Raw genomic sequence first — 71,622 nt, 5'->3', positions numbered from 1 at the left:
ATAAGGAGGATTTCTTTCAGTGAAGTGGGTGTTCGAATGTTTCTGGTTTGCTTTTTTAATTCTTGTTTCCCATGCTAAAAAGAATTATTGCTGTATCACTCCATGACCTTTTATGTGGCTGTGTTTAATTCTGTTGGGCTGGAAACCAGAGTGAGAAGCAGTAAACAGAGATTTTGCAATTTAATTACCTGCCAGCCTTGGCATAAACCTGGGCAACACAACTAAAAGACCCCAAAACAACCAGAAACAGCCATTTCTGGCAGTTGCAGGATAAGCTTGTTGAGAAGCTGCCTGGATGTTCTCCTAGCAGACAATCTGTCCATGAGTTGCTGCCTTTCGGGTGCTGACACAATTGGAGGGAGAAGTAAATGGGACTGGGAAAGGAACACACCAGTCAGCTTAACAGTACACTGCAGGATCAATGGATAAGGCTCAGGGAGACAGCCCAATTATCTGCTTTTTGCATACACCTTGCCAATTTCTCTTTTACCAGCAACGGCAGGGATCAGTTTTTTAATTAATTGGGCTCAGGGCTGGACACTGCTACTTAGGGAGATGGAAGGCTAATTCTTGATGGAATTCAGGAAGTAATAAAGCTTTCATAACATGTTATGCTGTGCTTTTCATGTTCCCCTTTTACCAGATTTATGTAAATTTGTGTTGATGTGATGCTATGAGTCAGTGCTGACTTGTCTTGGAGCACAGATAAGTTGATTCCAGATATGCACCTTAGAGGAGAGCTCTGCAAGATGTAGAGATGGTGTTAAAAAGGGGAAGGGAGCAGCCCCTCTGGGACAAGGCTCTCTTTGAGAAAGCCTCTTCTGCTTTTCAGAGCTGCAGCAAATCTGCTTTGAGATCTTTGTGAAAAAAAAAAAAAAAAGCCTTGTTCTTGCATCTGCACTCATCCATCACTGTAATAGTCCCAAGCATCACAATATGTGTTTGTTTTCTGTTTTGTTTTGTTTTGATCTCAAAGACCATTTCCATTTATTCTCTGTGAAGGAAAATGATCTTAAGGCGTGTAGACTAAAACTGGCATAAAAAGCAGGCATTTCAGGCAAATTTTCTATTCTGAGTCAGGCTAAACACCTGTGATTATGAACTGTGAAAGGTATTTATGAGTTCTTATTTCCCTTTGAGGTAAAAGCTGGGAGAAGCAGCAGGAGTGGCCCCAAAGAGAGCTTCACACCCCCACCCAGGACCTGCTTACAGCATCACGTCAAGAATGGATTCTGCTTATCCTGACATTTCATTCCTGTGAGGTAGGCTCTGCTTCTGCACTCACAGCTACCCCTTGCATGGCTTTTGGCTTCAGGTAAAAACTTAAATGTTTCTAAAGCTGTTAGGATTAAAGCAAACTCACACAAGTCTTTTCTTTCTGCATTGTTTAAACTTGTGGAGTTTATTACTGAAAATAACAGTGGAGCAATATAAAAAAAAGAATGAAAATAGCTGTACAGTTTTGCACTTGAAATGGCAGAAGTACCTACAGGAATTTCTTTGGCTCTTACACAAATACTTTTCTGAGAGAACTCAGGCTGAGGTAAACAGAGTTCTGCCTCCTGCTGCCTTGCCAGTGCTCTGCTGGTGCCTGTGGCTGATAGACCCAGCTGGGAAGGTGACTAGAAGTAGGGCTGCTGGCCTGTCAAGAACACAGGTGCTATGGTCTGCAAGTGTTGCTTCTCTTGTACACAAAACAACTTTGTTACTTCCATGTTGTTTTTCATCAGTGGTTTTTGAAAAGCCCCTGAAAATGTCTCCTCCCACTCCGTGCCCCAGTGCTCTGTTGCAAAACTTAGCCTGAAAGGTAGAGTTGAAAACAGAAATGCTGAGGTAAGAATCTTGCAGAAGTATTCAGGGCAATAATATTTCAGCATTTGTGAATCTACCCTGCAAACCACAGCCCAAGTTACATCCTCCTTAGTGCAGTAGTTTGTCCACCTTCAGAAATGGGGCTTTGTGGCTCTGCCAGTGGAGGCAATGTGGCATCTTAACTATTGCTGCCACAAGAAGTGCTGCACCATTTCTTTAATTTTCTGTGTGAATTGGGCAGTTTTTGAACAGAAAACCTGTTTTTATTGAAAACTACAAGGGAAAAAAAAAGGTTGAAGGACTAGGTCAGCTTTTACTAATGGGTCAGGCTGTTTGGTAAGGAAGGGAAGCAGGAAGGAGTGGCAATGATGCCTTGGACACTGCTTGTAGGATATTCTTCCTAAGTGAAGCTGATTCAGATTTGGAAATGATTTGACTGCAGGCAGGTAGTTAAGAACATAATGTATTATGCAGATTTCTACCTAATTTACTTGTCAAATTGGATCATTAAAATACCTCAAGTACTTGTGGCTTGGGAGAATTTTGTGGCATTTTTAGGGCAAATTCACCAACTTCTGCTCAATCTCAATCTTGTGTTCTGTCCTCCCTGGTGTTCTGAAGCAGGACAACTGATCTGTGGGTGTGGAGCTGGGAGACAGACACACAGGGAGAACTGACAAGTGTATGAAAGTGGTACTAATCAAAGGTTGCAGGAGGTGAAGGCTTCACCTGAGACTTTCCTGTGACATTAACTGAGCTGCATTTTTGTGGCTACGTAACTCTGACACCATATTTTTGCACAAACATTTCATTGCGCCTCATAGGAACTTCAGCAGCCTGCACTGTAAAGTCCCACAGCAGCAGAAGTACATTTTTGTCATTCCCAATTAGACAAGGCACTAATTGTAAACATTTTTTTGCTGATTGTCCTGTATAGTACTGCAGTTTTATATGCTCCTCCCTCCCTGCAGATCTTCAACTTTGACTCTCTACTAATTATCAAATTAATGCCGTCATGAGAGTGCGGTGCCGAGCCAGACCATGGGTGCCCTTATTGCATAATGCAGTTTTGGCCAGAGGAGTTTTTAGCAATAGTGAAGCAGGGCGGGGTATGGAGGACACACACTCTGTAATTGAGGATCAAAGGTACTTCTCTCTGCTTCTCGGTGTGCAGAAGAGATGTTCAGCTGCAAAAGGCAGAAGTGTCAGGAAGTCTCTCTCTAAACGTTTTGTCGCCAGGGAGAAGTGAAGAGGTAAGTTCTGCTTTTTAGAGAATCTGCACCATTTTTTGGTAGGAAAATCCTTTCCTCAAAGTAGTTTGGCAATATTTTCTTTGGTAAGAGGCTTAAATATCATCTTGATTTAGTAAAAGCTGCATGTGATGCACAGAAATGTGACTGATAGAGCAAGGATATTATGAAAAGCAGTTCATAGTACTTCTTTTCTACAGAGATATTACCTAGGAGGCAGAAATATGGAAGGTATTGTAGACAAATGGAAAAGATAAGGCAAAATTTCTCTAAAAACTCTTAAGATGTAGCTTTTGTTAGGATAAAATTCCACTGTCTACAGACCTATGAAGTATTAGTGGTAGCAATGGTAACGGCAGGACGGTTGGACTAGATGACCTTGAAGGTCATTTCCAACCTTGTGGTTCTATGATTCTATGATTTAATTCCTGTGCAATACGATGTTTTCCACAGACCTTGACACCACCAGAAGTTCTAACTTTCCAATTAAAAAGAGGGGGTTTGTTTCACCTCCTTTTATGTACCAAATAATGAAGCATCAGTGGCTGACCAAGTCCTGTCTTCCTTTCGCCTCCCAGTTCTGTGTTCTCCTGGTAACTGTATAATGTAACACAAAATAATGATTAGCATCAATCCGAACACACAGCTTTAAAATAAATGGGCATGTTTTTATTCTTGCAATAGATCAGTGCAGTCTCTGTTGCAGATGGAGCTGTACAGTCTGTGTAAGGATGCACTTTGTTGTAGTTCAGTATGTGTGTTATTCTGCACACTTCCAACAACAACTGAATCATAAGACTTCAAATTCCATCTGCAGTGACAGAAATCAGACTTCTAGCCAAGTTCTACTTCAGAATCCATGACTAGTGGAGAGAGAGCTATGAGTACTTTCTGAATTAGGCTGCCTTAAGGGAACCTGAAATAATCCATTGCCAGGAAAAGTTATGAAAGTAGTTTGGTTTGGAAAGTGGACTTGCAATAATTCTTAGGTAACAGAGTTCTGGAAAAAGATACTGTGGAGTGTTGAGTGTTGTTAAGTGGAGTGTCCTAAGGAATCGCCCTTTATAGGGTGGGCTGAATTTGGCTCTCTTATTCAGAAGAGAAGGTGGAAAGAGCAAAAGGAGTGCAAATGGAGCTTTGCATGGGATAGTCTGTTTCTATCTGGTCATGAATTGTGCTTTAAAATGTGTTTGTGGACTCTGGATTTTAGTTTTCTTGTGCTTTTATAATGTTTGCTATGGACAGCCTGGATAAAATGGAATTGCTGTTTTATTTTTTTGCTTTTTTTCTCTTGAAGGTTTCTTTTTCTCCTAACTATCCTTTATTGTAATAGGGAAGGCTTTCAGAAGCTGCTCAGAGTTGAAGATGGATATTAAAAGCATGAAGAACTATCTTTATTGGCTGTTCTGCCAGTTTGAATTAATCACCTGCAGCTACCTCATGGAGCCCTGGGAAAAAGTGCTCTTCTACACTTTCAACGTTACTATGTTAGTGATGATAGCATACACTGCTTACATCTTTTTCCCTGTCCACATTAGCATGGCTTTTCAATTCTGCTTGCACTTATTTGGAAGCCAACATGAAAATACTGTTTCTGTTGTGAAGTAACATTGGCAACCTGACTTAACTTTTGGATCAAAGAAGTGTTTTTCTCAACACTTTCTGTTTAGAGAGACAGGTTCAGGGTGTGTGCAAACACTGTTTTACTCTCTTCGTTTTCTTCTGCATTCTGGGACTCTGTGACAGCAAATTTTTTTGCCAAATCAATTTCAATCAGTCCTCGTTTTTATCATCTGACAGTGCCTTTTAAAGAGCTTTCAGGTTTAAAGACTGACTGGAGTTACAAAGCTGGGTTTGGTAAGGAAGCAACTGTGCTGCATGTTTTGTTACTCCAGGGAGAGCTGTTCGGATACGGAGAGTTTTTATCTGAGGAAATTATACAGCATATATTTGTTCTTGTCTGCCACAGCTTTGCTGACAGGGAAGATGTGTACATGAAAGGTTTTGTACAACACTATGCAACTATAGGCTGCTTTTCTAAGCTTGATATGTGTGTATTTATACAATTATTTTAGTATTTATTTAGACTCTGTTATTTAATGCAGTGAATTATTTGTCCAGTTCATCATTATGCAAACAATGCAGTTGATTTACTGAAAACGTGAGGATTTCCTTCCGTAAATGTTTTAAATAAAATCTTATTTTCTTGGACTTTGTTATTATTTTAGAAGATCAGTAAAGCATACATGGCATATGCAAAACATTAAACTATGTATTCAGCTGGAGTAGGGATATTTTATACTCTTTCCACTTACTTGTTTCTGGCACATGAACTGTTGAGACTTCAGGTTTTGTAGCTAACGTGGTGGACATCCCGTAATTGGCTTTGTTTTGAAGTCCAGGGTTTTTAAACTTCAGTCTTGAATGCACAATATGGTTGTGCTGCCAGCTGGTTAGAGTGGATACTGACCGAAGCTGGCCAGAAATGAAATGCCAATGCAATTACATTGAGAACATGTGCTCAGCACCATGCCCACAGCACAGCAGCAGTGCATACAGGGTGACAGCCCAGCTCTGCTCCCACCCACACTGAAGTGAGTTTTCTTCTGTCTTTTGAGCATAGTGATGCTCCTAGAATATCCTCACCTTTAAGACAACAGGATGCTCTCAATAAGTGGTAATCAGACGATGTAGAAACTGGGATTTAATAGAATCATAGAATCATTAAGGCTGGAAAAGATGTCTAACCTCATCTAGTCCATCCCATTTGATCACAGGCTGTGACAAAACAAACTGAAAACACTAATTATGTTACTTGTCATCTCACCATGAGATCCAGTTACTTTCCCAACTGATGATTAGGGGAGTATGAAAATAGTTTATTCGTGAAAACAAAGGCAGATGAGTTTAAACTTGTAACTCTTTCGACAGCACTCAGGTAAATTTGTAAAACAAATGAACTTTGATTTAGTGCTTTTCAATTATAATCTGATTGTATGTTTTATTAAAGTAATCTAATGGCTAAAGTGAGAAACACCTTGCATTTTCTCCTGGCAGCTTTCATGTACAGGAGACAGAATGCCTTTATTGAAGTTCAGGGGCAGAAGAGGGAAACAGGATTATAGTTTGGTCAATTATCAGACTATCTGTCAGGATAACCCTTTAGTTGCAAGACTATCAGTCCATAATATAAGCAGGTAAATGTAGTATTTTGCATCATACATGCTTGAGAGACGTGCAGATATTGCATTATATACCTGCAGAGAAATCTCAAAGTGTAAGTAGGCCAACACAGTTATATTTACATTGGATAAGAGCAGACTGTACACACACATCCAAAGTATTTGTTGACATTAAGGAATCTGACATCTGGCTGTAGAACTTAGAACTTATGCTGGGTGTGTTTGTGTTGTTTTTGTTTGTTGCCACCCTTTCCTTGTCTTCCCCGAGTAAACCCACTTGTGTTTGTTGTGGTTGCACGAATTGCCTGGTGTCTCTTGCAATAGCTGTCACAGGATCTTGCCTGTGCAGGTGTCCTGTTTGCATGCTGCAGTCCTGCGACATGGGCTGGCTCCTGGGCATCTGCAAGTGACAGCAGTGCAGTTTGTTCTGTCCAAGAACAGCACAGATCTCTAAAGCTCAGCTGTGAGAGCTGGAGGGAGGATGGATACCACAGAAAACCAGAAGGATACAGAGAGCTAAGTGGCAACTGAATGAAAAATACTTGATTAGTTTTATTCATTACAATCTTTTCCCTGCATGGGACTAAGACTCCTAACTACAGAGTAAGATTTAAAATACTATATTTAAACTCCATCTCGTAATTGCTGTTTTGAAACAACGCAAACAAAAATACTAACCTGCTTGGGCACGCTCCCTGCTGGGATCTGTGCTCTGGCCCACAGCCTTCTCGCAGCTGAACTCTGCATACGACTGCCTCTCCAGAAAAGAGCAACAAAAACTTGTGCAGATCTCCCCATCAGAAGTACCTCACCACGTAACTGTTCCATGGGTTGCCTGGCTGCCCTGCTATCCACCAGGTGCATGGCAGGTGCAGGCACTGCATCTTTGCTACAACAGTTGCATCAGGAACACTTCGCACAAGGGATACCTTATTAAAAACCAGCACTCCCCCCATGCTTTCCCATGTAGCCATGCAGGCAGTTCTCTGCAGTTTTGCACATAGATACATACATGCACAGTCTGCACGAGTAGAAGGTTGGTCTTAGATGCTGGACGGTTTATTAATCTCCTAAATATTAATGTCAGAAGATTTGCTTGCTTAACAAGTGAGTATCAGTTCCTTGACATCAATGCCTGCCACATGAGACAGTAACTAATTCTGCACACCTGTCAGTGAGGGTTGGGCTTTTGGGTGTGTGTGCATGGGGGAGGATAGGGTTGTGTGGTGGTGCTGTTTGGAGGTTTTTATTAACGTTCAGATGCGGGAATAAAAGGTGCTTCTTGTTTTCTCCCAGGGCTGTTAACCCCAGTGTACACTCATATATGCTGAATGTACTTGCTCAGTGACTTTCTGTCAGTAAATGAATTCATGTTAGCATTCACAAATGTGGACTTAAGCAGCGTTAATTGAACAAAATTAGTTTCTGACATATAGCTATTCTAATGTCATTCCCATCTTTGTGAATAGTTCCAACCTAGAAAGGAAACTGGTGACACGAAGCACCGTTCACAGCTCTGCTTCACCGGCTTCTCGTGGTTAAATGGCATAACTTAGTAGGGCTGGTTCAAGAAAGGTAAAACCAAATAGCTAAATAATAAAGACCTACTAAATCCAAATACCTTATGCTTCTCACTGTGATCTGTGTGATTACAACTCTAATACATTCCTTGTGTTAGGAGGCTTATTATTATAGGACTTTCATAGCTTTCCTCTCATAAAACAATTTATTGATCAAATTATTTAAAGCTCCTAAAGGCAATGAAGATAATGATTTTTTGTGTGTGTGTGCAGAACTTTATTTCCACTGCTGCTGCTAACAGTTTTTGAGGCCTAAAATAAGTTCATGTTCCTTATTGTTACTTTTATTGGTTTTGCTATGATGACATAAGCATTTTGCCTATGCTACTATTTACATCCGAATGTAGTTTGAGTTCTTATCTTAGCTATTTGTTATCTGACTTGAAAATCCTGTTCCTTAGACAAACTTGTCAGCACTTTCTAGCCTATCCATCCCACAGAACATACTCCTTTTCATCTTGCATATGTGTATTTAGAATGATGTTGAGTTCACAGAAGATCTGTATGTTTTTATAAAGCTGACCTTAAGTTAGCCTTAGTTTGCTGGGCTGAACCTTTCTGCCTAACTTCAATGCTTAGCTGCAACTACTTCATGCAACAGCCTACTAACAGTCTTATTTGTTGTAGAAAAGTACTTCTTAAATGATGTCTCCAAAATACAAGCATTTTCAGGGAAACCTTCCCAGCAATTTTCCAGACTTAAGGTGCCTAAACAAATATGTTGTTACAACTCCTGCCTACCTGAACTGAGGATTGAGGGCTTATCTCCAGCCTATCCCACATGAATTCAGGAATTATGTTTTCTGGCTGAGTTCAATGCTAGCACCTGCCTGCCTTAAAAGGAGGAGACATTCATGCAGTACAGGGAAGACTGATCCAAACACCTCATCCTTTTGACATGCATTACACTCACATCTGTCACTGAAGTTCTCCAACACATGGAAGGTTCTAGGGGTAAGGCTGGATCTCTGCAACTCTCCCACTGAGAATGCTTCTCTGCAAGGACACATCTGGCAGGAAAATAGAAAATGAACCTACAAGTGCATGAATGTTCAGCAGGCACATGATCTCTGACCTCGCTTAAATCAATTTGCAATCAGCAAGTAGAACTGAAATATTCATTGGAGGGTTTGTGATCCACCCCGCACAACAGCTTGAGGTTCAGGCTGTCGGGAGGAGAGATGAGAAGGTTTTGCCAGTTAGAGGAAGAATTTGTATCGAAAGTTTCCACTAAGGCAGCATTTGTACCACTAAGACAGCATTTGTACCACTAAGACAGCATTTTCTCTTTCTATGTGCAGGTGAAGGGATTGTAGTGACCTGTTATCTCCTCATCTTATAATTGGTGCATAGCTTCCTAGCTGAATCAAAAGTGCAGCCACCCGGCCCACACAGTACATGAGGACCACAAGACACTTAGCTCCAGAGCTGCCAAGTCCTTGGGGCAACAGGTGTGTTGGAGCTGGGACAAGGAGTGCAAGGGACCGAGCATCAAACTGTGCACAAAGCAGCAGTCAGCAGCTAGAGAATCCTTGTGGGCTCTGCTGGTGGGCACCAGCTCTTGGATGATTCTGCTTAGAGACCAAACAAAGGCTTTTGTTGCTTTGCTCTGCACGTTTCATGTAGAGGCATGCAGAATGCCATCCAGTGAATTAAAATAGGCTGTTGAGAAGCATCATTTAAAAATGGTCCAATCCTACATGTGCTGACTTTAGAGGTGTACATCAATATAAAAAACTTAAAAATCTACAGAAAAACTGGTTCATATAAAGCCATCATGTTGTTACCAGAGAAGGTCGCTGGATCAGGCTGTTATTGGCACTATCTGGCTTTACCACTTCCACATGATGGAGTCTTCACAAGCCCCAAACATATTCTATTCCTCACAAAATATTTCCCAAATGTTTAATCAGAATTGCCCTAAACTGCTGCTCAGCCTATATAAATGGTCACTTCTCTCTCAGAAACAAGCAAAAACAGAATCTGAGTACTCATGCTCTGTAACAGACTTTAGTACTTGGAAGATTTGCTTGAAGGCAACTAAAGCTGCTTACCATTATACACCCATGCATGGCTTATTTATCTGTGTAATGAAGGGATGCATTAAAGGCCAGCGTAATACCTGAACATGATTTATGATTACTTATTAAAATTGTATTAAAAACCTGAACATATTTTTCCAGATTAGGTGATTTTGCATGCATCTTGCATCCTGTCAGAGCACAAGCAGTGTGTTTCGGGAAAGAGAAATTCAAACAGTCAAGACACCAAGGTAAACAAACAAGCTATATTCAGAATTCAGAGGCTGCCAAGGTTAAACAGCAGCTGTCTCAACATTTCCACCATTTCCACTGGAGACAATCCCTGTTAAACCCTTCTTGGAGCTCATGCATCCTTTGGCTGGAACTGCATCTCAGGCAAAATCATCTATGCACCATTCTGGGGAGCTCAGCATAGTGGATATGGGAACAGGCACCAGGACCTGGTGATTCCAGAAGGCTGTGGAGCAGCTGCCTCTGCGTGTTCGCTGGGTCAGCTGCCCCAGCACAACTGCTCTTGCTGGCACTCCTACAAACGCTTCTCCCAGGCTAGCTCCCCTGGCACCTCCTGGCTCTGTGTGCCAGCTTCTACAAACCTGGGCCTTTGGGATGAATTCTCTGTGTTTGATGTGCTGGCAATCTGCGTGCTTACCTCTAACTATGGCTTCCACAGGGCATCATGGAACCTTTGTATCACGATGTCTAAATCTGGCTGTCAGAATATTTCCACTCCAGGCTCCTAAAGGACATAAGCCTGGATTATTTTGAATATTAGCCTTCATCTTTTAAGAAAAAGAAATCTCTAACAAACCTAGAGCTTTAATTTATGACTGAGGGCTGCAGAACGAATGAGCATGTATAATAAAGCATATAGCATCCAGTCACACCATGCTAAGCAGTATACAAGCAGCCTACCCCAAAAATTCACAGCTTGAGGAGTTTCCTTCTATCTTACAAAACTTGTCCCTGAACACAGATTGGTTTTTCTTCTTTAAGTCCTTTCAGTTCTTAGCAATGTAAAGCACTCCCTTAGCTGATGTGAGAAATTGCATTAGTTGTGGATGTAGGTGTCATACATAATTGTTTCATTTTATAAAGTTGATTATTCGAACTACACAAAGACACTTTTCTTTCCTGATTATGCTTTGCTTTTAGCATGGAACGGAAATTCTGGCAAGTTTTAAATTTCACCTCTTGCCTCTTGTTTTAACCAGATTCCCATCCTAAGCTCATGAAGATTGAGTATGGAAAACTTAAACCTAGGTAAATTCTGATAGTAGTATTCATTGCTACATGACTAAATTCTGGAATGAGCTGCAGCAAACATTGCCAAAAATCTCTGAAACCCAACACAAGTCTCACTCCTATATTTAACTGCTCTGGGAGCATGCAGCTAAAATAAGCGGCCGTGGCAAAGTGCAAAGGCAAATCTGTCAGCAGAAGGAGCAGATTGCCAGAAGTCCTTAAGCATCTCGATCCAAGCTTTTGTCTTGTTTTCCGTTAAGGTGGTGCTATTTTCATTTAGGTTCAAAATAACACATCAGGAACCACACTGGCACGAACAAGAACTGAACCAAGTTTTGCTGACTTTTCGTTACAACTGAACAGGCTGCTGCTTTCCATTAACACGAAGGAATAGTGACATCAGGTGGACTATCACATTCATCACAAGAACATCTCAAGTCTTCTCTGACAACTTCCAAAGGAGAAAAGGAAATTTCTGCTGCCAGCCCTTTGTAGCTCCTTAGTACACAGACTGGAATAATCCCTATGACAACAGCTTTGTTTTCTGATAGAAGAACTCTGACTTGCGTTTAAATGATCAAGAATCATGGTAATACATTGAGTGCTGACAGGAACTACTGTGCGCATTCACAAAGGGAACTGAACCCCCCAAACAGTAATTAAACTAAATGCAAATTCAGCAATAAAAACCCCAGAAGGTTTAAATCTAGTTTTTCATTTTCCTTGTCTCCCTTCGTCCCTTCAGTAACTGTCTGGGGGGGGAAAATGTGAAACTCCCTTAGCTCAAGTAAGCCTTTCTAAACAGGAGGATTAGGGTGACAGGGGTTAAAGTCTGTAAGAAGCTTATTTGGTTTCTCATTGTGAAAGCCTTCCTTCTGAAAGAACAACACATCGGCTGTTTTGAAGGACAAAACTTTTCTTCTCTGCTGAAACAGAATCGCTTCAGCTGGCTATGCCTTTATTTTCCTTCCTAAATACTTTAAAAGTATTCTTTCTTTTTCATCTTCTACTAGCTTACCACATGTGGCAAGCACACAACCATCACAACTATTCCAGATACCAACAACCCTTTTAAATCTGTATTGCTATCCATAAATTACTGTACGCACTGCTACTGCTTGGTACTTGCTATCACACATACTCTGTTGTACATGCATATATGTATAGCTGTATGCATATGTGTATAACATTCACATCTCAGAAGCAAACACTCTCCTCCCCAGGTAGACTCAAGGAATGTTATATTTCAACTCTTCCAATTCAAAATTCATCAGAAGCTGCATGCAAACCATTAAGAAGTTATGACTCGAATCCTGGAGCACCTTCTCTGCTGTATAAAATAAGGAGCTTTCTCTTTAAACTGTGGCTTAATCCGCAGATGGAGATTTTCAGGAGATGCAGGTTACATAGCAGCCTTTTCTCTACTGTGAATTAAGTACCTTTTATCACATTACCTATCCGGTGTCACTGAGCAGATCTTGCCTTCACTGGCCGTACACCATCTGAGCCTCTTCTGGCTCCCAACTGTTGACATATTAAAGGGACGCCGTAAATTTGAGAACCTAAAATGAGAGCTAACTTGGGTTTCAAGTACACACACAGCTTAGGCACCCTTTGGAGAGCTGTTACTATGTGTTACCAGCTAGCAAACAATAGACTCGGATTTATGACTTGTTTGTCTAGCACCCATACCTAAACATCTTTCCAGACAAGACTTGCTGAAAGATGCTTGAAATCCAATACAGACCAGTAACAGACCATAGGGGGACAAAGAAGACAGACATCTCCAATAACAAGCAGATTGACAGATAAGACAGCAATCCGTCTGACATTACTGAGAACTAGTATGAAAGAAAACATTAGGGAGGAAGGAAGAGAGTTGATCAAAACAGCACAGTTTAAAACAGGTTTTTATTACAACTCCCTCTCCGCTGCCAACAGGAAGCTTATTATCAAAGCATGTGCAAGAAAGGTTTGATCATTTTTACCTTTGTCAGAAAAATCACAACTCAGAACCCATCTCATCCAGTCATGGAACAGACTGGCTGTTATATGTTATGGCTAATTAAAGTTCTTCCATTTCCATAGATCTGGCTCAAGAGTCACTAGATTTGAGCTTATCTCAATTTCCCCACCACTACTGGCAGGTGCAGATAGAAGTAAAATATGTTAAAAAAATCAGCACACCCAAACCATTCTTGTTGCAGTGATAATTCAGGCTAGCTGTGCAACTGTATTCTCATTTACATTTTTTTCTTAATGCTTCATACCTTTCCTATACTGAACTACTGTCACGAGATAAACTGCTCCTTCACTTTTTGGCAACTTTATGGATTTCTCACGACTGTTCTTCTTTATAATAAAAATTATGACAAAGCTCCTCAAGGAGGATGCAGGAGAGCTTAGTGTGACCCAACAACACGATAAAAGACAGTTCTGCAGGATGGCTGAGCTGCTAGCAATGCCTATGGCAGGCTCAGAATTTTACTACATCAAAGCTGACCTTCCACATTTTCATTTTTTCCCCCTTGCCTTCTATGGCACACCACCAGTTCAGTCAACAGAATTAAAACCAGAAGTTTTAACACACCATCAGCACGTAATGTTCCAGTATAATGCTTATGTTCTATCTGGGTTTACAGCAGAGATAAATTTCATTTTAACATTTACTTAAATAATGATGGAACAAAAACATTTGTATGGTTTATTCACAGTTCATACTGGGTGTATATCTTGCTCCAGTTATCAGAGGTGAGGTGATTCATGGTATATATCTGGAATGAGATTAAGACACAAAGAGAAGTCAATTGTTGTCCAACCAGTTTATTACCTGCGAAAACTCAGGCAGACTCTGAGACAAAAAAATCTTTATGTATAGTATCTCTCAGTGTATTAATCAGAGATTATGCAAACTGCATTTAATCCACTGATACAAGCATGAAATACAGTACAATACAATATTCATTACCATTTAAAAGAAGTCTCAAATCTTTCTGATTGTGGGCTGCATGTTCAATCAATTCACAACAAAGCGTTTTTGTGTACATTACACAAATACTTGGAATTCCCTTACTGACAGCATCAGAAAACTCTTGAACCTCCCCAAAATACTGTTATATGGAATAAACTGTCATCATAATAAAAGTCTTCAATAAAGCATTGTGCCAAAAAGATTAAGACAGGAAAAATCCATTTCAGGTAAATAAATGAAAACAATAAAGAGTAGGTAAGGTATTGTACCTACAAGTGTAGCAAACCAGAACAAAATCTCTCTTGATGGACATTTTGCTTTATTAGCAGTCTTAGGAGCAGAACAATTAACATTCTCAGTGGATACAACTGAAGTTAGTCGCCTGGTCTTTACCTTACAAGAAGTTGCAAGGAGAAAACACTCAGAGATGAGAACAACTTGTGGAACTCATATGATAGTGTTTGCACAGAAGCTTAACTGCAGTCACTGATCTTCTAGATAATTATATATGAAATATCAATTCAGAAATGTGATTTAGAGGTATGGCTGTAGATAAAACATTACTTTCCATATTCATGTGATCACAGTTCATGTTTGCTTATATGGGGTACATTTTCCTCCCCAGGCAAATACTAATTGCACTGCTTAATGCACTATGCTTATTCTGTCAGCATATTTGCTCCTTCCCCACCAGTGGCATCCTCAGAAATATGGAGATCCTCCAGCATTTCAGCCAGACTGATCCGAGGGGCCCCATCATCATCTGTGTCACTCTCCACTGGAATGTCTGCATCTAAAAAAATCAATTAAAAAAACATCAACAAAAAAAAGCCCGAACAGCTAAGCAAAAGAAAAGAAAACCAGAGCAACCTGAACAACCCCAAGTGACTGAAAACATGCAACAAGCAAACAAACTCCCCCATAAAACCCAACTCCAAAGAATAACACTTGCCTTCTTGGAAGATGCCAAGTTAATCATCATGTTTTTTACCCAGCACAGGTTTTGAGAGTCCAGGAAAAAGGCTTTTATCTTATGTTAAAGGTAAGCAAGTGACATGAGCATCACTCAGTGCAAGTGAGCAATACCTCATGCTGTTACATTACAGCATTACTCCAAGAATGAGCAGTTCAAAGATCCAAATACAGGGCTTCAGCAAGAATATTTTTGCTCAAATAGCTATGATCAAATTACATGCAATTCAATCGTAAAAGAGGCCTTACTTCTGTAAATGTTGACGTTTTTCCTTATGGCTTCATCTTCTTCCAGATCTTCAAGGAAGTCCTGGTATTGTCTGTAAACGAGGTTTAACGTATTTACTCACTTTCCCTTTGCATTTATGCAAATTTATAAAAACAAATCAAAAGAAAAAAGCTCCAAGAAAGGACTGCAGTCCTTCAGTTGTGCCTTCTGATAACATTCTTACATTGTCAACTCATTCTTTCTGCCTTTTTTTCATTTTACTTTGATTACTGTTAGCACCTACTCGTTTCCAAAATATATGTAAACTGCCTGTCCTCATTTAACTCTGATTGCCTCCTTTTTCCTACTCAGTTAGACATTATTTGTTATCGGCTGCTGTTTCAGCTTTGCCATGGAACAATGACAAACATGTTTTCACAAAAGCAACCCTTAGCTAAAAACACCAGCAGCCATAAGGCACAATAGCTCTGACATTCATCATTTGCCTCATGTAAATGAGTAAATCTGTTTGCAGGGTTATCTTTAAGATTCAGGATTTAGTTCATTCCTTGACCCCCCACCAGCCACCTCAGTATCCGCCTTCCCTGAAACCTAGCAGTCAAGATAGAATATTCTGAAAGCACAAGTAAGGTGCATAGATATGTTTAAAGCACTTCTTGCACTAGGAAAGATGCAAAGACTGTATTGTTTAGAACCTATCCTATTTTATCAGCCATCATCACACCCCTACAGAACCAGCAGCATTTGCTTGTGCCCCTGTAACAGTAGTAGGGCATTACGCTGGGGGTTTTATCCTTAGCAGAGAGTGGTAAATGGTATTTTCAGGCTTAGCATGCTATCCTAGGTAGAAAGGACTTCAAAACTTCGTGGCTGATACCTTTCATCATCTGTATCCATGCCTTCTCTGTCTCTTTCCAGCTCTTTCAGTTTCCAGTTTCTGCGATGCTGGCGCTTGGCACGGTCGTAGCTCTTCTTTATCAATACCTACAGTGGAAACCCACAGATATTTACATGCACACACACCATAATATGCAACTCACGACATGCTTTAAAAAAATAACCAAAGCAACACCCAAGTCTAGATTTGGGCAACTGTAACATCAGAACAAACAGCAGACTCAGTCTTACAAACAAACTGCAGACAGTAACATATGACACCTGCACTTTTGGCTGTCTGGCACTAAAAAGTTTTAAATAGAATTCACACAGCATTTTTCAATTCAAACCAAAGTGTTTGGAAACTGTTATTTCCTGAAGAGGCATACCCTGGAGATGTAAGAGTTTTCACCACACAGGGTAATCTGAACAGTAGTGAATAAGGCAGGTTAAGGTAAATGTATTATTTAAACACCACTCTAAAATATAAGTAGTGAGAAATTAATTCTCACTGATTGGATTCCATTCAAATTTCAACATTAACATTTCCTTCCTTGAGCACCAGGCAACCAGTGTGCATCTGATATAAAGCCACTTGATTTTCCTGAGCAATGCAGAGAAATCTGTACAGAGAAAGAAAATGATCTTACCACGTCAGGGACGTTGTGTGGGCTCATCTTATTCACAAACTCGTCGTTCAAGTTACAGTTGGCCAAGTCAAATCTAAAATGAAAACAGGTAGTTCATACTTATATTTAAGTACAGAAAAACGAAGTCAAGGTTTTATATGCTAGTATTAAAGAGCAAATGTAATGTCTGCATTAAAGATCATAGTCTCAGTTATAGCTACTCAGAAAAATGAATGTTTCCAAACTAAGGACAGAGAAAAGAAGAAATCCACAACAATATGCACTTGTCATAACTGAGGAACTCTTAGAGCAAGCTGCTGTCCCCACATTCTGTTCAGTAGCACCATTGCACTCACCAGCCTCATGAACCTACACACACCCCTGAGGTTCTGCTGCCTTCAAAATATTCATGTTTATTCCCATTTACTTGAGAATCACTGACCAAGCCCCATCTTAAAAACATTCACATTTGTATGCAATACTCACATTTAATCAAAAAGGTCATATGCCTTCACCTTACTTTGATCTTGCCTACTGTTTTCAAAATCTCTCATCTGTGTCTGCACTGTTATTCTCATCTCACTTTAGAAGTCAACTAGCAGCTAGTTTTATGGCATGAGTTCTGCTAGAAGTTTTACTGTATTATAACCATCTATCTCTTCATAGCCAAGATGAAAGATTCTATCCCTTCTGCAGATCTCATTTAGGAAATTCACAACTTTCTTGATAATACACAGGCACGTACAGAATCCAAGTCAGCAGTATGAACTGAAACAACCATTCCAGCTCCCTAGCAAATTAAGAATAGAATTAAGTCATCAGATACCAGTATTTTCTTTCGTGTTTGCTCCTGAGAGACTCAAAACTTCCTTTCCACGGCCACACATAGAAACCTTTCAAGCTTCCAGTGCAAGGCCAACACCAAAATTCCTGCTGCGAGGCTCAAACACGAACTCCTATGGAATGGCTCATTTAAATCAAAACCAAGAAACAGAACAGACCCTAAGACAAGGTCGCCAGGATTTAGAATGTGTCCCAAGTGAGTGCAGCAGAAATACTGATGGTCTGTACTCAGCTCCGAGGTTTTCTTTACCCAGGCTTCAGCCAGCGTGTGCTTGAGGAATGAAAAATAAACATGCTTGTAATAAACTCAGCTTAACCTTCTGTGCTGTTAAAACATTTGCACTGCTACATTAGTGTGTTAAACTACAGCTGCAATTAAGCTTTCTATCACAGAAAGCCAACATACTGCTTGCTACCATTATTTTCTCATCTTTACAAAACTAATAAACAGGGTAATCACTTGTTTACTTTGTAACTTTCTATTACTTTTATCCTTTTGAATGAGAAAAAGCAGTTGACTCTTGTTCACTAATTCTGATTAAAAAAGAAAAAGTTTCTATGCTTCAGAAAAAAGAACAGTAACTGAAGAGTTGCAAAGCTAGTATAAAATAATGATTTCTGTGGTGGCACTAACAAGTAGGGTTTAAACTCTTCAAAAGAAAATAACTTAAAAGTGGAACTGACATCTCCATAATCTCCCAAACAAAACAACATCCACAGGAACTCTTACTTTATTTGATCTTGCCCCTGCACCTGCAGGTTTCTTCTTTTCTTGAACTCGATTGATGTCCATAACAATAAATTCCTCAAGCTGTTTTGGGTTGAACAAGCTATTGAAAGGATGGCGCCAGTAGGTATTTCCATCAATTTCAGCAACTGGAAAAACCAAGAACCAGCAAAGACAAGGGAGAAAGTTTCTTTCAGATAATTAAAACGAAGCATTAACCAAAACACAGGCAACTACAATGCATTCTGTTCAAGACTGTTATGAGAACAAACTATTTGGGACACAATATATATGGTAAACTCTGGCTGTGACAGCAGCTGATGATCTGTGACAGACAAGTCACATCTCACGTGTCTGAAGCACAGTCTTTTATGCACACAAATCATTTCCTGGGATGTAGCCTTATCAGAGGTATTTTGCATCACATACACATTAATAAATACAGAGAGGTCTTCTCATTTGAGAGGCACGTCCCTGACAAATCCAAGTGCTTGGCAGAGCCCTACACCATCCACAAACCTAGTACTGACCTTGCAGATTTTCCTAGGACACAAAGGAAATTAGGTTTAGAGAAGAGTTTGGTCTTTGTTTGCTATTCAATTTCTGTCACGAGTGCACAAATACTTTTATAACTTATATAAGATATATAAGATATATACTTATATAAGGTGCAAAAATACAAGATTTTATGTAAATAATTTTGCCAGCAGATTTTCAACACCTTGCCATATTGCAGAAAAAAATCACAACTTACTCTGCAGAGTGCTAGGATCAATGAGGTGGACAGTACTTGTAACTCTAATGCACACACAGATCTGGCTCATGTTACCAAGGCTCTGTGCCAGTTTTGGTGACAGACATACAACATTGTCCTGCATGCAAAGAGAACATGTTTTAAAGTTCACATTTCTTTAATTTTTAATCAAGCCTTTAAAGAAATCAGAAACATGGATTTTCAAATTTGAGATTTTCAGATCCCCACCCAACATCCTCCAATAACTTGACAATACCTGCTAGCTAAGTTCCAAGCTCACTTGGGGACTAAACCCTCCTGTCCCCCAAACATAAAATAAATAATGTCTCTGTCAGTAATACCAAACTCCTGCCACTTCATACAGTACCCTGGAGATGAAACAGAAATAAACTACCTTGCATACTGGAACAATTTCCACGGAGAAAGTGCTTTTGTAGTTGTAGACATTACTGTGAACATCATGTGAGGTCAAGCGCTGGGATGATTTCGACCTAAAGAACATAGAAATAGAGCTTCAAGCAGCAAAAAAGACTGTTTGGGAGAGAAGATAACCAGCACTAAGAGCTGGACACAGCTACAAACAGCAAATTCATGAAGGAATTACAAAAATTCATGAAGGATAGTTTCACAATACCCCAACACAAAACATGAGACTTCTGCACAAGGGGCTTTGTCTATTGAACAGAACACAGAGTTCTCACATAATCTGTTTAAAATGAGGGATAACAGCTACTTCCCAAAAGCTTTTGGGGAGGGCAATAGATGTCAATGACGTACCTAGATGGAACTGTACACTGAAGAAAGTCTACCATCTTCTGAGCGTGCTGCTTCGAAGAATAATAAAAATCCAGGCCATCTGAAAGAAAAAAAAAAAGCCTGATGAACATATCTATGCAATGCACTTGAAAAGAACATTCTTCTGGTTACCCACACACAGCTATTAATGCAACATAATCCAGGTTTGTCTATTTTATCTCCAGCTTAACAAGCCACCTCACTTACCATGGATTTCCTTGATGCGAAGTGTATTTTGATGAAGCCTGTGTTTTAAAATCAGCTGCTCCAAATAGTAGAAAGTCTTTTTGTGCAGAGTCTATAACAATGCCAAAATAAATCCATCAAAGTCATTTAAGAATCACCTGGAGCAAATGCAGAATTGCTGGAGAATAAATGTTTATATGAAGAGATGATCTACAGAAGGAAGAGTCCAAAGTCTATCCCAACCAAAAAGACTTCAGAGATGTGCTCTATTTATACCAAATTATTTAAGCCTTCTGTTTCTTTTTTTTTTGCACAGCCTGTTGCTACAGATATCTTTTTTCTTTAAAGAAGATTTAAATATTTATCAACAATCTGCTCCACTGTTTCCAGCAGTGCCTTAAAATACAGAAGGAAGGATATACAAAAATTCACGTAAGATCCATCTGCGAGCCATCACTTATAAAAGGGCATATTAATAATACTGGACAACAGAAAAAAAGATTTCTGAACTAAAACCAGAAGGAAAAATGGCCAAACTTATTACTGTGGCAGTAGCCAAATGTAAGCACACCTTTTCCTGAGAAAATCAGAAAGTATTCAAAGATTTCTCTGCGTTATTGCACTGCCATCAAAAAGTAAAAACTCAGTTTGCCTCTACCTTCTGCCTGACTTGAACCACAGCTTTCCAGAAATCCTTAGCTTCAATCCTATGACAGTCTTCACACATCTGCGACTGAATCAGATATTCCACCACAAACACTTGCTGAAGAACTGCTCCATTTATCACCTGCAAAACAGAAGTTTTGACAGTTTTATGGGGACAGCTGATAACATTCTTCAAATTTTGCCATTTGGGTTCATCACAATTGAAGTTTAAGTAAATCAACATTTTGTCAAGAGAAGCCATTAAACACATGCTGTATTTTATTGGAGAGAACCACTTATCTAAACAGCAGGAAAAAACCAAACCAATAACAAGGATACTGTTTGCCACAAAAGCTTTAAAAAAACCCTGCACACAGATTGCTACACTTCTGTTACCTCCTTCTGAACAGTCAGTTTCAGCTTCAATCTCTTAGAATGTGGTTCAGTCCAAATAAAGCCTGCGTCGATCAGCCGGACCTGCAAGTGGGAACAAACAAGGGCTCAGCCTTAAGAATGAGCAGCTCTAGCTAACAGAAAACACAGGGCTCAGCCTTAAGAATGAGCAGCTCTAGCTAACAGAAAACACAAGCTTATGGTTTAGCTCATTGCTCTTCCAATGCACTGTATGAGATCAGACTGCTATTATCTGTGCTCACTACAGATACTCACTCACTTAATAACCCCTATACCAACACGAATGGCTACTCTGGAAGAATGAAACCCAGTATGAGTTAGCCAGATTTTACTTTATGTCGTGCTAACAGACACGTTGTGAAAGACTAATAAATTCATTACCCACCTTGCTAAGTGAAGCTTTAATTTTTTTAAGACACAAAGCAAGAAGCTCTCTTGATTCTAAGGCACACTGAATCCAAGTTCCTGGGGGCTGAAGATACCTGTAATAAAAAAAGCACACTGAGGCATATGATGTGGCTTCAACAAACCACGTCATTCAAAAGATAAGAAACTACTTCCCAAACTTTCAATGTGAACACCAGGCATGCACCTCCAACTTCAGCCTCCCTGATAGAACAAGATTTAAGCATTTACGTTTTTTTTTTTGCCACCCTCACCAATTTGCTGTCTTTTTCCTTTCAGAGACCACAATGTCATTCATTTCAAACTTCCTGGCCATAAATAACACCTTCCTACTTCCATAAAAGAAACAGATGAATGCAGTGGGTAAAAAGAGCAACCAACACACCTACAGTATGCTGTTACTGGCTCAACAGCTGTCTGCGTACTATTTCACTTCAATAACATCCCAAAGATTTCCACAAGGATGATTTCCACATCCACACTGACCCCTCAGCTGTAAAACCATCTCCAAATAACTGACAGATTTGAGTGTGTGGCAGTACCAAAGCTGGTGTGATGCTGGCACCTGCAGTCTGCCTGCAGTATGGCAGGGTGATAAATTTCTTCAACTTACACAGCAAAAAATCACAGAATTGCAGGGATTGGAAGGGACCTTGAGAAACAATCAAGTCCAACCTCACTGTTCAAGCAGGTTCCCTACAGCAGGTTGCACAGACAGGCATCCAGATGATCTTAAATAGCTCCATAGAAGGAGACTGCACCACCTCTCTGGGCAGTCTGTTCCAGTGCTCCATCACCCTTACTGAAAAGAAGCTCTTTCACTTGTCTAAATGGAATTATCTTCAACTTTTAGGCTGCTACTCCCTGTCCTATCGCTATGCAGCCCCAAGAACAGCCTGTCCTTATCTGCTTTGCTTCCCACCTCCCTCCAGATATTTATAAACATGAATCGGATCCCCCTCGGTCTTCTTTTCCCCAGGCTGGACAGCCCTAGGTTACTCAGCCTTTCTTCACACAGGAGATGCTCCAGGCCCTGCACCATCTTTGGGGTCCTCTGCTAGACTCCTTCTGGGAGACCCCTATCCTCTTTGAACCAGGGAGCCCAGAACTGGGCACAATACAATAAATGTGGCCTCACCAGGGCAGAATAGGGGGGGAGGATCACCTCCCTTGACCTGCAGACTGTGCTCTATAGTGTTCAATCCCAAAAAGAAACTGATGGGGGTAGAACACTGGATGTAACACTCAAAACTGATTGGGGGGAGGGAGAGGGGGGAGAATATTGCAGGTAACACTCCAAATTGAGGGGGCTGGGGGCAAAATGTTGGATGTAACACTGCAAATTGAATGGGGGGGGGTGTTAAGCATATTGGATATAGCACTCAGAGTTGAATGGGGGAAGCAGAATATTGGATGTAACACTGCAAATTGAGGGGGGGGGGAGCAGAATATTGGATGTACCACTCAGAATTGAGTGGATGATGCAAGGGCTATTTTATCACATTTGATCATATTCAGGAAAGCAAGTGAGAGCTGCAGGGTTTCCCATCGGCTGATAGCCCTGACTGCATGCATATCCGATGTACGTTATTGGAATTAGAGACCGTTTTATGTCCGGAGGGACCCTTGAAGGCCTCAGTGCCACTGCCCACAAAGCACGGCGTCACCCAGCAGCGCTCCGAGCCCGGCACGTGGCAGCGCAGCTCTCAGCTCCCACGCCTCTCGCGCGGCCCCCACCTCTCGCACTGCTTGCAGAAGCTGACGCCGAGCTGTTTGGGGATGCCTTCCGTGATGTCCACGCGTGCCCGCAGGCATCCCACGCACATGTTGGCCGGGTTGGGCGGGATGGGCACGCCGCAGTGGCAGCAGAGGCTGTGGGACAGAGAGCAGAACAGAGTCAACGACAGCAGCCCCCGTCTGGGTCATCCCGAGCCCGGCTTCTCCACTCACATGCTGCCCTGCGTGGGAGCTGCGGGAGCCGCCAGGTATTCCATGGGCAGCGGGGAACGCGGCGGCCGGCAGCGGGAACACGCGGCCTGGGAACGGCACGGAGCGGGGAGGGAGGCAGTGCCGGGTTCCGGGCGGGAGAGGAAGGGGAGGAGAGCGGCAGGGATGGCGGCAGTGCCGCCGCCAGAGGGCGCTGTGGAGCCGCCGCCGTGCGTGCATCTGAATGAGTTCAGTTCAAGGAAACGCATGGCGGCGTCGTGGTGCGGCGGTGGGAGCTGAGGGGGTCTGAGAGGTCTCCCCCCCCAAAAAAACAGAACAAAACAAAACAAAAATTAACTTGTTTCCGTGAAAGAAGTGTTTAAATCGCTGTTGTATATACTCATAAAGATCCAGCGTCAGGATGTGATGTGGTTTCTCCTGGCGAAACTCCCCAGTCAAAGATTTCTTTCCAACTTTTTGTCTTCTGCTGGTTTGTGTCAGTGTCACAGTTTTTATCGTTTGTAATAGGATTAGTTGAAAAAGTAATTTTTTTTTAATTCGCACACTGCGGTGTGAATTTGTGTCGCCGGGAGCTACAATCAGCCTGCCTGCCTGAAGATCACAGAATCATAGAATTGCTCAGGCTGGAAAAGACCTTGAAGGTCATCAAGTCCAGCCACAACCATGCAACCCTAACAACCCTCTGCTAAGTCATGTCCCTGAGCACCACATCCAAAGGGTTGTTAAGTACATCCAGGGGTGGTGACTCAACCACCTCCCCGGGCAGCCCATTGCAGTGCTTAACAACCCTTTCTGTAAAGAAGTTTTTCCTGATATCCAACCTAAACTCACCCTGGATCACAGCAGCAGTGGTTTGGTTTGAAGTCATTATCAAACAAGGAGGACTTGGTATGGAATGTTTGTCTTATCTTCCACGCATGGTTTACAATAACCAACCATTCCCATCAAATAAGAGCTCCTCACGGAATTGTCAAGACATTAAAGTATGTATGGTTTCAGGCTAGCGTTGGTTTTCTTTAGGTTAGATATTAGGAAGAAGTTTTTCACCCAGAGGGTGGTGGGGCACTGGAACAGGTTGCCCAAGGAGGCTGTGGATGCCCCATCCCTGCAGGCATTTGAGGCCAGGCTGGATGTGGCTCTGGGCAGCCTGGGCTGCTGGTTGGTGACCTGCACACAGCAGGGGGTTGGAACTGGATGAGCATTGTGCTCCTTTTCAACACAGGCCATTCCATGATTCTGATTCCTGCAATTCGTTTTTATGCAGCAGAAAAAAACGGAGCAGAATTGCATCAACACATTGTACGTGGTCTGCTTAACGTGATGGTATCCTGACAGGAAGAGTTGCTTTGGGGACTGAAAATCACAGGCTGTCACACTGCCTGACTTGGTTGGTTGTTTTTTTTTTCCATTTTGGCACATCCTCCTTTGCTGGGCTAGCTGATTTCTCACAATGACACCAGTTTTGCTCCTCTGAGCTTCTTTGCAGTTTTCACAGCTCCATTTAATTTCCCTTTTCACCCAGGAGCTACAGGAGTTATGGAAATGTGCAGGCACTGCCGTGAATTTCGAGAAGGCTCTGTGCATTCTGGCAGCTTGGGTGATAAAACTGTCAGCTCTCCCCTCCCAGCTACTCCAGTAGTAATGATTGAGAGTGGAATGGGTGAGGGTGAAAAACGGTGCTTCTCCTTCTGTGACTGCTGCTGTCTGAAGCTGACGTGGCGTTGCAGCACATGGCGTGTTGTTAATTACTCCGCAGGGTTCCTGCAGGCCTGAAGCATGGCAAGGAGTGTGCGCAGGTTTTTGTTGCACCTTTTTTTCTTTGCATCTGTGTCTGCATGGAGCTCCACTTGCTCAAATGGGGAGATCACAGCTGGCTGCTCCTCAGGTCACAATTAGGCGCAGGAACGTTTCAGAGGGTATTACTTAAGCCACTAATGCATCTTGAAAGTGATGTCCTCATCATGGCACAGAAGGAACACAATAAAAAGTCATTATTTCCTATGGTGAGTGTTCTCGTGGCCTCAGTCAGTCCTTGAGAGGTGTATGAGTGCCACTGCTCTGCAGTGTCCCAGACCTGCAAGTTTCTGTCCCCTTGCATCCCATCTCTGTGCACATCTCTTCTGAAACGTTCTCCAAAGGCTGAGGCTACAGTGGAACATACAGTGAAGTTTTAAATATCTCAGTTTCTTCTAATTTGCTGTAGAATCCAAAACCAATTAAAATATGCATAAAAAGCCAGTAGAAATCTAAGTAGAAAAGAGCCAGGAGTTGTTGCTAGTAAGGCGCTGTCTGGTGAATGTAGGCATCTGCTGGAATTGTACCCTGCTGGAAAGCACATTCAGTTTGCAATCATTTCTTATCCTTCCTTCTGCTGTTCTTCAGCGAGAACAAAATATTTATGCCAGATGAAAGTTTTCTGCTGTTTCCATCATAATCCTTAGGGTCTCTTTATGTAATGTTACCTAAGCACGCTGCTTCAGCCTACGCTGCGTTATGCTTTGTTTCTGCTCATTAGGTGATGCAAATATTGAACCAGCGTGCACACTGACAGCTGAATTATATGGACGATGCAAATCAAGATGTGTTTATCCTACCGTGTGCAATAGAGTTTGTATCTGACCTTTGAAAGTACTGCTCAGTCTCTGAGCTTCTGAACTCAGCCGAAGTCACAGCTTGGAAAGGATCTGCGTGCCGTGTGGGGGGAGAAAGCACATCATTTATAAACACTTTGAATGCAGGTTTGCTCATGTTCTTACAGGCAGATGACTGGCCCCTTGAGTCAGTAGCTGTACGTGGTTTGCTTGGATGTGCCCAAAGCCAGAGCAGTGCTGGTGGAGCTGTGCCAGCCACAACAGCTGGCTGCAGAGCCTTCGTTTGCAATAGGAACTTCAGTAAGTGGAAGAAGCAGAGATGAAAAATTCATGCGAAAGGTGATCCTGTGGTAAATTTAACAGACCGCCTGAGGTCACTGTTCCCTCATATAAACTGGATCGAGGGAAGGAGCCCGTGAAGCTCCCAGAGAAGCCTCTGGGGCTCCTTGCAGAGCTGCTCTGACCTCCCAGCAGAAAGCAGCATGTGCTGGATGAGTTGGCCTGCTCTGGCCCACTCTTTTCATCGAACAGGTTACAGGTGAAGAACCTGCCAGCAAAAGCAAACACACTGTTTTTAAACGAGTTTGGTTTTAATATTTGCTGTGAAATAAATTTGGGATACAGAGCAGCATGTGCAGCTTCTAGGATGCTTGGTGCTAGCAAGTGAGCAATAAAAATGCAGTGATGTAACTAGAAATATAGTGAAAATATACATGGATACACAGGTAAGGCTGTGCAATAGGAACTATGGACAAATTTACTTTTTGTTAGGACTGTGATGATAATAACTCTTTCTTTTAGCTATCAAAGTTCTAAACAAGCATGCATTCCTAACAATTTCACTCATTTTCCTATTGCATCAAGTAATAATTGGGAGGATTGAAGTAGTTTCCATTCAGAGAGCTGACCAATAACAAAAGCTTATTCAGTGCTCAGAGTGAGGAAATGAAAGTGGGGCTGTGGCCAAGGGAGCAGCTGAGGATGCAGGGCATCTGAGAGCTGGAGGAAGCCTTCTATGGCAGCAGTCTGTGCTTTGCCTGTGTGCAGGTTGATACATCCTTTCAGCTTCTGTATTTAATATCTTCTCCCCCAAAATGCAGCAGTATTTCCTGTGTGCTGGGCTGCAGGGCATCCTCGCTTCCTCTGCATGGATTGCTGCTGTTCTTGGCCGTTTTCTTATCTCCTGCAGGCTGTTCCTCCTGTGCAGCCCTGTTTCTGCCTCTACAGTAGAGGATTCATCTGGTTATGGCCTGTTTGTTGCAGCTGGGAAGTTGCAGACTAATACTTTCAGCAATGCAGTGCCTGCAAGACTGTGTTTGGGAAGAGGTGCTGCTCAGCTTGTCTTCTGTGGCCTCGAGGGCTGCTGTGGATGGGAGGAATAACATCACCTAATTCCCGAGACATGACAGTTCCAAGCACTGCTTTCTGGGATATAACCTGCACTGAATGTTCTGGGATAGTGCTCCAATTATTTTCCACTTTTTGCCTATTTCTTCAATTCCTTCTAAGGAACCCAATTAGCGATCCAATTTACAGTGTGAGCCACAAACATTATTAGTGCTGAACTTCAGAGGCAAGAACAAAGAGATCTGAGACGAAACTGCTTTAAAATAGCTTTGCAGCAGGAATCTGCATATTGTGTCACTCCACCTGCAGCTGATCATTAGATAAAACCTGTGCCTTACATCATCAAGCTTTAATGAGCTTGGTTGCAACGCAGGTATCTGCGGTTCAGTTTCCTTTAATTAAGTAATGCATTGTGTGGAATTTGCACGTAAGGTTTATCCAATCCAGAATGGTTTGGAAGTGAGGATGTCCTTCTTGAATAATGTTGAAGAGAGCAGCAGGTCGATCTGAGGCTGTGCAAAGGGTGCCACAGCACCACGGGTCAGTGCTTGTCTTTTGTCAGCAGAGGGAGGTAATTCTCAGTCTTGCTGGACGTCAAAGCAGTGTGGATGCTCCCGAGGTGCCAGCTGTGTGCTAAAACCTGTCCTGCTACTGCCCAGCAGTCTTATGCTGGAAGACATCCTCAGCCTCTACAGTGTTTTATGAATGTACTATATTGTCAAAGAGACCCTTTTTACTGATTAATTCCCCCTTGTTTTGTAATACTTGGCACTTCTGCTGAGGTTGTGGAGACTGCTTTTCAGGAGCACAGTACTGTGGGGTTGGCATACAAGAACCTGTGCAGGGTGCTGCCGATTGCCATTGCTCTATCCAACTTACCCACCTCTCACTGTCATCTTCCTCTTTTAGTGTGAAAGACTGTGTCTGTTCTCATCACTCAGTCCAGCTTTGTTTACCAGGGCTGAGGTACAGCCATGGCAAAGATTTAATTTTAAGCAAAAGTACAGTCAGGAACCAGGAAGTCTAGCTTTACTACTGGACTGCTTGTTACTTGTAACAGGATGCACTAGACCTGAACCTCAGAAATATTTGTTGTAAAAGGGTAAATATTTGTTCATCGGGTCATAAAAAGAATCTTAGAGACTATTGTACAGTAGCTGTTTGCTTTCCATCCGCCTTTTGTAATCTTTCATTTTCATCTATAACCATCTACAGGCATCAGTGGGCTAAAGGAGACCTGGTGAAAGGTGTGCTGTGCTCGGAGGCTTGGAGCTGCCAGGAGAGGAGCCAGGGCAGTGAGAACACTGGGCACTGCCATTGGTAAATGCATGTCTTGCTGTAGAACTTACATTGTCAGATGTTAGCACTTTGAGTTCTCCTCGGTGAGAACATAAAGGGGGTGATGTACAGGTAAAATGGATTGCACATCATGCCTGTTAAAAACCTGGGCATAAAAACTGTGGATGGTGTTGATGTGTCCCAGGCTTTCCTCAGTCTCGCTGCCGGGAGACAGAACCAAGCAGAGAAAAAGTCAGAACAGAGTTTGGTCAGCTTGCTCTAGAGACAAGCTGGTATCCTCTGTCTTTGGTTGGGATGTGTGGGTGGAAACAGCAGGAGAATGAATGTTGGAGGCCCAGTAGTGGTTGGAAGAGCCAAAGATTGATGGCTTATAGGGGAGGAGGAGCAGAAAGGAAAGGAGATGCTATTGGTTAAAACAAAAGCTAAAACAAACAGAAACAGTGATCCCACCAAATAGAAGGAAGACATGGAAGAGGAGGATGGAGTGCTCTGCCCTCTCAGGTCTCTGCCAGAGCACTAGAGCATTTTAGCAATGAGCATCACGCCAGCTTAATCTAAGACGTTACCAAAGTAGCAGATTTGACAAATGTAAAGTCATGGCAGTTAGACCTTTCTTCTTTTTTTTTCCCCCTTTTTTCTTGTGCCAGGCTTCAATGATGGCGTATGCATTTTATAATTATTCATCAAGATAAATTCTCAGGAAGAGGTGTTGCAATTTTAGTGGGTTGAATATTTCTTTCCACCTCTCCTGTCATGCTGGCACAAGCACGACAGGGAGATCTGACACATCCTTATTAAAAGGTGTCTGTGCAGGTATTGCTTTGCTATAAAATTGCAAAACTGAAACTTATGGTGTGTGGACTTACGGTGTGATGGACTTCTGATGTAAGGGCACAGGCTGTAGAGTGCTCTTTGTGAGTGGAAACTTCCACAGCTGCTACCAATGTATGCAGCTCATGATTTATTTAAGAGCACATGCATTTATATAAAAAAGCAGCCTCAGTGATGCTAGTTTTGATTAAATATTTGTGGTGAAAAACAGGCCAAATACCCTGGGCTGTTGCTAAAAGATGCCTGCTTCAGTGCCCTAGTCCTCTTCTTTTGTATTGATGTTTGGATTGAGTGGATTTTACATGATGCAGTAATTCAGGATAGAGAGCTGAGGTTGCCCTGAACTCTGAAAGTGTTTCAGTGCCACCAGAATATATCTGTATGAAGCATCTGGATACTGAGATACCTGGACTGGTGGATTACAAATTAATTTTGCCTGTCCAGATGTGAATACTGTAATGTAGGGAGCCTTTGGATTCCTTGGTGTGTCCCCACACTGCAGTGCTGACAGCTGAACAGTGCTGACTGTAGGTGTGTGCACCACAGCAGTGGGCTAACGCTGCTTGATTTCACCAAGCTGTGCCTTTTGTTCTGCAGTGAGATGCAATACTAGAAAGAGAAGTCAAAGGCATTCATGTGTGATTTGGAGGGGTTTTCTTGGGATGTGAGGGTTTCTTGGGATGGAGTAAAATACCCACAGTGAACGTCACGTGCTGCCTCCAGGCAAGGCACCAGGATGAGTGGAGTTGGATGCATCTGCTCACCTTGCACCATCATTTTTCCAGCTGTGGCTTCATAAATCACTCAATAGTTGCACTGGTGGCAAATAATTAATGTCTGTGGGCTACCAGGCTTCTCCTGTTGCGCAGCACAGCTGTGGGGAATGCGAAGAACTGATAGACGCTCTTTGTGCTGCCAGGCTGTGGGTGAGGCCGTGCACTGTGCCTTGTCACCCCATATTTAATTGCATTGCTGCAATGCTGTCACAGCCCTCTCCTGACGTTGTTAGGAGGGCTCAATCCAGACTTTGGACTCATTTGTCCTGCATCAGATACTCCTTGATGCGCATTTACCAGCAACTCCTCTTCCTGTTCTTATTTTTTAACATCTGAAGCTGATCAAGATTCACGGCGTGTTAACTCATCCTCGAGTATGACCTTGAAATAATGAGATGTTTCTGATCTGCTCCATGATTAGGAAGCGAAGATAGGAGCTGTCAGAAGAAGTAACTGAAACATCACCCCAGCTGACATATGTCTGTTCCTGACACCGTCTGCTTTTCCTCTCTTTTCCCTCCTTGTTCAGTCACTGTGAGAAGGCAAACTCTGAATTTTCTCATGGATTTGCCAGATTTACCCTGTTCTCCATCTCATGGATACTTCTGCTTTCCACTCTGCCCTCATTCTTGGCTTATCTCTCCTGCCTGGCTGAGTACCAGCAGCAGCCTGTGTCTGATTCCACAATTCTTATGCAAAGGGTGCACACGCATCTTTTAAATATCACTTTTAAACCAAGACTAATGGCTCCTGATAACCGGGGGAGGATAGCTAAGCTTATCCCACGTGGAATGATTTCTATAGCCTGCTTCTAGCTCAGAGCTTCTTATCCCCACCTCAGGAGGCCTCAGTAATCCCAGTAACAGCTCAGGGACACGCTGGGCTCGCTGTGTTGGAACACCAACATCAGCATGATTTATCAGCTGTCAGCTGGTGATGTAGCAACTGCTGCAAGGACCTCTGAAACATGGGTGGAGCAGACACCGACGATGACAAAAGTGTCAGAGTTAATTCTAACCTCTGCCCGTGAATCATAGTGTTGGAGCTGGGGTGTTCCCAGGAAAGCTGCAGAGAGAGATTTTCCTAATGTGGGATGTTTGAGTGCACTGGTGGAGTGTTGCTTACTCTGAGGAACAAATGATCATGTTTTGAACCAGGCTGTCTTCATTTAGCACGGGCCAAGTTTTCCTCGCTGCGTGTAGGGGAAGATAGTGAAGGAGCTGCTTTGGTTCCCTTGCTGCTGCTTGTGCAGGAAAACACCGTGAGCAGCTGCCTGCAAGCTAATGGACACCAAGTAATTCAAGTGGCAGAAGAGATGATTGGTTTGTCTTCTTTTAATTGTGATATTGTGTCCTCTTTGTCTGATGATCCATCCCATCTCACGGACCATTTCCTCTTTCTGGGAAGAATGAGGAGCCCACCTGCTTTGGTGCAGTACTGGGAGCTGATGTGTCCCTCTGTCCTGCAGGCCTGCTACCACCTGCCCTTGTCCCTTAGGAGAGCTTAGTGGTGACCACAAAGGAGAGGAGTGGCTCAATTTGTCATATTTTATCACCAAACTCTGCTGCTGTCAATACCCCAGTGCACACAGCATCCAGATAAGTAAGTTACCTTATCTTTGCTAGGAGGATATCTGGAGTTACCAAACACAGGACTGTAGGCTCCATGCAGGACATGTTTTGTGGTGGGATAAGAGCAGTGACTTACTGATACAGCTGGGGTTGGGTATTTTGGGAGCAAATAACGAAGATGACTTGGGTAGGAGCTGATACACGTGAGGACAGCACTGCTTTTGATACAGCATTGGACGTAATCCTTCTCCATGGATGTGTGCAAGTCCTCAGCAGTTCAGTAATATTTAATTAGAAAATTACCCTTTTCTGCTCCAATTTTCACCAGCTCAGCCTGGCTCGCTGCCCCTTGTCCACATCTCTGCCCTGGGGTGCAGAAGTCCATTGGTGACGATCAGCCCAATGTTGGCAACCATTTTCCGCGGCTCTGTGCGTGTAAGTGGGCTCTCAGGGTCTGCTGATTTCTCCCCGGGTGCTTAGAGAAACACTGCTTAAAAAGGTTTTTCCTAGCTGCTGAGTAATTAGGGAAATGAAACTCTTGAAACGGAGCGTTGCCTGGGTAAGTGGTGCAGGGAGGAAGACGTGGGATGCTGTATCTGGGGTCCTCCTGTGACTGCGCACAGCACACGGGGTTCTGAGAGCAACATCTGGGCAACGTCTGCCTCCTGCAGTGCGGTGCAGCAGAGCTTCCAACTGCAGAGATGAGATGATTTCCCTTTACGAGTCAAAGAACAGCTGTGACGAAGCTTACAAAAAAATTTACTTGCACATCCCTACGATTTCAGAATTTCAGAAAGATGGAGTCTAATTTTTTAGGGGATATCCTGTAGCTAAAATCGGACGCCCAGATGAAGGTGTGTCATCTTTGGGTCTACAAGACGCTGCCCTATTTCAAGCTCTGTATTTTGAGTCACGTGATAGAAGAAACACAACAAATAGTGTAGAAATAACCCTGCTGGACCTGTGCAGGTAATGAGATCTCATGTGAGACCCCAGCTAAGGACAGTCCAGGGAGACTTTCTTTAGCAGCCTTCAGCAAAGGCTGCCTGGGAGGGCTTTGGAAGTGCTTTTGGAGGTTCCTTATCTGGACACGTGCACATTGGTCACCTTCTGCAATGGATTTGGGAGGTGAGCCATGAAATTGGCCAGGAAACCTTTAGGCAGGATAAATGCATGCTTTGATGAAACGAAATTAAGAAAATGAATTTTAAACAAGGGAGGTATAGTGCTTGACCGCTGAGCCCCAAAATGTCCCGGTGCTTAATTTAATGATGCATTTGTACTTTCAGGGTGAATGCAGCTGAAATGGGTTTTTGTTTCAGCCTTTGTTTGTTTAATTGGTTCTGTCTACTCTTAATGTTTTGCCTTTTTTGGTGTAAAGGCTTTCAGCTGCTGTGGTCAGTTTGACCTGCAACTAGCATAGGGCAATAATGGAACAATTAGCTACGGGGAAAATGGAGAAATAATGAAGCAGGAGAAAAGAGCCTCACCAAGGTTTTTCATACACAGCCTATCACTACACTTTTCCCAAAGGAGTTATGCCTGGTCCTCTGGCTGGGTGCTGTTGCAGCACAGAGTGCTTCTGCATGATGTTCAGATGCAGTCTGATGATAAAATGCCTTCTAAAGTTATGAATGGTTCCACCTATGGGGAAAAGGATTTCAAAACTGGGGCAGTGTTTCCTAAGCTCTGGTATGGTCTCAAGCTGTGGACATTGCTATCCTGCCTCCTCTCTCTTATATTTGGCAAAAAAAAAAGAAAAGAAAAGAAAAGAAAAGAAAAGAAAAGAAAAGAAAAGAAAAGAAAAGAAAAGAAAAGAAAAGAAAAGAAAAGAAAAGAAAAGAAAAGAAAAGAAAAGAAAAGAAAAGAAAAGAAAAGAAAAGAAAAGAAAAGAAAAGAAAAGAAAAGAAAAGAAAAGAAAAGAAAAGAAAAGAAAAAGAAAAAGTTTTGTTTACTGCCACGTGCCCACATGCTTTGAGGATGCCCCCCTGGAACCTGCTCATTTTGAGTAATAAGTAGCTACAGAGTGAAAAGATTTGGGGATTTTCAGCAGTGTCTCTACTTTCTCTATTCCCCCTGCCCCAAAAACTCCACTGAAATTTAGTAAACGAGTTGATAACATACATTAAAAAAAAGTGGTTTTGGTTAAGTGAGGCTTCAAGGGCCATCTCCCAAGCACCTCCTGCTGAATGCAAGTAATAGGATTAAGAGGGAAGAGAAGTGCCTTACAGGTCTCCCACCATGAGAAATGAGTGGAATTTCCCTTTTGCCTGTTTGCTTGTTCTGTTTGCTTTAAGTTAAATGTTTAAATTGCAGCACTACATTGGGGCGTGTGCTGCTGGAGATATGAGGCCTTTGCATGCCTACAAGAAAGCTTTTTTTCCTTGTGCTGCTGGAGCAGGCAGGTTGTGTTTGATGCCAGTGGGAACAAATAACCTTTCTGAGAAATCAGAGAATGAGATGTGATTGGAAACGGGATTGATGGGGAGATGTCACAGCGTTTGCTTCATCGCATTATCTAATTAAAAAGTAGAATCTTTGGAGGATAGGTACTGGGAGCTATTTTCAGTTCAAGCACCAATTAGCTAGGCCAATCGTTCTTCACCCCGATGTTCGGGTTATTACTCTTATTCTATTTCATAGTCTGCTTTCATAGACTTTTTCATGGGTACTTGATACTTTCCACCTCCTCCAGTGCCCTTAAGTGTGATTGCAGCTTGGTACATAACCGTTGCTGGCTAACAAAAGGACAGCCAGCCTTCAGCTCTCACTTAAGCCTATAGCCTTCATTTGCTGTTGCCACCAGCACCTACAGCCACTCTTTGCCTTAATTTGAAGCAAGGCAGTGGTTGCCCCAAGGGAATTCATCCACTTTAGTGATCTGCTTGTATTGGCAATGTGAGTGTACCCATGAGCAAGGAGAACACACGGCAAGAGCCCACAGCACTGAAATACTGTTTCCAAAGAGTAAATTTTTATTGTTTTCTGAAAAACTGCATACACATGTTCAGATCTGTTCAACCTTCAAAACATGTCTTAGTTTCCAAACAAACATAGGAAGGCATCATTCTTTAAAGCGCTGCTATTTACATTTCACGCTTCTCATTTTAATAACAGTAGCATCAGCTGATACATGCACTGTATAACTTATCATTTGGCATTGATATTTGCTTCAAACGGAGAGTGAAAAACCAACAAACCTTCCACTGTTTGAGAGATGTCTCGCAGGCAATTAAAACAAATCTCATTTCTTCTTTATAAAGGAGATCTCTTGAAGCACTCAGGCATCATCCCTGCAGTTTTAAGAATATTACTTCCACTCTACTTACTGGATCATCTTCCCCTGGTGCCGCACTTTGTTTGCCTCAGTGAACGGGAGCAGAAATAAGGGACGGCTCAGCCTTTCTCAGGGGTGGCAGAGCTGCACCAACACAGAGCCCGTTCAGTTTCTTGGCATCATTTCCAGCAAACTGCAAGATCACCTACAGGCTGATTTGTCACTATCTTATTTAGACTACCTAAAACCAGATGCGGCAGCTCACATGCAGACAGCTGGATTCAAGTTCATAGTCATATCACTTTCTCTTCTAATTTCTTATCCATTAAAATCCAGTAGCCAATAACCAGATAGCAGCACTCAAATCGTGCTGCGTTTCACTCATCTCCTTACATTCACTCACTTGGGTCAAGGGAAGCACAGTGTATTTTGCCACAGTACTCTGTTGACTGAACGTCTTTCCATAATACCATTCCTCACAGCCATCCTCAGCAGCCTCTGCTGTTCCCATATGCCAATATGGCAAAATCAGGGTGCAGGAAGTGTAAAAACCACGTAATTCTGAACTGCCTGCCTTCTGTTAAGCCAAAGAAGTTAAGTCCTGGAGGTGCTAGAGACTAGAAGATGCTCTTGAATGCAGGGGATTCATGGTACATGACTATTTTTCTTAGAGTGACGCAGTGGAACACGAGGAAGTGTTGCATTCCAGAGGATGTGTTTCATTATCGCACAGCAAAAGCTGGCCTGGTTTGATTTAACCAGCACCGTGCAGCCAGCGGGCAGTGCATTATTCTGGTTGTCAGCTATGGTGATTAAGCGAGCCGTATTTTGTAAGAGAAAATGGTGTTTTCGTAACTGCCAAACTTCTTCAGAATAAATACACAAGGTTGTAGAAGACGTTGCATTTCAGATGTTGCGAGAGCTGCTGGCCACTGCTCAGCCAAGTTCAGTTCACCACGGACACCGTGCTGTCGGGCTGGACCCCAAATATCTGGGAGAAGAACTCAAAAGCCAAACGGACGTGGATGGGGACGAAGACATACGCCGTGTACACCACCATTGCAAAAACAGTCACCGTGATGGTGTGGAACATGGACTGCTCCCACGGCTCCAGCACGTAGCTGCAGGTGATCAGCAGGTACTGGTAGTACAGCCAGTAGATATAGTCCTTCACACGCTTAATATCCATCGCCAGGCTCCAGTGGTTCTGAGACGGTGACCTGTAATGATAAGAAGCTCAGATTGTGGCTGCAGTGGAACAAAGGACCCGGAGATAAAACCGATGGGGTGACCATCATTGCAAGTCCAATTCCGCCTGTAATTGTTACACAAATTAAAGTTAAATGCAGTGCATCGGTACCAACACCTGCCTCAACTCCCCTGGGGTGGAGGCAGACAGCCTGCAGCTCTGGGAATTGCTGCCTGCAGTTACTCAAGTTGTATCAGTTGGGCACTCAGTTCCTGCATGGTGGTTATGAGTTTTGCTATTTATTGCACAGTAAGAATTAGAACTGCATTAGCTTGCAAAGGCACAGGGTTCAGGTGGAAGTCAGGGTAAGAGGCATTTAAAAGGGAAGGCTTTGGGCCAGCTTCCATACGTGCTGACAGCAGGCTCTCAGTCCTTGCAGCAAAGATGAAATTAAAAGGGCTGCTCTGTAAAGACTGCTTTCTTCTAATAATCATCTGTTATTACTCTGCAACTGTTGGGAATAAAGCAAAGACAAGCAATAAAGAGGAGAGAAAAGTCATCTCAAATTACATCTTTTTTTCCAGCTCATTCAGGTACATTACAGATTAAAAGAGTTTTTAGTGGAATTTACAAGTCTAGGAAGGAATTTACTCTCAGGTAATAGCATTATGCATTCACTGTTCCCATCTCCACACAAAGGAGAATGGCTGAGCAAGTATTAACTAGGAAATGAGCTTTGCTTTCCACTCTTTTTTTTAGTTACAAGTTGTTTTGAAGTATTTTGAATAATCCTTAATTTCAGGCTGAAACCATAGTTAAAGAAAACGGACAGAACACTGAGCAACTCTACAAGGCTGAACTCCTTTATGAGGCTTTTTGCAGGGCTGAGTTTAAGGACATGCATATTAAACAGGTTAGCTCGTGGCAAAAGGAAGCAACAGACTTCAGTCCTGCTTCCAGCGCATCACTTAGGTCTGCAATCTGTTGCCTAAAGCACCAGGCACAGAGATGCTCGGACACGTTAGGTCAGGACTGATGTGCAAAGGTTTTGAGCAACAGCTGCCTCTCCAGGAAGCCTACCAGCTCCCTCCATGCTTTGGCGTGCTTTGGCACAGCCCTTCTATTTTAAACCTCCAGCAGTGGCAAGGGTACAGGCTGGGGAGAAAGGTCTGCCCTGGGCTTCTGCCCTGGTATGAATGGAAGATGATTCCATTCGGATAAATTATTGCAAGGCCAGACTCAGGAGAGGCCTTAGAGCCCTGTAAATATTGCAAAGCTTGTAATAAAAATGACACAGCTGGCAAACTGTGACTCACTGGGAGCCAAGAGTGTCTCTATTTATACCTTCTGCAGAAAGAGCAGCATTTTTCAATGAAGAGGTTAAGCCCTTGCCTATAGGATTGAAGGTAGGATGATAAGGGCCCTCTTCTGCTATCTAGGATTACGCTATTTACACTGGGGTTATAGCTGTGCTAGTTAAACTCATATCTCTCTGGGTAAACACTTGCTAAGCCTGACCAAGGGAGAGCTGCAGGGCTCTGCTGTGCTGCTTGACCTCACCAAGCTATTGTTGGGGCTGTGGGTTTTGGGGAGGAGTTGTGGGCTGATACAGCCTTCTGCCCACAGCAGCACATGCACACGCGGACATCATGCAGAGCTGACCCCCTTCACTGCGAGAAGGAAGAGCCGAAATAACAAAACATCTCCCCAGGCTGATTGCACTGATACTGGACCAGGCTGCAGGCTGAGCACTGTCACTGAGGAGATGGTGCTGTTTTGGAGGGATACATGAATGCAGCATGAAGTAAATCAGCAGCAGACCTCTTGACTCATACCAGAGACAGCAATACAATTTTGCTAAATTTCTCTAGCCTGAGGACTTTATTTCAGTTCATCTCGGTCACTGATCCAAGCAACACGCGCTGCAATAGGACTCCTGCTGCCCTGCTCCTCCAGCACGAGCTGTCTGCGTGCAGGCTGCGTAACCTCCAAAAGAATGATGGAGGTTGAGATAAGTAAAAGATGTTCAAATTACAGTCTGTGTCCTCGCCACAAACACTTTTGCTGCACCTAACCACCCGGACTTCCTCTGTTAGCAGGAGCATGGGGGGTGGCTTGGAATAATGCAGCTCTAGATGCATAATTTATAAAAGGAAAATATAGATGAGAAGGAAGAAGCTGTCTTAAACCAGCTGCTCAGATAGTGAGATACCAGAACCCACTGTGTTACTGTGGCACAGATACCTTTCCTGAAGGTATCCCCTCTGCATCAGCTGAGGCACGAGCCAGACCCCAAAGCTCAACACCTCTTGCCTTCCACCCAGACCAGTTAGCTGCAGTGCTATCAGAAGCATTTTAAACAGGACTTGTCCTAAAGAAGCTTCTGCTTGCGCTGTTAAGCATTATAGGGCTCTATGACATTAAAGCTGCAGTCAGCAGGAGCTCCATGTTGAAAGGGTCCTGTGCTAAACATTCCTCAGAGTACAATACTGAGTGCAGGAGGAGATAAAGCACTCTCAGAGAACTTCAGCTTAGCACTCAGTTGTCTACAGATTTCAATCCAAGTATTCAGCTGCGCTGTGGAAATGCCTTCCTGTTTAGAAGGCATGGGACTGTTACCACCAGCTATGAGTAAAATGAATAGAATTCAGCTTATAAAACCATTAAGCAACGATCCAGTTATTTTCAGCAATTTCACCTCCAAGGAAAAAGGCAAGAAGAGAAACCTGTAAAGCAGCTTTTATTGCTCTAAGTGGCAACCTGATTTTCTTGCTTGCTGACACACGTCTCTGATTAGGGCAGCTGAAAAGATAAATCATCACCCAAAAAAGTATGCCAGGTTTCATTTAAGGGCACGCTTAACATAAAGAATAATGGTACTAATAATCTTGATTCGCAGTGCTACGGCAGTGCTGGGTGGTATGATTTAGAGATGCCAGTGTGAAGTACTTTGCTATAGCTTTTCTGCTTTGTGTGACAGAGTTTTGGGGACTCGGCCTGTAGCTCTGGGGGCTGAGGGACATATGCCCAAATGCACACACTGGGAATTTCCTCTGGAAGGAAACATTCCTGCAGGGGAGCTGGGCAAGTCATTTCAGCTACTAGAAGTATGGGTAGCCACGTCCATTGGATACTGAAAAATATGGATAAAGAATTTGTAGATGGGCTTTAACTGTTCTCATCTGTAATCTGACTGTGACAGAGGTTTTTTGTCTGCTGTTACTCAGACAGCCTGTCCTGACTTCTCCAAGGCACCAGTCTTGTCCCTCTTAGTGCTGACATAACTCTGGGGTGACCCCATTGATTTTATGTAGGCTGACATCTCTGAGAAATGCAAATGGAACGAGAAAGGGATTCGCATTCCCAGTCCGTGGTGCACTTGCTTTAATATGTTTTATTCAGTGAGCACCAAACGGTGCATAATGAATGAAATGCAGGTCCTGTGGACAAGGAATCGGGAAGAAATGGGGATGAAATTTAGATGAGGCAGTAGTTAAAATGGTGTGGAAAATCGAAGCGCCAGCACTGCCTGGGGACACGGTCTGTGCTCTATTGCAGCTGTGCTGCTCCAAATCCCTGCATGCAGCACAGCCCCTGGCCACAGTGTCAGCTCAGCCCAGCAAGCTGCCTGCCACCTCCTGCCGAGCACAGCCCTGCAGTACTTCGATTTTAAGTGCACCCCAAAGCTTGTTCTTCACAGGGAGGTAATGCCAGATAAAGAGCATCAATGAAAGGAACAGCAATGACCCGTCGACATTATGGGCTATTAGGCACCATTACAAGCATCTTTGCATAAAGATTTTAATAAAGATCCCCTCTCCTGTAATTCTGGAGCAAAAACGCACAGCAGCACTGTGTGTTTATTACTATTTATGGTTTCTGTTCCTCAGCATTCATCCTCCAGGGAGCAGGGAGCGTGCCAGTGAGCTCCATGTGCACACACTTATTTGTCTCCATTCATGCACCCAACACCTGAATGAAGTTCAGCCTCGATGATGTTTTACTACCAGCCATGACTCAGCCATTGTGAGCGCTGGTCAACATGCTCTGACGGCAGCCAGGAGTTGCAAAAACACCAGACTTCCAGGAATGGAAAAATACTTCAGGAGCAGAAGTAACGGCAATGGCACATTTCAGCCACATTTCTGCTTTACCCTGGGCTCCCCGTCAGCTTCCCAACCTGTCAGCACAAACCCCCCTCTCTGCTGACATCTGTGGCAGCACAGTTGCCATTTGCTTCATTTGAAAGAAAAAAATATATATATTAAATTACATGGAATAATAGAATCATGAAGGTTGGAAAAGATCTCCAAGATCCCCAGGTGCATCCTCACCATGCCCACTGACCGCGTGCTTCAGTGCCACATCTCCACGGTTCTTGGACACCTCCCTGGGCATCCTGTGCCAACAATACATACAAGACTCAGGAGTCTAACAAACTCCTTTCACTGCTGACAGGCAGCCATCCACTTGCCATGGGTAGCTTCCAGTAAGGCAGCGAAGCAGTAATCGATTGGCACTACAGGAATGGCTGTGCCACACCTGCACAAAACCCAAGCTCAGCTTCCTCCTCTGCAGCTCTGAACACAAACCTGGCCCCATGTGCACATGCTTTTGTCAGTACTGTTGCCATAGGCACCAGTTTAGAGCTGTCATTGAGCTGCCTGGACACATCTGTACTTGGAACAATGGGATTTGGTTAGAGACCCGCCTCTGCAACAAAGATAAGGTTGGAGGACCTTTGTCCTGTTTTCTTCCTGTGCCAGTCTTCATGTCAAAATAACTTTTCAAAGAACTTTCTTCAGATGCTGTCCTACCCAGCTATCTTGTACTTACGGCTGACAAGCTCCTTCCTTTCCAGCTTTCTCCATGCTGAGCGTGCTCCGGGCTCTGCTCCTCTTCCCACGTTAGGACTCTATGCTGGAGCTGAGCTGAGCTCTGCTGGTGAGCGCTGCTGGGGAAGGAAACATGAATTGGCATGGTGAAATATCAGGGCTGGCTTTCCCTGCATCGTCAATGGACACATTAACATGGTTTTGAAGAAAGCTGATTCCCAACATGACCTCAGATTTGCAACTAGAGACCAGCACCAGGATTGCACTGCAAAGACTTAAAACATTTAGAATTTCTGCAGAACTCTTCCGTGGGGTATCTTACAGGACTCATGACCTTGCTCATGGGGGCTAACCTAAGCTCCCTAAGACCTCAAAGCTTTCAGCCAGATCCTTCAAGGGACCTTAAGATGAAGTTCTGAAGGCAGTGTGACCCATTGCTTGCCCCACAAAATATCCAAGGATGGGCTTCAGAAAGCTTTACTTTCAAATGTATTTTCATAGAATCCTAGAATGGCCTGGGTTGAAAAGGACCACAATGATCATTGAGTTTCAACCCCCCTGCTATGTGCAGGGTCACCAACCAGCAGCCCAGGCTGCCCAGAGCCACATCCAGCCTGGCCTTGAATGCCTGCAGGGATGGGGCATCCACACTGAGTCCTTCCAGCAGGAGCTGAAAACAATAGCTGCTTTTGTACTGTGTGTAACATGAGAAGGTGAATCCTGCGTAGTGCTGACAGGTACTGGTGCAAGCAGGTCCCAACTCTCATGCATTTCCCCTGGGCATTTCCCTTGGGCAATGATGAGAGGCAGCAGCGTGGCACCACTCTGGTTATCAGTCCATGAGGTGAAAAGAGACACAAAGTGAGATGCTTGCAACAGATACGAAATAAAAAGGGGGATTTGCGTTCTTCAGAAACCTATTTAACCCCACAGATGTGATAAGGAGCAACCTCCTTGGCAAGACACTTCATCCCTACGAGCGAACTGTTCTGAACTATTGATAGAGGACACCCCTTATGTGTGGGGGATAGCAAAACCACCACTGAGTTTTGGAGGGGAGGAGATGAGATGTGTCCCTGCTCTCCTGGCAGTGGAACAGGACGCAGCTCTTCACTGCTGCACTGCACTGCTGTGCTGACATCCCTCTAAAGCAGCAGAAGCTGCACTTCAGTACGGCTTGAGCCTTGGTGCCGTGCATCACTGGGTCGTGCATCCCAGCCACTCCCGTGGCACTGAGTGACAACAGCACCTTTTGGGCACTCTTTCACCCCATTGCCCATCGTGAGAAACAACACCCGCACGCTGCACAGAGCTGCCCTGCATTTCCCTGCCAAAACCGCAGCATCCAGGATGCGCTCCAAGGGCTGCCTGAATTGCTCTCGTGGCAGCTATTTGCGCCGTGCTTGTAATACTGATGTGCAAAACAAACGTCCTCAAGCGTTTGTGAATACACAGCACCAGGCATGCAGATTAAGCAAATTCTCCCTGTCCCACCCCATCTCGTACAGCAGGGAGGCATTCCTGCATCTTTTCCCAATGGAAGGTAACTGGAAGGGGCACGCAGCTCCAGGAAAGAAAAGAGCACACAGCAGGCAGAAAAACCGCATCAGTCTGAGCAGCACCTTCACCTCCCCCCCTCCCCCTTCCACCTATTTTATCCTTTCAGAGCACTCGGACTTATTTTCAGCCAACCCCTGCAAAGGCAACCCATCCTCCTGACAGCCGCAGCGGCACCTGCATCCCCCTCACTGCAGCTCTACAGCAACAAGTACAGAGCGACCTCGCATCCAGCAACCCGTCCTTGCGCAACACCTCCCGCACCGGCTCCCTGCGCTCTCACTCCCACCGCAGCCTCCCGAGGCCTGGCCCGGCCCCGCGTTGCCCGGCGCAGCGCCGGTACAACCGTCAGCGCGGCTCCGCTCTTCCAAGGTCACCCGCGACCGGCAGCGGGAAGCGCCGCGCGCCGGCCCCGCTCTCCCCGCGCCGCCCGCTGGCATCGGAGCCCCGCACCGCCCTCACCTGCGCCCCGCGCCGCTCCGCCCCGCTCCTCTCCGCGCCGCGTTGAAATACCTCCGCGGCCGCCCGCCCCGTTCCGCGCCTCTCCGCCCCGCTCCGCCCGCTGCCGCAGGAGCTCTGAGGTTCCCGGGCGGCTGCGGGTGGCATCTGCTCGGGGAAGCTGCGTAACGCGCTCTGGCTGCGAGAGCCTTCCTCTGGGTTTCTCTGAGCACCTGGAGCCTTCCTCTGCTGTTTCTCGATGCTGCGGTTCGTAGGCTGCTAACGCAGCTCGCGCTGCGGCTGGAAGGGGCTGAGAGCGGAGCGCTATACTGTTCTTCGTGTGGCTGCAAGGAAGCTGCGTGCTGGGCACGCAGAGGGAAATTATGCTGGTGTATCAGAGGAGGTGTTTCCAGAAAAGAAGAGATGAGTGAGCAAGTATACACAAGACTTAGAAATTCTGGGAACTGCACAATGCTGCAATACAGGTGTCCCAGGTTTCCTGAGTTTATTCAACCCTCAATATCAAAAAGTGTATCTGAGTGTCCTGCTTGCTACCAAAGAGCTACTGAAGTTGAATTCGCAGTACAAGTGAGGAATGAAGTAGCAGACTGCATCTTGACTGCTCCCCTTGGCACGGGATACCAGGTGCAACCTCATTCACTGAGCCAAGTAGTGGCAGTTCTCCTCTCACAGGGCTGATCTCACCCTTTAAGTTGTCACTGTGTGATAAAAGAATGGCATTAAGAACATATCCTTTCCTTTAAGGTTATGGGTTTTGCTTTGAAGTGGCTGAGATGGGGCAGCCCCGTGTAGTTCCTGATGCCCCCTCCACTGCCACGAGGCTTGCATTCCATTTTGAGGGCAAAACCCCTTCCCTTCAGCTCCCAAGGAGGTGCTGAGAATTTGTCCCAGATGCTGCTGGGACCGGGGCTGCCTCTATGCCAGATCCTTGCCAGTGGCCTGTCCCTATCCGGTGTCAGGCAGCTCCCACAGCCGGGCAGAGGGATGAGCTGGGCTGGGGGAGCTGAAAAATCCAACAACATGGGCTGCATTACAAGGTGACACCAACTGGCTGCCAATGGGACCGCAGAGCATGGGCTGACCTGCAAGTACCGCGGGGCCGCCTGCCGCCGCTCCTGCACAGACCAGCGTCTGCTGAAGGCCATAAAGGAACACAAACTGTTTCAAAGGCCAAAGGCATGGGAGCTGTCCTTTTGCATCTGAGCACATTTTAATGATGCTTTAAAAACGCTCTTTCCTGGTGTAGTATCTTTAAGAGGTGCTTGCACGTAGTAGCGCTGGCAGCAAAGGGGCAATCAGGATGCGACGCTCCCCTTCTCAGCTCACGCAGTAAGAACAGTGCCTCTTTCTCCTGCTGCTATTTTTATAGATGTTGACTGCAGAGGCGATGCTGGCTTAGTCTTTGATCCTAAAAATACTTACGCAGAGGCTTTGTTTTAAACTAACAAATAGATGCGCTCCTTTCGAGTGCAAAGCGGAGCAGAGACACTTCACTGGTGACAGGGAACCACAGGAACCTGCATGGAGTGTGTGCAGGCAGCTCAGCCTGGGGAGAAGCCTGGTGCCTGGCTGGATGGAGCTCAGTACAACATGTATTTTGTGAGTGGGTATCCCTCATCTTTCCCTCAGAAATACTTGCAGAAGCAGACCTAGCTGCCACCTTCCTTGGGGTCACCGTCACCGCATTCTGAACCTCACTGAACCCAAAGCGTCAGAATGCGTCACGCTCTTGGCATGGCAAAAGTCATAGCAAAGTCATGAATTTATGAAGGACATAAAAAGAAATCTGTTTCCTTGTCTAGCGCTCTGGAAGATCTCCTACCTTCCTCATTTCACCACCAGGGATTTGTGTTAATTATTGCCAAGCATTTAAGCGTTGGCTTTTGCTCCTGCAGGAAACATCCTGCAGATTACTCCTTTGAGACATCAGTAACAATGCACACCTGCCACAAAGGCCAGCGGAGCATTTATAAAGCCAAAATAGTGCTCTGAATGTGTCCTGAGTCTGCAGTGCTCACCACAGGGCTGGGGTGCATTGCACACCAGGCTTTGCTGGCCTGGTGTGCTGATCCCATTTGCTGCTGCTCCCTCCCGCAGTGGCTCCTGCCAAAGTCAGCATGGATTTAGGCACTGTCTATATGCCTTGTTTTCTGCACATCATTTCACCCGTGTCTGCCTGGTTTCATCCACCCCTGATTTAAGCCCCCAGGCTGTTGAGGCTGCTTTTTAATGATTAGGGCAACTCTGAGGGCACAAAAGGATGAACGTTCTAAAAATAAAGCCCTCCGTTTTTCATCTGTCTGAATTAGTGCCATAATCTGTGTGTGCCTTTGGTATTTGCAAACTTTGGATGGCAAATATTTACCAAGTGTATCGGAGTGCCACGGTGATGATTTTATTAGCTCCACTGAGTGTTGTGCAGGTGGTGACTTTTGCTAATCCACGGGCAAGGCCATGCACTTTCATTCGGGATAAGAGTAGTTTGACTTGAAGCACAGAAGCATAAATCCTGCAGGCAAACGTCCTGACAAAACTGTGCTCAAAGTCAGCCCCACAGATTAGAGAAGAACATTTTATCTAATTATGGGGCAGCTCGGATAAAGCAATCACCCCCATGGGATAGGTGTAAGGGCTGTGGGTGGTTATCTCTGCTCTGGGTTTAGCTGAACACCTGTCTGGGCACTGGTGGGGAGGTTACAGCAGGGCTGGGTCTGATCCTGCCCCATGGTCCAGATCCTTGGAGTTTTGTACAAGGTGGGATGTGTGGTCTGGTGCGACAGAAGCACAGCATCACAGAGTCACAGGGGGCTGAGGCACCCCCGGGTCTCTCCAGCCCAGCTCTGCTCCAACAGGGCTGATCCCAGCTCAGGCCTGGGTGGCTCCTGGAGATCCCCAGGGAGAAGACCTCAGCTCCTGTCCAGTCCCTGTGCCAGCGCTCCAGCACAGAAAGTCAGAAATGATGTTACATGGGAAACTGCTTATATGCAGCATCCCTTCGTTGTCCTTATAAACATCAGCATCAAGGGGCAGATTCCAGCTGGGCAGTCCTGCCTGTGCCCTGGCTGGAGCAGAAGGGCTGAGTGACATACCAAAGCCTGTTAGCAGGCATAATTAAAAGGTTGGATTAATCAACACTGAGTACCAGGGCTGGGCAGAATCTGTAATGATTCAGATCATATCAGGACGAGCTCCTGATGAATCCCTTTGACAATACTAAATTGTTACAGCCAGTATAATGGTCTGTGTAAGCGAGTTTGTGATCTTTTGTTAGAGCCTTAATCTTGTAAATGACCTACAGAAGATCCGAGCATGCCCATGCCCAACCCTCACTCAGGCATCAGCTGTGGGTATTTGTCCTTGTGGATTAGAAATGCCTCTTTCCGGAGGCATTAATGGAAAAGCCATCGTTTGCATTGGCATCCCTAGTTGACATCTTCCTAAATAATCGGCTCGTTGGTAGGACCTGCAAAGGAAAACTTTTCTTTGGGAGCATAATGCATCTCTCTGGAGAGGAAGGCTGTGCTTGGCTGCGTGGATTGCCAGCTGGGTGTGCAGCTCTGGGTAGCACCCAACTGCTGGAGAAGGCTTTCACTTCTGTCGGAACACAACGCCGTCCTACCCACTATCTGCTTCATCTCCTCGTGCTCTTTCCCAATGCCACAGGAGCTCAGCCAGCTGTGTGAGTAATCATGCTCATTTTGGTACCAGTTTCCTGTGGGAAATCTCTGAAACCTTTTGTGTTACCCTTTTCTTTCCCACCTTCTGGCCCATCATCCTGACTCCATCACGGCTATGCCTGCAGACAGGGAACACCCTTCTTTGTCTTTCAGTTCTGGTCACAGAACTGTGCTATATTTCACATGAAGTCTGGCATATAGGAAAGCTCCTCACTGCACTTGGGACCCAGAGGCTCCGTCACCTCACAGACAGCAGCTACTGCCATGGAAATCCATCTGATTTCCAGCCTATCGAGGCATGATTTTGTTCCCTCTTTTCCTTTTCAAAGCCTGCTAGGAAAGAAGGAAAGGAATTCCTCTGCTGCCATTCAGGAGATCCAACAAGTACGTGCTATAATTTATTTATAATATTAATTTATTACTATTGTACATTTGCCTACATTATTCTGTCCAAGATTCTCTGCTGCTGCAGGGTGAGGAGCAGGGGAGGGGGGGGGGGGGGAGTGCTTTGGGCTCCTCCCATGGCACCTCCAGGGGAAATGAGGAAAACTGTACGTGGGACAAGGACGGGGTTTGGTGGGTGGCACGGGATGCTTTCACTCAGGAAAGTCCCCTGCACAGGCAGCAGTGAGTGCTTGCTCTTTTTGGGAGATGCCAACCCCACGAGCCTTTTGGAGCAGGCTGCGGTGTGAAATGAGGGAGGCAGCCCTTGTCGCTGTGCTCCCGCTGCCTCACACCTCTTAAACAGACCATTGTGTTTCTAAGGTGGTTAATTTTCACCTTGCTGGGCGTGAGGAGCTGGTTCCAAAGACATCAGTGGGAATCTTTCCTCTAACTTCAGTTTTGATCCAAAGTCTTTCACATCTAGTTTGTATGTCAGAAAAAAACAATTCTCTCCCTCTCCTGGGGCACTTTGATATTGCAAATACCACCACCTCCCACTGAGTTCTGGGTCCACCACAAGTCACAGACCATTTCACTCCCAGGTTTCTGCCTGCTCTGGGGATTACGAGGTTGCAGCACCCTCCTTTTAAAACACCCGTGACTCCAAGTGGTGCAACCTTGCTCTGTTACAAAATTGCCAGGGCAATGGAGAGTTCAGGCTAAAGCAAAGTAGATATTTCCAGTTCTGTATTTCCAGTTCTGTATTTCCTGGGGGAGTTGCAACATATCCCGACGTGGCATTGTGCCATGGGGAGCGGGATGAGCAGCTCCGTGGGGTAAAGCTGGCTTTGTTGCCAGATGATGTTGCAGAGATCTGCAAGCACACTGTGTCGTTAGAGGGTGATTAACTTGGGAAGTTTCAGGCCAGTGTTCAAGCAGGTGACCATTGCACTGTTCCTGACTGAATAGCATGGGTAGGACAAGAGGTTTTGCTGAAGCACTTTGACTCGGATAAGCTGTGTTGGATAGAGAGGGGTTGCCACCTCTTAGAATCACAGAACCATGAAGGTTGGAGAAGACCTCTAAGGTCACCAACTGCAACCCCAGCTCAGCCCACCATGCCACTGCACACATCTCTCCGTGCCACATCTCTGTGGTTCTGGAGCACCTCCAGGGATGGTGACCCCACCGCTCCCTGGGCAGCTGTGCCACTGCATCACTGCTCTTTGGAGAAGAAATATTTCCTAATATCCTTCCAATAGGGAGCATATAAACAGGGGGAACAGCTGTTTACAAGGGTAGATGGTGATAGGACAAGGGGGAATGGTTTTAAACTAAGACAGGGGAGGTTTAGGTTGGATGTTAAGAGGATGTTTTTCATCCAGAGAGTGGTGAGGCATTGGGACAGGTTGCCCAAGGAGGCTGTGGATGCCCCATCCCTGCAGGCATTCAAGGCCAGGCTGGATGTGGCTCTGGGCAGCCTGGGCTGCTGGTTGGTGACCTGCACACAGCAGGGGGTTAAAACCAGATGAGCACTGTGGTCCTTTTCAACCCAAGCCATTCTGTGATTCTATGAATATTCAATCTGACACTCCCCTGGCACAACATGAGCCTCACACCCAATCGCTGGTTTCCTGTGTAAGGTGATCAGAAACACGGCTTGCTGCCTCTGTGTTCCACTGGCTGTAGTTTCTGGGTTGATACCCCTTAAATATCGCGAGCCACGACTCATTTCCTCTCAAATGATAAGACTGGAAAAGGTTAAATGCAATTACATTTGGGATTATTGTCATTTTCCTCCTCGAGCCTGAGCCTTTTACACACAGGCCTTGGAGCTGACTTCTCTAAATGAAATCTGCCATTTTCTGCAATCACAAGGTCTTAAGAGATTAAGCTCTAAGAATACTAAATATCGTAAGTCCCATGAGAAGCTGCAGGTCAGCAGCACGGCTGCTTCTCTATACCACACCTCCCTTTTCAAAAAGCACAACCCCCCGATTTTAACTAATTTCTGCCTTTCAGAAGGAACGCGGCAGGCGTATGGAGACAGAGGGACCCTCCGTGGCTGCTGAAAGAATTGGGTGGACACTGATGATGTTAGGCTTGCTCAACAGGGCTGGAATATAATGTTTGAAAACCCAGCATCTGCCCTCTGCTGGTGACGCCGGCATCCGCCTTCGGTGTCTGCTAGAATTGGGAAAACCACCCTGGGACCCCGGCGGTCAAACAGGGGAAATTCATCTATCTGTGCAAACTGATGGTAGTTTTTCGTACCTGGGAACTGCTGCACCATTGCAGTGAGCTCACTGTTTCCTTGCTCCGAAAACCAAAAGCATCGTGTTTGAATATTGGGGTGTGAATGTTACAACCTGGTCTTTGGTGCTTAGATGCGCTCTGGGTGGGATGCGCGGCGCGGTGCAATGCGGTGCGGGGCGTGCAGGGACCCGGCGCAGAGGAGGAGGTGAACATTTTCCCGGCTGGAGAGAAATTGCGTTAAGGCAGGCAGGCAGGAAAACACGGGCTGATGTTGCTCTCTAGCGGCCCAGCCGTGTCTGCACGGCTAAACCGTGTGCTGAGGGATGCGCGGAGCGAGCCGCGCCGGCCTCACCGGCTCCGGGCTTTGCTTAACGAAGTCATTCACAGCTCGTGGCTGTTTGTAGGGGTCAATGCGATGTTTATCGGATCATTCAGAGCCCGAGATACAGGAAAATACGGAGTCTGAGAGGAACTGATGTTTTGGGTCGCTTTGATATCAGTTTAAAAACAATCAGCTATAAGTAATCACAGAATTGTAGGGGTTGGAATGGACCTGCAGAGATCATCGAGCCCAGCCCACCTGCAAAGCAGGCTCTGTACAGCAGGCAATGCTGTTAGCTTGCAGTATGCTCTATGCAGGACATACATCCTTTAGGGTTGTTTCATCTCAGAACGTGCAATGCTGGGGTATAATCCACCATAAGGAGTGGAGTAGCTGCATCAGCTGCAGGACGTTCCAATGAGGAAGCATAAAGGCAGCACATGGCCTCCTATGCAGAGCTATGGGGTCTATTTGCTGAGTGACATAGATGCTTTCTAAGCATGGAGAGGGAGACTTAAAGAAAAAATAAATCTGATTTTCAAAAAGGACGCAGAACAGGATCTGCTGCTGTGCATGAGCTGCAAATGGTTAATGGAGACCTTCCCATGCTTCTTTAACTGCTGTACAACAACGTACATGAGTTTTGCTCTTCGTTTTAGCACATAACCCTGGGAATTCAGAGACATCCACGAGTGTGGGTAGGAATGAAGTTTCTGTGCTGGCAGAACAGCCTCCAGGGAGCATGGTCCCGCCAACTGATATCATCTCTCCTGCAAGTTGGCACTGCAGGGACAGGGAGAAACAATCCCACCACTTGCTATGAGCAAAGGCACTGCTATTCAGAATGGTTTTCTTCCTTTCTCTTTAAGCAGAATGAAGGGAAGCGGGGTTCTGTGCCAGCCCCAGGCTGAAGCACAAAGGCAGAGCAAGGTGAAACAGGGGACCAGGAAATCTGATCACTTCTACCCCTGGCCTGCTCCAGTTTCCAAAGGAACACAATGGATGTATTTCTTAGGTGGAAGCATCTGTACAGTGGTGACAAAGGAGACCCTGCACCGGTTTGGAGCCGGACCACTGCAGCTGAGCTGGTTATGGTAAAGCACATCCTTTTGCAGGGCAATCTGGTCTCAAAAAGAGCAACAGAGAGCAGCACCAGCAAAGGAGCTTCAGCCCAAGGAGCCACAAGCACTGCTGGGCTGTGATTCCCCTCTCTCACATAAGTGCATGCTACCAATAGCTTAAATACACATGTAGGAACCCTCAGAGTAATGGACTCAGTAAGATGTAATAGGGATCATGAAGTTCTTACAGTTCTTAAATAACTCCCTCCATGCTTATTTTTGTGAAATGGGAGCTGTTGGACCTTTCCAGCCATTATGCCTTAAACTGCAATAAATCTCTGTAGAGGTGTAGCTGTGCTGCCAAGCAGCAGGCTCAGGAAATGGCAAACAACACATGGAGTGGAGCTGGTGGGGTACACTGCCATAGAGTGATGCAGGTTTTTATTTTTTTTTTTTTTCAGCCTTATTTTCCCCTTGATATCTGAATCTCAGCAACACTAAACACAATTATAGTTTTCTCCCTTTGTAGCCAATGAAAACTCCTGCACCAGTATTTCTATTTTGGGGTCAAGCATTTTAAATCCTGCGTGAGCAGTAGCTCAGTTTCTTCCATAAGTAACTTGGGCTGCAGAGAGGAGAGAGCCAAGGGTCTCAGGGCATGTCCTGCTTGACCATGGTCATGGTGGGGAGTTGGCACTGGGGTTGCAAGGGTTAGAGAGGGAATAGTTTGGCCTGTAATTAATGTTTCCCACTCTGTGCTTTAGCTTGCAAACCAGCTGTGTTTAGTTGTGTGTGCATAAACACCAGGAGGCTGCTGTGCCTGGTGTTGCTCTGCTTTGGGTTTGCATTGTGCCAACCCAGCAAGCAAGCCTGCCTTTCCATTGAGACAGGAGCTGAACCTCCAAGGTCTGATTTCTTACTGCTCTGCGTTTCCAGGTTTCTTCTGCAAAGTTGTCTTTGCTGGTTTGTCTGAGGTTACCCGTGTGGGTTTCCATAGTCAGCAGGCTCCATAGGTGCAGGGTGTCCACGAATTTCATTAGAGCCTTGTCCAAGCTCACCACTAGTTTAGAAGCAACTCTCCTATGCAGAAATAAGTTGCTGGTGAGGATGATGCTTCTGTGAGGAGCTGCTTCATGGTAGTTGAAGCTTCCTACAGGATGAACCGCCGTGCTGGCCTTTGGCAAGCCCCAGGAGAGGCTCGTTGTGTCCCTGTAGTTATCAGCAGGTGCCAGCCCTTCTTACCAATGGCTGGAGGTCACGTCTGGAGCTATCAGCAGCACTGCTACGGCCTTTTTCCATTGTCAGCTCTGCAAATTTCAGTCTGAAACAGTTATCTGCAAATATGCAAAGCCAGGAGTCTGCTTGAAATGTACTTTGAAGGAGTGTTAATGGACCAGATGCATCATTATATCACTGGAATGTAGATTCTAGAGCCCCGAATAAACAAAGTGATTAATCTAGTGTTAAATCTTAATTTAGGCTCTCAACCTATGAGGTTTCCAAACTGCTTCAGTAACTAAATAAGCACTGTATAATTTTAAAACCTGCAGTTGTCACATAATCTACTAATACTATTCTAGGCTGCTACTATTCAAGCTGTTCAAGGAAATACTCTAGCCCAAGATTAAAGTGGAATTTCTTGCTTAAGCTGTAGTGTGCAGCGTACATGGCATTAGATTGAAGCCCCTGAAAGAGCAGCTCTGGTGAATATGGAGGCAGCACTGTAAAATGCAGTAATCTTGGTTAAAAATGGTTAATTTTGCCCCACTGAGTAACCTCAGTTGTTAATGACAGGACCCATTTGGACGGGTTTTGTCTGGAAACTCAGATCTCTGCCGAAACAGCTCGACCCTTCTGCAGAAGGCTCCAAATGTTGTTGGTACACCAATGGCCTTGAACTGAGAAGTGCTCTGTTTGGGATTTGTAGGGAAGAGTTGTTCATGTAGAGACCTTTTCTTAATGAATCCAAGACTCAAGCTCCTTGAATTCCAGCACTGTTGGTGTCCCCCAGCAATCTGAATCAGAACTCTTAAAGGGACTGACTGGTTCCCAAGCTGCTCGTGGTTTTATATCTCATGGCTGCAGGGTGCCAACCCAAATGGCTGCTGGCATTGCTATGATTTGGGAGATTTCAGGCTGTTTGCTTCCCCCTTGGCTGTAGCACCAATGTGGAGATGCTTCAGGCTTACACCAGCTGCCTGGGACTTGAGTGTTGTCCTTGATTTAGGTTTCATGCACAAGCTGGTATTGATGCCTTTTGTCTGCGATTTATGTGTTCCGGGCTACAGCTTTGCCAGAAATTTAATTTCTGAAGACCCAACGATTTGAAATTCATTTTAACACACTGAATCCAATTACGACATTACGAAAATGGTTATTAATTTGTTTTTAAATAACTGTTTCAATTCCAGACCTGAACTCTGTGGTCAGCAGATCCAATGAGCAGCAGCGGGCTGCGGGGGCTGCGACAAACACGTGTCCAGTGCCGAGCAGCTCTGCAAAACTCCTCATTGATTTCTCTGAAACAGTCTGAAAAGATGGTGAATCAATCCAGCCTGCTATGCTCAGTAATAAACTATCCTTAATCAACTTTTTATTGCTGAAAGCTGTAGACCGTTGTGCAGGAAAAGGTAGTGTCGCAGTTCCAAATAAATCAGAGGGGCTTACAATTCCCTCAGCTTCTATTAAAGGAGAATTGATTGTTTTCTGCAGCCTGCCCGAAACAAGCAGCCTTTCTTGTCCAGCACTGAGTGTGCTGGTATGTAGTAAATTCAGCCCAATTGAATGAGGTGGTTTTCTTGCTCGTGTTTCACCAAGACAAGGCAAGGCAAGGCAGCCTTGCATTCCTGCGTCTCACTGCACCCTGCGTGGGCTGGGAAAGCTCAGAACAAACGACGGTCCGTGTTTGGTGTCATGGGGAAAGGAGGGAGTGTTGTGTTATCTAGGGAAAAGGAAGGATAATCAATTAGTTGCAGAGGGCTGATCAGGGCTGATAAGGTTTAGAGCAACACTGCGGAACAACCCTCCTGCTTTGGGTATGTACAGAAGAGCTGAGGATTGAGCGCTGCTGTGGCCATGCAGCATTTTGGCAAGAGTAAAGTCTCTTAATGATCCAAAAAACCTTTTTTTTTTTTTTTTTTTGTCTCAAGAACCAAAGAAGTCCCATGTGAAGAGCAGTGTCCCAGCCTGGGGAAAGTACTTGAATTTCCTCAGATATCAATGTCACCCCGGTCCTTTCAGGGGACATCACCAACCACCCCCTCTCCCTGAACCATGTGAGCTCTCATTGGCCACAGCAGCAGCACTCACTCAAATAAAACAGATTTTCTCCAAAAATAAGGCAGTCTCTTTCATCAAAGGACACCATTTCCATCGAGGGCAGGTGATCCTGAGAGCGGGACTGTGTACAAGGTAGGGATGATCCAGATGGTCTGTTGGTCTTCAGTTGGGATATTTGCGCTGAACTCATAGAATTTAAGACAGAGTGACTGTATGATTTGTCTTGAGGGAAATTACTGCCTGTGATGAATGCTGAGCTGCAGGAAGATCTGGGTTTTCAAGCTGCTGTTTGAAAAGCTGATTTCTTCATATTTTGTATGCACTGGGAATAATAGACTTTCCTGCTGGTAGGATTCAAATGGATGGCTTCAGAATCACTGCTGGTGAGCTGATACAATGAAAACCTCCCAGACATTGGCTTTATTAAAAAAAAAAAAAAAGTATTTATATATGTTTTTGGAATAGGCTTGACCTTTGTAATGAAAAGCTGTCTAAAAATCCCTTGATATAAGCACTTTATTTTCTAAGCAGACAGAGCTTTGGTTTTTTATTAATTATGTTTTTCCAGTACTTGCTGGCAGTCCATCAATCCAGCTGTATAACAGGACAGTATCTGGTTTTCCAACTTGTTGCAGAATTGGTTTCTAGCAGTAAAATTCAGATTGGTTCTGCCTTGAAATTGCTTTACCATTTCTCCTCCAAAGCTGTGGCCCTGCAGTGCTGTGCTTTGCCTCTCCCTAGAAGCAGAATGGCACTCCTGGTCCTCAGCGCTGGCTGTTCCCATCCTGGTGGAGAGGTTTGGGGTTGGGTTGCTCCATCCCTTCACTCTGGCATCAACCAGGCTTCATGGGGAGGTTATCAGGAGCTGGTTGGGGACAAATGCAACAAAATTGTCCTGTCCTAGTGGATCTTATGCCGTGAGACATGCATGGAGATGGGATGTGATAATTTATCCCTTCCTGGAGTTGGCAGAGTGAAGAGTGGATCAAAAAGCAGCAATAGGCAATAGTGCTCAATGGGCATTTTTCTGTGGATTGTTTAATAGCTTTGCCATTAAATAATTCAGTTTTTCATGGGGGGCTACTTTTATGTGGAAAAAAACCACAATCCTTTCCTCTATAGCATCTTTAAGATGGAAAGCTTTTAATCTGGCAAATATCTGAAGTTGGGTTGGACCTCCTATTGCCCTCCGGATGGCAGGGACAGCCCTGTTTCTCCTGGAGGCTCTTCCATGTAACCGAGCACCTTCATTGCTAGAGGAAGGTTAGGTTACAGGTTGAGCAAGAAAGGGAGTCTGTCCTGTTTGTATTTGCAGGAATAAGAAAGAAACAAAGATGTTTTACAAGACAAGTCATCTGAGAGGCATCACCTGTGCTATAGGAAAAAAAGTGCAATCCTTGCTTGCTTCTTTTTTTCTGGTTCAGCTAAACCAAGTCTTTAAAAAGAATGAACCTGAAAGTTTACACTTCAAGGATGTGCAAGTCTGGAAGCTCAGCTAGTAGCAAAGAGAAAAACTGATGTGATAACTTATGAATACTTAATGATTTTTTTTTTTTTTAAATTTATTCTATTACAGTGTAGGCTTTACGATGGGCAATTGCTTAACTCTAAAGTCATTATTGAATTATTCCTAATGGTGTATACAGAGCAGATGTGACCACAGTGATCGCACAGCTCCCGTTGGCCCCCTGGTGTTTTGGGAGCACTTCCAGCCAATGCAAGTGGGTGGCTGTGGCTCAGCTGGGTGGCATGGGGAGCAGGCAGGAGGTTTTATTAATTTTTCCTTCTCATCTCCATAAAAAGAGAGACTTTGTAATGTCACCTATCGGACAGATATCTCCAAGGGATGGCACTGCTGTTGTTCTTATGTCTCGTGAGTAGTCTGGCTGTGGTGGGAGAGGCCGATGTTTGTCGTGATGAAAGAGAAGCGGGTGATGGTTTGGATCAAAAAAATAAAAAGGGATGGAAAATGCAAGAGAAGAGACAGTGAGTGCAGGATGCCCGGTGACTGTGTCCACCTCTCCCCACAGCTGCCATGCGAAGCCCACCGGTGGCCACCTCAGCATCTGTGTTGCTGCTGCTGCTGCTGGTGGCCGTGCAGGCAGCCCCAAAGGTGACCCCGGTGGTGATGCTCACCAAGCCGAAGCCGCTCCAGCTGCCAGATGCCGCCATGCCCTCCTTCACCCCAGACGCGGTGAAAAGCCCTGGCCCTGCAGCCCCAGGCAGGGCCCAGCTGCCTTCCTCCAGCCCTGCCTTCCAAGCGGCCTCCACGCTCTTCCCATTTGAGAACGACACGCTGGATGCTGCTGACTTCTTCTTCAACTGCTGTGACTGCTGTCCTCCTGCTGCTGCACCCCAGGGGCTGCCGGGGGAGCCGGGCCCTCCAGGTGCAAACCAGAACAGAGTTATTTGCTCTTGCACCAGGTGGCTCTGCACAGCCTATCTCATAATTTCACAGGATTTTGTCTCTTTTATTCTGCTGCTGAAACGCGTAGCTATAGAGTGCTATAGTCTAATGCTGTTATAATGAATAGTGCATTAGTCTGCAAATGCTTGCTTTGATAGCGCTTATATTGGAGCCAGAAACTATTCAGCAAGGGAGGGCGGTAAAAATGACAAAATAATTTTTAATACAACACACTCAAGGGATTTTCATCTCCCCTAGCTCGGGAGGCTGCGGAAGGCTTTGTGCTCATGGTGTGAAAGGAGAAGTTCTCATCCCAGTCAGGTTGTGTTGTGACAGCTGGGGCTGCTGGAGGCTGCCCCCAGCCTTGCATCCCCAGGTGGATGAAAAGCTACAAAAAAAAGGAGCTGACTTGTGCATGCCTTCCCACCTGGTGCTCGTGCAGCGTGCAGTACTACTTCTGTATTTGCAGATTTAATTCTTTTTAAAGAGAGGGGCAATTATGAAGCTAGGGGAGCTCCTTAGATGCGTTCAAATATTAAAGGCAGATTACTTCTGATGTTTTATGAATGCTTGAGCCCCTGCGGCTCTGAGGCAGCTGAAAGTTGGTTTAAAAAATGTCGAACGATAAGCAAGAGCAAAATGCAAAGGGTAAGATTTGGGGAGTGCAACAGTGAAAGCAAAGGCTGGGGAGCTGTGTGCTGGACCAGGGCATCCCCATAGCCTCAGGTGAGGCCCCTCTGCCCCACCACCCCTCTCCCTTTTGTCCCTGCAGGATTTCAGCTGTGGTGCCTGAGCATACAGGGAGCAGGGTCAGGCCAAACCAGCTCATGTCATGTTCAGTTTGCATGGCTGTATGACAGCAAATAAAACAGCCAGCTCTTACCAGGGGGATGGAAACGGAGCTTCCTTTGATCCATCTCTTGATGGCATGCTGCTTAGCTGTTATCTCGAATATTATGTGTAGTTAAACCTTTGAGTTACTAAGATAGTTTTGTTGATGTGATTACATTACAGGTCCTAAGGGGGAGAAGGGAGATGCTGGTCTGCAAGGTCTGCCGGGAGCTCCGGGACCTCAGGGTCCAAAAGGCTTTAAAGGAGAAAGAGGTAAAGCAGGCTAACTTCCCATTGGGAAACAAATGCTGTTGTCCTCATTGGATACCACATCACTGTAGGAAAATTGTTTGGCAATCCTGACACGAGAAATGCAGAAATGATTTCTCCATCTTGCGGCACCCTACAACAATAACTTTCCAGTGAGGTGCAGATTAGGGGCAGAAATCCAGCTTTAGGGTGAGATAGAGCTGTCTGTGGAACTGAGGTTTAGTGCTGTGAGATGCAGCTGAGGTCTGTGAAGGCCATTCTTGGAAACAAACATTGCTCACTGTGCTGAGGAATGTGCAAAATGGTACCAGTCCCTTTCTGTATAACGATTTCTGTGCTACAGATGGTATTGCTAATGACATATTCATGGTGGAATGTCCTAGGAGGCAAAGGGGAACAAGGCGAGCGAGGAGCAAGTGGAAGCCCTGGTTATCCAGGCAAGCCTGGGCTGCCAGGTACGTAACATGGAATAGTGTGTTGGACTTTCCCCTTGCTGGTGATGCCTCTCCATCTCCAAAAACTACAGTACTGATGCCTTTAACATTCTTCTTCCCCGACGTTGTTTTAGGTGAAGCTGGAGTAAAAGGCAATAAGGGCAACTACGGCTTCCCTGGGCTGAAGGGACAAAAGGGGTCCAAAGGGGACACTTGTGAGAATGGCACCAAAGGGGACAAGGGAGACAGGGGGGACATTGGAGACCCAGGTGTGGATGGCGAACAGGGTGACAAAGGGGAGAAGGGGGACACTGGGGACAAAGGGTATTGCGGAGAGCCGGGGGGGAGAGGTCTGAAGGGGGAAAAAGGGGAAGGTGGGACAAAGGGAGAAAAAGGTAGCAAAGGAGAGGTGGGGGATGAGGGCATTCAGGGGGCTGAGGGAAAGCAGGGAGAAAAGGGTGAGCAAGGAAGTAAGGGTGACAAAGGGGACCTGGGCCCAGCCGGTGTGACGGGACCGTCTGGGCCCAAGGGGGTGGCGGGCAGCAAGGGGGGCCGAGGGGCTCCGGGGAGGAAAGGTGCCCGTGGGGCCAAGGGTGCCCGTGGGGATGCTGCGAAGCTCCTGAGATCGGCCTTCAGCGCGGGACTGTCCAAGCCTTTCCCTCCACCCAACGTCCCCATCCGATTCGACAAGATTTTGTACAACGACCAAGACGATTACAACCCTGCCACTGGGAAATTCAACTGCAGCGTGCCCGGGGCGTACGTCTTCGCCTACCAGCTGACAGTGAGAGGGCGTCCAGCCCGTGTCAGCCTGGTGGCTCGCAGCAGGAAGGTGGCCAAAATCCGCGAGACGCTTTACGGGCAGGAGATCGACCAAGCCTCCTTTCTGACCATCCTCAAGCTGAGTGCGGGCGACCAGGTGTGGCTGGAGGTGGCAAAGGACTGGAATGGGGTCTATGTCAGTGCTGAGGATGACAGCATCTTCACAGGGTTTCTTCTGTACCCAGATGTTTATGAGGTCCTGCTATAGATATAAAGGGTAAAGCCGTTACTGAGGAGCGACCCTTTCTCTCCACCCTTGAGATATGAGCATTGGTTTGGCAATGCGGTTGGTTTAATTCCTGGGTTTTGTGATCTTGTTACAAAAATCTACTTGTCAAATAGTGATTAATTTTAACTAGAGGCCCCAAGAAGCAGCACATCCTTTGTGCAGGTGGTGATGGCTGAGAGAAAGCATTGCCCAAGCACCAGCAGGACTAAGACGGGGATGGGGGAACCCACAGGGCTTCACGTCATGGACTTGATTACAAATCACATGATGAAGCTCATTATCCAACTGAAATTTTAATTAAGCCAGCTCTAGCAATCCTTGCATGATCAAAAGTCCTCTGGACATCGGTACTGGTAACCACTGGAAGGTCATGGGTGTGCTAAAGGCTGTAGTGTTTGATTCATAGAGCCGAATCCAAAACAAACGTGAGCACTGAGTTTCTTCAGATCACATGTAAAGATGTAAAGGTATTACATCATTGAATCAGTGTTACGCAGTACTTTAGACTTGGTCATGAATGATATAAAAGTTTATCTAAGAGAGTACCGAGTCTGTTTGATCAGTGTGAAATACCTCCTGAGGGAAAAAGATGCTCTTAGCTTTCAAAAGTAAGCAGAGGAGATGCTCAGCCCATGCCATTAAGCTGCTCTGAAGGCCACGCTGCTGAGCCATTGGTGATTCAGCTGGTGCTGCTGGAACGGCCCTGGGCTGCTGGGAGCAACACGGGAGGCAGCGAGAGGCAGCTTTGGCACTCACACAAATCCTGCAGCATTACAAGCACATGGACAGAGCTTTACAGCACCTCTGGGGTGTTCAGTATGGCACACAAACTTGTTCTGATCACTTTTTGTTTGGTTAGAAATAAAGCCGAAGTCCCGTAATTAGCATTCAGTGGCAATGGGATTTTCTCATCCTCTCAGCAGTCACGAGCCCAGGGCATTTCCCCAGCGATGATGTGATGAATGCTGGGTTCAACGCAGGCATTGAATTGGGTTGCTATTCCCACTGCTCTCAGCTTCCTTGTTTAAATTGCCATCATGCTTTCCATACGCTATTTGAATTCCGTCGTAAATCATGTCCCTTGTCTCTTCTTTCCCATGGCACCAACATGAAACGTCCCTAAGACTTCTTAATGTACTCTGAGAAAATTAACACGGGAGAACTGCTGTTAAATTTTAAGATAAAAAACAAGGCAATTTATAAGGCTGATCCTATCTACTTGGTAAACGTAAGGGGTCCTTCAGTTCATCAACTTCTCAGCCCTGCTTCAGTATCTGCAATTCAAATGTGAGACGTATTGCCTTTGTCGGAGCCGGTACTTAATTTGGTGCTTAATCTGAGTTAGTTCCTATGTGGATCAAATTCAGAGTGCTAAGTATATAAAAGATGCAGATTTCAGTTTATGAATTCCCTGGCAGCTGGTGAATATTGAGGAAAAACAACAAGTTATAATAATAATTTCAGATTCCTGCTGTCACAACACCCTTAATTCTTTTGTTGCGCCTTCACGCTGCATCTCATACGGTCTCTGTAACAGATGGTGGTATATGGACATCTGACAAGCAATTTTCTCCTCTCCTACTGCAGTTTCTTACACTTTTTGTATAAATAACCTCTACAAATGCTCCTGAGAAAGCAATGCAATAATTTGGGATCTCTCAAGAACTTAATCAGATCTCATCCTTTCCGTAAATTAATTGCTTGGTTGTCTGGGGAAAAGCTGGAAGAGCTCCTTCTTCCTTACAAAAATCTCTGCATAAGATATATCCAGCCAGATGAGGAGCCTTTGGGCTACTTGAATCCCATGGATGTGCCCTGAGAGCAAGTTAGGAGGAGCAGCTGGAGGCTATTCAAAGGTCTGGGCTCACAGACCTTGAGGAAGGATATAGGATGCTCACAGCACAGCCCTGTAACAAATATGGGAGGTCTGTGAGAGCAGTCTGAGCTTGTTTTTTTGCCACAAGCTTAATGCCAGTGAGAGGCAGTGCTGCTGGAAACCCTGACTGGGAAAGCAGAGAAGCATGCAGGAAAAATGGCTGAAATAACACATAGCTCCTCCATATGCATAAGTATCTCAGGGTCTGCCTTGCCAGCACTACTTTGGATTCAAAGCATGTTCACATCTATCCCTTGTTTATTTTGAAATCAGTGTTGTGGGTTTTTTTTTTTCTTTCTCACATTTAATTAGGGTACATGAAACGAGTATCATGCAGAGTTGAACCCGTGCTAAGCACAGTGAAGGGTGGTTTAGGTAAACACAGATCCTTTTAGAGAAGGATTTATCCTGAATAGCAAAAGGAATTAACTTTCACCCAAGCCATTTTCAATTGAAAAGGGGTATTTTATTTTATTTCCCTTTATTTTTTAGCAGGTATTTCTCCTGTTGGAAGCAAAATGTTCCAGGGGAAGTTCTGAAGTGACAAAAATCCCCCAATTTTCATAGGCTCTTGCTCAGTTTTCATGCCACATCAGAACAACAGAGAATGAATTGATTGAAGGCACACTTTGTCGCACTGGGTACAGTTGCTACAAATGCCAAAATATTCGTTCCATTCCACTTGAGCTGCCACTTAGCTCAGATTTATTTTGTAAAACTAAGTGTCCTGCATTGCAATGAAGCAGTTTGACCCTAGCACAAAATAAAATAAATGCTGTGCAAATCAGAAGAACAGCTGCTTTCAATAACTAAGAAAGATCATTCCAAGCTGATACAAGGCCATAAAAAGCAGCTGCTTTGTCCATTAGGATGTTGAGGGCTAAATCTACAGAGAAATTTTGGGTACCTTGATAGTCAAAACACCCCTAAACCTTAAGCTAGACAGTCCAGACCTCTGCATGAAGCTTGGGAATCATAGAATGGCCTGGGTTGAAAAGGACCACAATCATCATCCAGTTTCAACCCCCCCCCCGCATGCAGGGTCACCAACCACCAGAGACCAGGCTGCCCAGAACCACATCCAGCCTGGCTTTAAAGACCTAGGACACCAGGAGGATGAGGAATGCCTCAGATAGCCTTGAATCTTGCTGTGAAATTGTCCTTATCCTCCAAACCTGGCTGTAGCCTGGGTGTTCCCTTCTTACTACTGTTTTGGCCTTCCAGGTGCCCTGTGCTTATGAATGCCTCCACCTGCAGCTTATTTTTCTCAGCTGGCAAGCTCAACTTGCCCTAGAATAAAAGCCACTTGCAACTAATCAGGGCTGCCCTGTTGGTTGATGAAGGAGGTGTGGGTGGTTTTGTATTGGAGCACAGAGCATGTGGTGGGACAATTTTTCTTCTGAAGTTAATGCACCGTATCTCAGGCAGCAGCCAGGTGAGAAAATGCGTGTTGTTACATGCTGGTTTGGGTGAAAATGGATGTGTTTTGATGACTTTAAGACAGGGCTTCATAATAGGTTTGAAAACAACGTAATGCTCCTACTTCTGTTGAAATATGTTTTGCTTGTTTGGAGGCTTGTAACTTTGCTGGTAGCTGCCTGGTTACAAAAGGAATCTCACTTAGAAGGTGAAAAACTGCCTTTCAATGTGAATTAAAATGGATTACAGCATGATCACTGCCCGTTATCTGGTGTGCTCACAAAATGTGGAGCTTCTTAATAGGGGATATCTATCAAGCTGTGTGTAAGCTGGTATTGTTTTCTAGATACAGCCACTATTACTTATTCACAATAAGAGCTCTGTCGTGGTTTTATGTGCCCTATCTGCAAAGCTGTACCTCTGAGACCAGAGTTCCAGAAATATTACTTGAAATTGTTTCAGAATGGCCCAGTGCTGCACAATACAGGGATTTAATTTCAAGACGAAACGTGTTTGGCCTTGCATGGAGTTGCAGGGTCCGGTTTAACAACAGCTATGGTCTTCCATGGAGGTGTTGAGACTTGGATATTAGGGATAACCTTGAGTCACTGTGTGCATTTCAAGACTCTTTGGAGTCATTCTTGTCTTCTGGAAGCTCATTCTTTTTGAGTGGGAGTCTTCTACCTGAATGAAAAAAATCTTGGGGTCAAGCTTTGTTGCAGCTGGACTTCTCATACTGTATTCCTTTTGTAGTTCGCTGTGTTTGGGGTGAAAGTTGAAACTTCTTATTTCCATAGGCAAAGTGGAGGATGGGTGGAAACAGAAATGGCTTTCTGTTGGCTAATCCTTTTCAGTTTAATCTGCTCCAAGTCTGAGATGCTTGGACTCTGAAACTGGAAAAACAAAATCCTAGAGCTGTGGTCTTGGAACCGTTTTTATGGAAAAGGTTTTTTCTTTAGATCAATGATTGGTTCTGTTACCAGCCATGGTATGTTGCAGTTGGGAGTGTGCTTAATTGCATTGGGTTTATTTAAACATTCAATCTGTGGGTACATCCCAGCCAGGTAAAGTGAGAAAACTTAAGAAAAAGAAGTGGAAAGGATGACTAGCAATAAGGAGTGCTGGCTCCCCTCAGCAACTGCTCATTCAACAGTGAGCATCAAATCCCCACTGTACCCCTGTGGGTACTGCTACTGCTCTCAATGCCAAAACCAGTTACTGGTAAGGCAGAGCAACTTCTGTGGAGCTCATTGCTGCCCAGAGAAAGAGATGTGCTGAGTCCCTATGTGGAGAGAAGGGGCTGGAAAGCATGTTTGCTGAAGGGCAAGATCATACAGTGAGCTTGGAAGCTTATTGTAGTTGGCTTGCAGCTCACTTGAGTGCTACTCTTTTACAGTGCCTGTGTATACTATTCTGGCATTTCCAGGTATGGGGCAATGGGTGTTTACACAAATAACAATTTATGAAGCTATAGAATCCTCACAAATCTGGGGCTGGCTTAATACGCTTGTCTGCCATAATTGTTAATTGGTTTGGTATTGGAAGGGCACCAGCCTAGTCAATAAATATGTCTATTATCCTTATGGTCTCAGTGCTTGCTCCCTTTTAGATGGAAAAATAAAATGTTAAAACAAAACAATTGCTTTTGTGAGCTTAATTGTTATTTTTTCCCATTTTGACTCTTGCCTTTTATCCTCTTGGTATTCAGCTGTGTAACACAGACCAGTAAATTGGCTTTAGAGGTGTAAGATTGGGGCTATGGAGAAGAACTTAGTAAAGGCAAAGAGTAAGGATTTGCATGGAGTATTCATCAGAGCATGGCTTGGTTTTGATGTCTTCTGCCTTGGAATTTGGAAAGGCCCAGGGCAGCCTGTGCAGCTGTGCACAGCTCTGACAGCACCTGAGGGCAGGCTGTGCTCAGAGCTTTGGCACATTTCTGCAGGGCTCAGTGAGCTGTGCTATAGAGCCCTATGTGCTCCTTAGGGGAGAGAACAAACCCTACACTCCTCTGACTTTTTCTCTTGAAGTTAAGCAATTCTTTTGCCAGTGCTGCTGTTCCTTTTCCTAATTCTTAAGTATTGATACAGCTTCAGCCTTGCTCCTCTGTCACAGGTTGAGCTGAAGGCCTCTGATGTACTGCTTTCACACCTTCTGTAAGTGTCCCAAAAGTGTCAGGGTCTGCCCATGGCCACCACAGTGCCCAGAGCTCAGCTGCCAGAGGGCTTCAGGTCTGTCCAGTGTGCAGTTATCTGCCCTAAACTGTCTCACAAATGCAGCTGCAAGAGATTCTTCGTGGCACATTCCTCTGCTTTCCCATAGAAAGTATAGTTAACATGGCTGCAAATGAGCTTTTTCAGCAGTGTTCCCCATAGTTCCATAAAATGTGAGAAATGTGGGTCAGTGCATTTGTGAGTTAGAGACCCTCTGGATGAGCACAGCTCTGTCTGCTCCCAGCACTTTGTGGTGAGGCTTTACCTCTCCCACTAAAATGTTAATTAGAAGAGGAAACATCTCCAGACTGGTGGGTTTCTAACTTTGCTCTTCTGGTACTGCATGGGAAGTTAATGGGAGGGGGTGATTTTTTTTTTTTTTTTTTTTTCCACAGTTCCCCTTCATACTGAAAGAGTTGGTCATTGGCTGCTGGTATGTAATTAGATTGGCTTCTTCTGGATAATTAACGGGGAGAAGAGGGTTGGTGCGTGCTCCTTTTGCCGCAGTGGTGACAAAAGGAAAGTGAGCTCTTGCTCAGCTCTGGCTTCTGGTTTTGGCAAAGGATATTGAAGAATGCTTCAGACTTTCTTATGGAAAGAAATGGACTTTTTTTTTTTTTTTTTTTTTTTGCAGGTTCTTGATGATGAGAGCTTCTGCTCCAACTATTCATGTGTTTACCTTCAAGAAACAGATTTCAAATTGAATTAAGTGAGGCAGCACGTTTTCTTAGGCCCTGCAATGCCTACTGCTTGGGCTGGAAATGGTTTTCAGGACAGAAATATTTCTAATGCTTCGGTACTTCCATTCTCTGGTCACTTCTGGCACCAGTGCTCCTGTGACACCCCTTGGTGTGTCAGGAGGGAATAAAATGCCAATGCAGCAGGCTAAGGAGCCATTCTGCATGCATTTGGGGCAAGAGCATGGGGTTCCTTCCCTGTGCATTCTGCTCCTCTGATTCCTGGTGCTCAGGCTCCTAAAATCAGCAGGCAGCCAACTGTATGTGATTTGAGAGAAAATGGCAAGAGAGGTTAGTTTGTGGTCAAACATGCCATGGGCCATGCAAGGGTGGTGAGGCACTGCGTGGGCTAACCAAGAGGTGGGTGCACCATCCCTGCAGGCACCCACTGGCCAGGGATGGGCTCTGGGTGCTGATGGGGCTGTGGGTGCCCCTGTGCATTGTGAGGAGTGGGATTGAGGGCTTTTAAGGGTCCTTCTGATGATTCCACAGTAATATTAAAAAGAAACAAAGTACACTGACCAGTCTTTTCTTTGAGTTACTAAATGGTGACACTGATCAATATAATGAGTTGGTTTTGGTAATCGTCTCCTCTTCTATCTGGCGATAACTGAAGACAAAAGCTTGATCTCTATTCAAACCATGCCAGCGTGGATGTTGCTTTGGCCTCTCCTTAGTGCTGTTGTCCAGGTAAACTCACAGCTCTGAAGCTATTGCTGCCCAGACAGGTGGCATGGAGCCATCAGGCTAATGAACAGTTCATCCCTGATAATTTTCCAAGTGGATGGCAGCAGAGCAGGGGCTGTTGTAACTGTCTCACTACCAGGTGTGATCCAGGTGTCTGACGTGCTCCTGGAGGGAGCACTTGATGCTCCTGCAGCTCATCCTTTCTTCCTCTCCTCCTGCAAAGGGTAAAAGCCATCAATATCTCCCTTCCTTACCGCTGTGCCCTCTTGCTGAACAAGAAGTAGGCTCCGACTTGCCTGGGTTTGCATCTGTGGATCTGGCAAAGGTTTTTTTTCTGGGCAGGTGCAGAGCAGTGGGGTCCAGGAGGAGGACCTGCTGTGCATATGCTATTTCTGGCCGCTGTGCATTGCGTGCAATCTGTAATGCAAACCGAAGGCAGTGACACGGCCCTGACATGAGCGATGATGAGATCATCCTGACCATCCTCTACCTTGGCAAGGTTGCTCCACCTGAAGTGCTTCTGATCCCAGAAAGGCTGTTTGCTATGTGTGCTCTCTGACTTCTTGAACCCCTCTCTAATTTAAGCCTTATCCTCTGAACATTGATATATTAAATTTTACATATCACTGCTGATGCTCCTGGCCTTCTCCTGGCTGTGCTGCCTTCTGGGTGCGTTTGCTGACATTATGACTAACACACATTACTTCTAAGATCTCCATCTTTTTCTTTTGTTTTGCTTTGAATGCAGTCACACTACAAATATTTACTCCTGAATGGCGCACACCTGTTTTGTTTTGCTTCTTTTCCTCATTCTCAATTTATAGCTGCATTTATACTGCTTTCTGCATACCTGCCCTCTTTATTTTTTTTTCACGTTTAGCTCTATAGCTCTCCAGATTTTTCCTCTCCCTAGGGTGTATCTGTGTGTTTGGATGACTAACTTGCTTCTTTTGGGTAAATCCAAATTTCCAAGTTGCTGATCCAAGTATCTCCCATGATAAGTCATTGTCCATCTGGTTGCTTCCTCCTGAGCTCATGCTGCAAGCTGCAGAGAGGCTCAGTGCGTTCGTGGGGAGCGTGCAGGTTAGGCTGGTCAGATTTGGGAGCAAACAGCCGTGTCTCTGCTTCCTTTATTCAAAAAGCAAGCAAGTGTGAAGGTGGTGCTCTGCAGCTCCAGTGCTGGAGGTGAGTTGAGCCTCTCATCCTGCACACAGACTTCTTATTGTTGGGCAAATGGGCAATTGTGCTCATCTCATAACTGTGACCACCAGAGCGCTGGGTCTTGAGGTAGGAGTCACCTTTGCTGGGCTAATTTCTCATTCTTTGTGCCCAGATGAGTTTCTATAGATTTTTCAAACTTCCCACTGTAATCAAAACCAAATTCCTTTCTGGTTCTGGGCAGCTTCATCTCAAAGCTGCTGCTGAAGGCTGCATCTGCAGGAGCCCTTTCTTGGAGTGATGTGGGAAGCCAGCAGGCCTGCAATAAAGCATCAGGCACTGCTTGCAGAGCAGGGCAGGCAGGGTGAGCATGGGGCTGCACGTGGGCTTCAATCAGGAGGTTAAACCTGCTGCAAAGAGCTGGTTGCATCGCTTTAGGAGCCAGGTAAAAATGCAACCACCTGTTTCAGTTAACAACAAGCAAATGTTGTTAGCAGAAGAAATGTGGTTGATTTCTGAATTGCGGGTGTATCAGAAGCTATTTTCCTAGGATCCTATTTTGCTAGGATGATAGCATGCGTGGCTGTATCGAAGTGCTGAGATTGCAGGAGTGCGAGAGAGTGCAACGGTTCAGCCGCTGCTCGTAGCGCCGCACCTTTGCGCGTTCGTGTCTCGTACAACCAAATCAGTTAATAGAAACGTGGAAAGGCACTGAAGGCAGCGCCCGACCGCGGACCTCTGCTCGCTGCCGGGGACAGCAGGGGGCAGTGCGGGGCTGCGGAAGGACCGCGAGTGCGGGGATCCCTTCCCTGAGTGCCCGAAGGGATGCAGGCTATGGGGGGGGGGGGGGGAATGCAGGAAGGGGGGAGGACGGGACGTCAGCTTCTCCTTGGTGGGCTCTGTCAGGCCGGAGGGGGGCAGCTGGGGGCTCAGAGGATGCAGTGGATGTGATGGTTGTCTACGGTGAAGGCTTGTTTGAATTTGACAATCCAGAAAGCGCGAGGAAGGTTGGGGCTGCGTGTTGTCCCAGCTTACTGCTGCTCCCTCTGTGTACTGTGGGGCTGTTCAGGATGTGGGAAACGAAAACGGCGATTCCTGAGATCTCTGCTGCTGCTCTGTGTCTTTCTCGCTCTACCCAACCGCTGGGAGCTGTGGAGTAAATGACACGGGGTGTCCTTGTGGTGTGTGACCTCCAGGTGCACAGTGTGAGCTGTGAAAGCACGCTGGTGACTGCAGGAGAAACTGTGCTGTAAGTGGTCATCAAATCCCCAAAGCTAGTGGTTGCTTTTTACTTTGAGTTGAAGCAGTGAGGCTGCGGGGGGGGGGGGGGGGGTGTCACCGTCTCTGGAGGTGTTCAGAACCACAGATGTGGCACTGAGGGCTGTGGGCATGATGGGGCTGGCGTGGCACTGGGGATCTTAGAGGTCTTTTCCATCCTGGATTCGAATACTAGCCATTACAATCTACTTTCTTAAGGAGTTTGTTGCAAGATGGCTGGCTGTGGCTTTGGGAGGTTCTTTGGTGCTCATCCTGTGTGTCTTAGAGAATGTGAGCAGAGCTTTCCTGAGCATTCACGTCTACTGATGATTTGGGTGTGTGCTGCTGAGGCTTGAATTCCTACTGCCTGGCCCAGCTTTGGGCAAGCATGAATGATATTTCTTTTTTAAAACATCTCTTATAGTGAGATTTCTCTCATTAGGCTGCAATGAAAGGATATTTTGAACGCTGTCAGCAATGCTCATGCCAGTCTAGGCTATTTTAGAATAGCAATAATTATTTTTCACTAGAAGTCTCTGATACAGTAATGTTTTCTGAAATGTGCTGGAGCAGATGGCAATAAGAGGAGATGAATATCTTGTTTTTGATTCCGTACAGCTTAATGGAAGTAGCCCTTAAAGTCATATGGTTTTAAACTGATTTTTTGCACAGTTTATATGTCACGTCAGGACACCCAAATGACAAACAGTGGCAAACTGTCTCATTGTGAGAGGTGAAATAAATAGTGTGGACATAAAAGAGGAGACAAAAGTGTAATTATTAACAACAGTGAGGACATAAACTAAATCATGGTGATAGGCTGAGGCCAAATGCAAGGGCGAGTTTTGATGAGGAAAGGCATTGCAGCGTAAGGCAGCTTGGCCTCCACCCAAAGATCACCTCCATGAGGCAGCCAGGGTTCCTTCCTCCCTGAGGTGGTCGTTCTACAGTATTTAATCACTGGGGCTCAAATGTTGACTACGGGGGAAGAAGCAGTGCGTGCTGCTGAAGGTAAGGATGGAGAAGTTGCAGTGAAACCCATACAGGTGAGAGGGCTGTGGCATGTCCTCCAGCCCTGCTGTTCCAGGTGCTGTAACAAGGATATGCATCAGATGGCTGCTGGGATGGGCACATTGCTTGTCTGGGGGGCATGGCTGCTGAATGATTTGGTTTGGAAGGGGCCCCTGGAGGTTTCCTTTCCATCATCCAAACAGGACAGGGTCAACATCAAGGCTGTGTTGCCTTCATTAGGGTTCTGTAGAAGCACCTAGAGGAAGTTCCTGTTTGCTAGTTGAGAGAAATGTAACCACACTGAGAGGAGGTATATCTTCATTGACTTTCATAGATAAATGCCTCTTTCAGTTTAGGATTTGACACTTGTTAAATATCCCAGTGCAGCATCTTATCAATGTTCTTGTTTCCATAATGTAACTAATAGCTGGCAGTTTGTATGGTATAACTACTGAATTCGGACCTGCATTTCACATCAGTGCACTAAGTTTTGAGGATAATAAATCTGTCATGTGGGTGCAGTAACTGCTTGCCTTTAGGTTTAGTAAGATTTATTTATGTGGATTTGCTCTGTGCAAGAAGCAGTTGTGGGCACTGTTGGCTGTAGCTTGTTCTCTGTTATTGTATAAAGACACCAGGGCATGAGAAATGCTGCTGGAATGTCACTATCTCATGAAGATAGAATGGTATTTGCCATTTTTGGTTCACTGAATACATCTTTCTGTAAGGCTTAACCACTGGTGAATCCAGATGAGAGGGAGCTGGATGATGAAAATACTGAGGATCAAGAGATTGGAGGGGAAAAAAGCTTGGTAGATCTGCAATTCTGCTTTGAATTATCAAGGCATTCCTGCAGTGACTACAGTTTAGAAAGACTTTTCCACTTTGTGAGAGGAACACTTTCTGTGTATTTTGATAATATTGAGCTCATTGATTTTTGTGAATGAGGGCAGTGGGATCCCTAAGTCATCTTAGTGCTTTTTGTGACGCTTACGTTGGAGTTAAGAGCAACCATTCCTTGACCATAGGACTAATAAGCCTTTTGGAAGGGAGTGGGTGGTTTGACTTGCAGGTTTAACTGAAGGTGATGGTATCTACTTTGGATGTAGATGATGGCCATTATCTCACTGACCCCAGAGGGTCTTTCTCTGCTTCTAACACTCCTGCAGTCTTATGGAGCATGTACAGAGCAATTGCATGGAGCACATCTTGAGGACACTAGCGCTGTTCCCTTTTTGCACTTGAGGGAATGTAGAGAACAATGCAATTTTCTTCCTTAATCTTCACACAAGAAGAATGCTTCCATTCTAGCAAATGCTCTCAAGTTTCTCAGCTACTTGGAATGAGAGGTGTGCATCCAACAAAGGGAATCCCCAACCTGTAGTGCAAATTCACTGGAACAGGTTGCCCAAGGAGGCTGTGGATGCCCCATCCCTGCAGGCATTCAAGGCCAGGCTGGATGTGGCTCTGGGCAGCCTGGGCTGCTGGTTGGTGGCCCTGCACATAGCAAGGAGGCTGAAACTGAATGATCATTGTGGTTGATGATCACTTTCAACCCAGGCCATTCTAGGATTCCAGCTGTTGACCTGCTGTGCTCCAGATGTCTGCTGCTCTCTGACTCTGTTTCACAGAGCTGGAGTCAGAGGAGTTGCTTAATGCCACTGGCTATGCTCTGATGGATACACAGAATATTTTATATTGGCATTTATGCATGAGCAAATGCTGAAATATGCTTTCAGCAATATTGCATGAGAAAATGTTCTGGACCTCGTTCTAATGGAAAAGTAATGACTTAGTCTTGTAGGAAAGCTTAATGTGATTTTTTTTTTAAGTTGGTGTACAAGATGTAGATGTTCTTTCTGCAGATGAATATGTGGAACAATCTGCTAAATGAGCCCTATGCTGTTTTGATGTAATCCATGCATTGCACGATGGGTCTAGGACTTGGTTTGGGCGAAGGGTTCCTGTATAAAGGCACTGTGCTAATAGCAGCTGTGAGAGCCTCTTGTGTGTTGGAAGTAAAAGCTGCAGAAATGCTGGTCTGCCAGAAACCCACAGGGGA

The 71,622-nt window shown here is 45.0% G+C and overlaps 3 protein-coding genes across 3 annotated transcripts; 1 reads left to right on the top strand and 2 right to left on the bottom strand.

Moving 5' to 3' along the window:
- Positions 1-14,738: 14,738 nt before the first annotated feature.
- NMD3 (NMD3 ribosome export adaptor) lies at positions 14,739-23,548 on the bottom strand (the record flags this gene model as incomplete). Its single annotated transcript, XM_079539749.1, has 15 exons — positions 14,739-14,872; positions 15,301-15,371; positions 16,158-16,264; positions 16,807-16,879; positions 17,787-17,899; positions 18,359-18,504; positions 19,110-19,227; positions 19,504-19,600; positions 19,887-19,965; positions 20,112-20,202; positions 20,749-20,877; positions 21,132-21,212; positions 21,535-21,631; positions 23,292-23,426; positions 23,505-23,548. 15 exons carry the CDS (start codon positions 23,546-23,548, stop codon positions 14,739-14,741), a joined length of 1,515 nt encoding a protein of 504 aa, XP_079395875.1.
- A 12,591-nt stretch (positions 23,549-36,139) lies between these two features.
- On the bottom strand, positions 36,140-36,382 carry SPTSSB (serine palmitoyltransferase small subunit B; the record flags this gene model as incomplete). The annotated part of the gene is made up of 1 exon (XM_079540040.1): positions 36,140-36,382. One exon carries the CDS (start codon positions 36,380-36,382, stop codon positions 36,140-36,142), a length of 243 nt encoding a protein of 80 aa, XP_079396166.1.
- Positions 36,383-56,247: 19,865 nt separating this feature from the next.
- Positions 56,248-59,184, top strand: OTOL1 (otolin 1; the record flags this gene model as incomplete). The annotated part of the gene is made up of 4 exons (XM_079539642.1): positions 56,248-56,599; positions 57,634-57,723; positions 58,104-58,175; positions 58,289-59,184. 4 exons carry the CDS (start codon positions 56,248-56,250, stop codon positions 59,182-59,184), a joined length of 1,410 nt encoding a protein of 469 aa, XP_079395768.1.
- Between the last annotated feature and the right edge of the window lie 12,438 nt (positions 59,185-71,622).

This window comes from Tetrao urogallus (genome assembly GCF_951394365.1).
Source record: "Tetrao urogallus genome assembly, chromosome: 9".
In the NCBI taxonomy this organism is placed as follows: Eukaryota; Metazoa; Chordata; class Aves; order Galliformes; family Phasianidae; genus Tetrao; species Tetrao urogallus.
Note: the sequence above shows the minus strand (reverse complement) of the source record. Positions and strands in the feature narration are given on the sequence as shown.